The sequence below is a fragment of the Cyprinus carpio genome, chromosome A2, assembly GCF_018340385.1.
Source record: "Cyprinus carpio isolate SPL01 chromosome A2, ASM1834038v1, whole genome shotgun sequence".
Classification (NCBI taxonomy): domain Eukaryota; kingdom Metazoa; phylum Chordata; class Actinopteri; order Cypriniformes; family Cyprinidae; genus Cyprinus; species Cyprinus carpio.
Window position 1 is genome coordinate 9267108 of NC_056573.1, and position 72089 is coordinate 9339196.

General features: G+C 37.4%; 1 protein-coding gene across 2 annotated transcripts; it reads left to right on the forward strand.

Annotated features, from left to right (window-relative positions):
* Positions 1-420: 420 nt before the first annotated feature.
* LOC109080107 (guanine nucleotide exchange factor VAV3-like) lies at positions 421-60028 on the forward strand. Of its 2 annotated transcripts, XM_042771725.1 has the most exons (28): positions 421-1002; positions 2278-2394; positions 17443-17501; positions 17583-17648; positions 18048-18150; positions 18411-18503; positions 18648-18716; positions 18822-18925; positions 19554-19653; positions 19820-19915; positions 23111-23179; positions 25007-25093; positions 25191-25276; positions 25360-25492; positions 31217-31326; positions 32359-32460; positions 33696-33787; positions 34171-34193; positions 34561-34594; positions 42772-42902; positions 45558-45623; positions 46760-46794; positions 46929-47045; positions 47761-47848; positions 49373-49481; positions 56901-56981; positions 57274-57422; positions 59178-60028. In XM_042771725.1, the coding sequence occupies exons 1-28, from the start codon at positions 799-801 to the stop codon at positions 59217-59219; spliced, it is 2565 nt and encodes an 854-aa protein (XP_042627659.1). In that variant the 5' UTR covers positions 421-798; the 3' UTR covers positions 59220-60028. The 2 variants fall into 2 exon arrangements, with proteins under 2 accessions (XP_042627659.1, XP_042627666.1); XM_042771732.1 differs by lacking the exon at positions 56901-56981 and having other exon boundaries at positions 424-1002.
* The last annotated feature ends 12061 nt before the right edge of the window (positions 60029-72089 follow it).

Here is a 72089-nt window from a genome sequence, read left to right on the forward strand (position 1 = left end):
TATCATGAAACATTGTGTCAGTGTTTTATTAAGAATATGGTATAATCTGTTACCTAAACAACAAAAATCTTTATTTACATTTAACATTATAGGAACATTATTTGAAATGAAAACAAACAAATAAACAAACAAACAAAAAACATCATTAAAACATTCTTTGAACATTAAATGTTTTATTTAAAACATAAATCAAACATGTACAGAATGTTAGCTGAAGTTCTGGGAACGTTCCCTGCTAGCTGAAAGGATGATATCTAGAAGAGGAAGGAGAGCGATATAAGGAGAGATATAAGACCTATTATAGTATGCGACAAGATCAAAACTAACGGAAAAGGAAGAACATTTGATAGGCTAAGGGGGGCGAAATTACTCTACTATGGTGAAGAATTGTTCCTTAATATTCATGAGATGAACCGAGGACACTGGATCAACAACGTAACGTCAACTATTAATGAATATTCATAAGCTAAGACTTCGCCATTGGAAGAATACATGGCAACGCCTCCGCACTCCTCAATTATTACAAAACCTTTGCCGTACTAGAATTCGTAACTCTGCTGGTGGGGATTTATAGTTCTGGTAGACCACGGATAAACCCAAATTAGTACGCGCAAGTCTCAGTTTTGGTAACTTACAGCACACGCTCAAAAAGAAGAAGAAGGAAAAAATAGGAAATAAAAAAACACGGATGCCAAATATAACGCAAGGTGTACGCTCTGCTTCGGCTGTTTCTGCATCTTAGCTTCATTCAGCTGTGTAAGACTTATTTCATAGTTGTTTTAATTTTATACGCGGATTATGGAGTATTGGAGGCAGTGCAGCTTGTGGCTGATTGATTGTAAAGTTTTGCCCCGGAATCATCGGGTCACAGCGGATTCAGCGCAGGTTTTTGATTTGGCCCAAACACTTCGGGATGGTGTGCTTCTGTGCCAGCTGCTGAACAATCTCAGACCCGACACCATTAACCTGAAAGAGATCAATATCAGACCACAGATGTCACAGGTGAGCACAAACAACACACAGTCTGTCATTTTATTATGAATTACTGTAAAAACTTTGTATTTTTATAGTGTAACGTTACTGCAGTTGCAGAAACACTAACCTACTGACATAGCCTAAAGTAACCTTAGTCTTTATGGCATATATGAGCAGTGTATGGATATCTATTTAAAAACATTTATTTTACCTACATATTATATACAGCATATTTTGACATTTTTTGTAAGTCATTTAAGGTTTTATAGTACAAGCCAGTGCCATAGTAGCTACTACAAGTGGCCCCAGTGCCAGTGGCAGAATACACTTCTCTTCACAAAGGGCTCACTGGTAGACATACACAGCTCTCTTTGTATATGGCATCATTCAGTCAGTCTGCAAAACTCTCAACAAACTGAGTAAACACTGAGCTAATGAAACATCAATTTTTAAATGTACATCGTGTTTTGGTAGGGACCCAAAATTTGTCCTGATGAATGATCTGTCTGATTTGCTGCTGTGTGTAAGTAAGTGTTTAGGGCTGAGAAGTCTCAGGCAGTTTGCCCAGGCCCATACAACTCTTCCCAGATGCCCCAGTTTCACTCCAGTGACCTGATAAAATCCAACTTTGATCTGACTGATTTTTTTAAACTCACAAATCCACCCTTCTGAATCGACGAGACACAGTCAGTCTCCATCAGACAACGGAAAAGAGCGATTTTCAGCAACGTCCCTTGTTGCGTCAGTTGGCATTCCTGTTTTGATAAGTGTGGTTTTTGTGCTTTGGAATTGGTGCATGTTCATTTAAATACACAGCTGTGAAATAATAATTAATTATAAATTATATAATTATTTAAATTCAATTCAGTTATGACAATAGACTTCTTGTAGAGGGAAGTTAAAAGCAACCTTATGTCATTTTCTTTTCAAAGTTGATCTGTTGTGCTCTTTGAATGGTAAGGAAAAAGCAGAATCAGAAATATCGTTAATAGCACCTATTAGGCAATAGAGTCTGTTTGTGATTAGTTGGAAATCTCATTTCCTCATCTACTAAAGGGAAAAGCCTTAATGATTCCACTAATTTGTTTCTCTCAAGGCCACGTTTCCACATAAGATTCTCATGATATCTTCAAAATGCTTTGTCCACCAGGATACACATTTGCATTTTACATTTTGTTTTGTAATCTTTTACATTGTGTTTGCCCCAAAAATTAATATGTACAAGTGGTGTGCAAAAACAAAACCTTTAAAAAGATTAACAGAATCTTTTTTTTTTTTTTTTTTTTTTTTTTGCTTTATTAGTTCCTCTGCTTGAAGAATATTCGTACATTCTTGTCTGCATGCTGCGAAGCTTTTGGGATGAAGAAGAGTGAGTTGTTTGAAGCCTTCGATCTCTTTGATGTCCGTGATTTTGGAAAGGTAATGAAAAAGAAAATCAAGAATCTTTTATTGGTAGTTTCAGAAGGAGATAAGTAACTAATAGCAAATTATTTTTAAAATGTGTTAATATTTCTTATAATTTTTTACACAATAAAAGTAATGTGCACCATGGGCTATAATCATAATTAATTTATAAATGTATAAATAAATAAACATTAATGATTAATATATTTTATTTGTTAATATATTATTAAGTTATGATTTTATTTTGAAATTGATTTTGAAATTTGAAATTGATCGTACTATACAAATTACTTGTGAATTAAAAAAAAACATTGTTTGCTGAATATGAATATGGGTCAGACAGTATTGATGGGGGGGGGGGGGGGGGGGGTTGTAGACAGTATTGATGGGGATACCACAGACCAGAGAAACTGAGAATCTAACCTACAGTTCTTTAGGCTTAATTCTGTAAAATTAAGATCTGTATTATTATATTTAACCACGGCCAAAGAATAATAGGTTCACCTTCAATATAAAATAATAAATAATTTTCTGAATATCATTCCTTATCCTTACGCAAACATTTCCTTATTCACTTTCACATTTCCCATGCAATGAGTATAATCTGTTTAATTTCCCTCAGAAAATGTAGCTGTCTCTTCTTGTGCTTGCAGACACTTGTAAATGCCTGGCTGATGTGGTTGTGGTCTGGCCTCTGAAGGTCACCTGTAATCAATAGCTCATTTATTTCCCCAACCTCTTCATGTACAACCTTGTGCTGAATGTTTGGACTGTCTTTGTCTGGCAATGTAATATAATAATTCCCTGAGCCACAGGAGTAACCTACTCCAGTAGCTTCCTCCTGGCATCTCTCTTCTAGCAAGCTCAGTGGCTGAATGTCTGGCCTCATGTGGGGTTAAACATAAAGTGAAGCGTCTTTTGTGCTGTGAGGCACTGCACTGTTTTCACAGAGGGGTTCAGCCATTGTTTTTCTGTACTCATAGGACACATCTGCAGCCATGCAGAATCATTAGTACAGCCCTGTAGGGCTGAACTACACTCCTGAAAGAACTGAAGAGCTGTTCAAACACTCCCACTGCACAGTTTTTGAAGGCTTATCTTTGAGGGCATGTGCGCATGTTGTTAATGGTTCTGAGGAGTGTCATTTGGTCAGTATATATACTCCTCTGGAGTATATATGTTTTATGCAGTGTTTTATGCAGTCATGTGTAAAATAAAGTAAAAAGCAGATTTAGTAGTTAATGTTGAAGTTGATCAAAATGATCTATACTAAAAGTACAAAGTTAACTAAAAGTACAAAGTTAGCAACTCTACTAATTTAACAACATTTTTCAGTAGCATGACATTTTGAATAATGTTGAGGGCATTTTATAGAGGACCTTATAGAAGATCCCAGCAGTCCTACATCACAGATACCAGGGCAGGTTTTTTTTTTTACTTTTATTTATTTCTATGTATTGACACTACTTTGCAAAAGTTTTGGGTCAGTATGACAAAAAAAAAAAAAAAAAAAGTTAATACTTTTATTCAGCAAGGATGCTTTAAATTGATCATATTAAAATATACAGTAGTTGTTGTTAATAATAATAATAATAATAATAATAATAATAGTAATAGGAATAACAAGAACAAAAAAAAAGTTGCACCTCAAAGTACTTAAAAAAAGTTAAAATACATTGAAAAAAATGCATCAAAAGAAGAAGAATTCATGAAGAATGTAAATGAAAATAAAAAAACTGTTACAAAGTAATCATATTAAAGCTACTCTGGAAACATGAGTTTAAGGAGAAGATTTAAAAACACTAAAAGATTCAGCATGTCTTATATCAGTAATATCATTACTATAATAATATATAATGTATTATATAGAATATTAAAATATAGTTATTAATAATAAGGTTATGATAAGATATTAAGATTAAGCACCAAAACAACATATTAAAATGATTTCTAAAAAATCACCTGACACTGAAGACTGGATTAATGGCTGCTGAAAATCCAGCTTTTCCATCACTGCAATAAACATCATTTTAAAATATTTTCAAATAGAAAACAGTTATTTGAAATGGTAATAATATTTCACAGTATTAATGGTTTACTGTGTTTTTTGCTCAACACATGCAGCCTTGGTGGACATAAAAGATTTTTAAAAACATTTAAAAATCTTTTAAGTTATTTTTATGTAAGTTTTAGATACTGCCAACTAACTATGCACCCAACACTGACCAAAACTGTGAAGCAGTTACACATTTGCAAGAAGTGTTAACATTACTTCACAAAACAGTTTCAGTCTGAAGTTGTTTTTTTGCCCCATTTAGAGGTCCCTCTGTGTTCTCAAGGTTTAAGTTAATCCTTCTCAATAATCTTTGCCCAGCAGCAATCTACTAACATGAGTTTGTCTTGTAAGTATGCATGTTACATTCACATCCATTAAATCTGCTTTAAATGAAATTATGAAGTAATGATATGAAATACAGCTCAGATTTGGAGTAATGTGTTCATTTTACAATTAAGTAAAAGAATCTTTATGAAACTGACACTTCAGGCTCCGATTGGATGATTTGCATTTGCATTGATTCAAAGCATTTGTAAAATGCTTGAAAAAGCATGCCAAGTTGCATACTTTGCCCAGCAACCATACATAGCTTAATATTAGTATAATGAAGTACATTATAGTACCAAATTAAATAAAATACAACTGTTTATTACAATAGTTAGTTATAATAAATGTAGTGAAAATTGTATTGAACGCTAGAGTTTTTTTTTTTCATTATATTGATGTTGTTGTTGTTGTTTAATAAAAGCAATAACCTGCAAGAGTCTCTGCGCTGCAGTGATTTTACCATTTGTAAGAATGTTGTAGGTACTCCACTTTACATGGTGCCTTAAATTACTATATATGTGGCCTCTCATTGCTTATTTTTTTTCTTAAAGTAGTTTCTCATGGAGTCACGCAGGTGTTAATGCATCTGAACTCATGCTCATGGTTGTTTGTGCTCTCATAAAGACCGCACATTCATTTGGAGTTTGTATCTTAAACTTTTCTCACCTTTCATCTTCCTGTGCTGTTTCCTTGCGGTCTTATGCATGTGTAGTTGTTTCAGTCACCTCATTTGACAATTGAGATATGGATTTTCTACATACCTTCCAGGCATTCTATTTTTATTAGGTTACTGGGGTAGTATACTGACAACCATATCAGATCAATAGGTGGTGGGAGTTTTGTCTTCACCATCCTAAAGCAATAGTGATTTACTGACTGGATTTATCATGAACTGCTTTATTTCCATCACAAATGATTTGAATAAATAAATTTAGAATGAAAAACTATCACTGAGTACAGATATTTTTGATTGTTTGTTGTGTTTTTGTTTGTCTAATCAATATGCACGTAGTGCATTGAATGGACTGTTTTTGTACTTTTTTGACTGTATTATTTAGCTGACATTTATAATCATAGTCCTGTCCCTTCAAATTTCCCAAATCCCTGCCAGGCTAAGAGTCAAGACCTCACTCAGATTAAACAGTGCTGTGTTTTCAGCCTGCCTCTCATGAACACGTTAAACCAAAGAAACACAGGAAACCTTTAAAAAAATTGTAAGGTGACAAGATAGGAGGGATGATAAATGATGGTTGCATGTCCGGAACACTTGCAGTTCTTTATGACTAAAATGTTAAATTAAAATAACTCTTGGCGTGGTGCATCACGGGATGCTTTGTAACATTATTAAAGGGATACTCCACCTCAAAATGTAAATTTTGTCATTAATCACTTACCCCCATGTCGTTCCAAACCTGTAAATGCTTTGTTCGTCTTCGGAACACAATTTAAGATATCTGTATCATCCGTGCCACAAGGATGCGCTGTTTTCTTTCAAATCAAAGCTAAATACACGTAGAAACAGCGCATCCTTGTGGTGCGGCTGATACAGAAGAGCATATGCAGCATACGGTGATATGGAGAGACACAGAGGAGACTGTTGACAAAGGAATTGTTTGTTCGCTTACAAAAAGTGTTTTCCTCACTTCATATAACCCTATTGCTCGTCTTGGCAGATGCACCTGACACTTTTATTTACTGTTATCTTGGCAGTCTATGGGACAGTCACAGGCCTCCCATTTTTCATCCAAAATATCTTAAATTGTGTTCTGAAGATGAATGAAGCTTTTACGGGTTTGGAACGACATGGGGGTAAGTGATTAATGACAAAATTTTCATTTTGGGGTGGAGTATCTCTTTAAAGCAGTTTGCATATCTGCTGTTTTTCGTTCACTATCTAGTCTAACATGTCCAATACAAATCATTAAAATGTTAGTTTTGTAAAGAACCTGTAGCTTGAACAATAGACAATAGCAATACCAAGGTCAAGAGTTTGATTCCCAGGGATCCATGGGCTGATAAAATATAAAACTTGAATGCAATGAAAGTCTCTTTGGATAAAAGTGTCTTTCAAATGTATGAATGTAATGTAAAGGAAAATAAATTCATTTGTATGCACAATTTTTGATTGTTTCAAAGCCAATTTTAGGCATTTAAAGATGAATTCCATCAAGCTGTGACTGGATGTTTATGTTTAAAAACGAAACTAAAGAAAGTCTTACCTTCTACACATTCATATCATTTCGTAATTGAAATGTATGAATGGACAGTCAATTGAGATTCAGAATAAAAATGCAGGTTATATTACTGAAAAGGAAACCTATCCGATTTTATTCCTTCTTATACTTTGTGGAACAGATACTAGGGAAATGTATTTAGCTAAATTTGTTATTCAGGGATTGCTGCTGTTCCCATCTCCACAGAATGCTGCCTGTGAAAGAGTTAAAATGCTTAACATTTATGCAGTTTAGGATGCATAAAGTGAGAATGAAATTAGATGACAACACCTCTTACCAGTGGCATGAACAAAAATAACTTTCCAAAGGAAGCAGGGTTGGTTTTCAACAGGTTTTCTGAAGCACAATTCACAGAACCAGATGGCATGCTATCATCCAGATCTGTCTGTTGTAAGTGTATTTGTGTTGCATGCATTTGTGTTACCATATGTCAATCTGTACACGCCTGTGTGTGTGTGCATGAGTGTAAATGTGAGAAAGCAAGCCCACATTGCACAAGCTTGACATTGCAAGACCACTTCCTCTCCAGAGAATGTGATGCCTCTCTAATAACATCACTTTTCACACGAAGACTATATATAGTATATATATACAAACCCGATTCCAAAAAAGTTGGGACACTGTACAAATTGTGAATAAAAACAGAATGCAATGATGTGGAAGTTTCAAGTTTCAATATTTTATTCAGAATACAACATAGATGACATATCAAATGTTTAAACTGAGTAAATATACCATTTTAAGGGAAAAATAAGTTGTTTGATTTTAAATTTCATGGCATCAACACATCTCAAAAAAGTTGGGACAAGGCCATGTTTATCACTGTGTGGCATCCCCTCTTCTTTTTATAACAGTCTGCAAACGTCTGGGGACTGAGGAGACAAGTTCCTCAAGTTTAGGAATAGGAATGTTGTCCCATTCTTGTCTAATATAGGCTTTCTAGTTGCTCAACTGTCTTAGGTCTTCTTTGTCGCATCTTCCTCTATATGATGTGCCAAATGTTTTCTATGGGTGAAAGATCTGGACTGCAGGCTGGCCATTTCAGTACCCGGATCGTCCTTCTACGCAGCCATGATGTTGTAATTGATGCAGTTTGTGGTCTGGCATTGTCATGTTGGAAAATGGAAGGTCTTCCCTGAAAGAGACGACGTCTGGATGGGAGCATATGTTGTTCTAGAACAGGGCTATTGGATTAGTTTCATTTAAGGGCCAGATTATCGTATTGAAAATTTGATGGGGGCCAATGGGGTTGGGGGCCATCTCAGTCTCTTTATGGGGGGGGGTCTATAAAATGAAAAAATAAAATTAAATGCATATTCAGCAGTAAAACGAATTAATATTACCAACAGCAATATCTATGAAAGGTTAACATTTGAGTTGTCTGTCAATCAAAAAATAAAAAATAAAAAAAATACAATCATTTTCTGTAATTAATTGAAAAAAAAAAAATGCTTATTAATATATTGTCATAATTTCACACTGAACCTTCAAATAAATGTTGAAACAGCATAAAGATGGTATATTTTATATATTGGGGCAGCTGTGGCCTAATGGTTCGAGAGTTGGACTTGTAACAGGAAGGTCGCAGGTTCGAGTCTCGGTGCTGGCAGGAGTTGTAGGTGGGTGGGGAGTGAATAAACAGCGCTCTCTTCCACCCTCAATACCCACATCTGAAGTGCCCTTGAGCAAGGCACTGAACCCCCAGTTGGTTCCCGGGCTCTGGATATTTAGCTGCCCAATGCACTGGGTGTGTGTTCACTTCTCACTGCTGTGTGTGTGCACTTGGATGGGTTAAATGCAGAGCACCAATTTTGAGTATGAGTTAGGGCTGCACGATTAATCGCATGCATTTGTCATGCGTGTCTCTTCAGTAAAGCCGGTTCCGTGATTAGCGGTAAATGTTTGTCACCTGTTTTCAAACGGGAGCGGCAGTTAATACACAGAGCCATAGTTCACTGACAAGCTACGCAATATTCTGTTCATAATTGAGATTAATCGCATTCGATTATGAACACGATATTGCGTAGCTTGTCAGTGAACTATGGCTCTGTGTATTAACTGCCGCTCCCGTTTGAAAACAGGTGACAGACATTTACCGCTAATCATGGAACCGGCTTTACTGATGAGACACGCATGACAAATGCATGCGATTAATCGTGCAGCCCTAGTATGAGTTACCATACTTGGCAAATGTCACGACTTTAATATTGTCATAATTTCACACTGAACCTTCAAATCAATGTTGAAACAGCATAAAGATGGTATATTTTAAATGTTTAAAAACATCTCTTTTCCAAGTCTCTTTATTAATAACACATTTTTTATAATACTGCTGATGGTGTTTCTATTAAATGCAGCTTCCTCTCAATTTTAGCCATTAATTATAGCCATTCAACATTACAATATAATTGGAAAGTGTTATTTTTAACATTTATTGGCTCTGAAAAAATATAACAACTTTTAAGTGAATGTAAAACAATCTTCACATAAACAATAAATTGTATATGCATAAACTATATAGATTAATATTTATTCAAGCTACAAAAGTTAATCAGCGACTAGAACACTCCAGTGTTTCCTCTTTTTCTTTTCCGTGATTTCCATCAATGACAGACTTCAGCACGTTTCACTTTAAAAGCAGCAAATCTGACGTGTTATGCATATCTGACACACATCCGGTTTTCTCCCAACTCTTTACAATTATTTTGGACCTTATAACTAATTTAAGGCTGTATTTTCAAAATCACTCGCCAAAACCGTTCATTTTTACATAATTGTATGTGTTTTTGTCCTTTGAAGTGCTACTGGTGCGCTTGTCTGAAGCAGCTAGCCAGCATACAGTAGGTGGCCATCCAAAACGGTGGTTCTATCGCCGCATGTACCGCGGCGTCTGCAAAGTGCATTTGCAGCTTTTGACCACTGAGTGGCGCTTTAATCACAAGTTATCAAACAAGCGCATCAAAGCACATTTTCGCAAATAGCCGTCAGCTTTGCCTCACCGATGTGTTACATTTGATTGCAGTCGGGGAAAATGAAAGAAAAACACTGTAGGCTAGTTAAAATATTTAATATTGACAGATGAAAGTTTACTCCTTATGAAGATATGTGCGTTTCTTAGAACAAATTCAAGCAGGATAAATGTCAAGCCTGCCTGAGCCTGTGCTTATATTTTCTCTACACCATATTTTAGATTTGACACATTTAATAGGTGTGCAGTATTATTTATATAATATGAATTATGTGTTATATTATTCAAAAGAAAATGTGGTTTACTTTGCATCGGAGCATTACAAGCGGTAGCCTATTGTGAGCTAGGCTTGCGTGTTTTATAAATGATTTTCTTTATTTTAGTAAAACGTGAGGCACTGTATAATTTCGCTCCCATTATTCAGGCCTAATTAAAACAAGAAATGAATAAATTAAACCTGCATGATTTAGCTAAATCACTGAAACTCTAAAGAATGGACTGATTAATAAAACGTCTTCATGTATACACTCAAGTTCTCTCAATATAATCAACAAAATGCACACGATGTAAATAAGAGCTTCATTAATTGACAACTTCAGTAATTTTAAATGGAGTCTTCTTTACTTGCTTTCATATAATTTAGGTAAAGTAAAAATAAATAAATAAATAAATTGCAGCTGCATTTAAATGCAGGTTTGTATAATATTCCGTAAAATATCAGTGCAAGATTTGCTCGGCGCATGATGCTGAGTGAACGTGCAGCATTTATTCTTATTTGTCTACATATTTTATCTTCATTACAAATCTTGTTTGGTTTTAATTTGGATAATTGCATGTAAAAAAAATTATTCAATTTGTAATGCATATGCAAAATGTGAATTATTTTTCATATTCAAGTGTTTGTGCGAAAATTATTAATGCGCATGCATGACAGGGAGGCGCCCTCTCGATCATTTTTTTTTTTCCTGATGATGAAATAACTTAAAATTAGGGTGTCTCACATACATAAGAAATATATCTACAGAAAGCTTGAAATGTCTTTTAAACGAATCAATTCAAAACGAAAGCATTATGTAATCTGTGAAGGTTGTATTTCTCTCTAAAGGCGCGTCCATGTGGAGAGAGTCAGCACTGTGAATTTATTCTTGCAGCCAACAAGAAAACATTTGTTTATTAATAAATAATTAAAATGTCTCCTTTTTCACAATTATTGGGCTACTTCTGCCTGTGCTTTGTGGCAAACTTAATGCATGTGAAAAATCTTATGTGGGAGGCAGACCTATTAAATACCCTCTAGACATCTCTGTTAAAGTTTGTAAAGCATTTTATATCCGTTTGCATAAATTCTTATTTCAGAACGGTCTATAACGGAGAGATGCCTAACACTGATTTTTCCTCTGAAACACAAAAACGAAAATTGAAATAAAATCAATATTTTATGTTTGCACAGCAGAAAGCAGCAATTATACCTTTTAATGCTGACAATGTTATTAGTTTGGCATTTGGTAGGAAAAAAGTTTGCACACTATAGCCTTATCCCCTTTGAAACTCTCCTGTAATTTTATTTATTTATTTATTTTTATAGGCTACGTTATGAAAATAACATTTCAACTTTATCCACGGAGTGAAGGCGGAGCAGTGTTTCTGGTATCAATGAACGTGGAGCGGAGTGATTATTAAATGCTCGGAGCGGAGGGGAAATTGTATGATTGCATGATGGGCTAGTATTAAAAAATAAAAAAATAAAATAAAGGTCTTTCCAGCATAAAGGTAATAACGTTACTGCTTTTTATTAATCATCTTGTCTCAGTTATAAATTTGACTGGTAAATGATAAAGAATTATATTAAAACTTGTTTTGAACAATTTCTTTGTCATTTGAATATTGATTTTAAGTAGGGAGGCAAAAAAAAAAAATTGATTTAAATCGTAAATCGGATTTTTCTGTGAAAAAAATCGGGGATTTTTTTTTAGGCCATAGGCCTATCGCCCAGCCCTAATGCAACAGTTTTTTTTTTTTTTTGGATTAAGGCAACTTCCTCTGAAATTAAGTTATAATAACTAATAAACTTTATTGGCTATACAGTAGTCAACATTTGAAGTGGATCAAACATTTCTTTAAAGTTGTCCTAAAACCTGTTCTGCAAGTTTGAAACCCTCATAAGACACTGTCCATATGAAAGACCAAGAGATTCACACCTTTATCTCGACCCCCACAAGCTATACAGAACTACCCCCCAGTCCCCTCCAGCTGAACTGAACTCGGTCTGTTTTTTGGCTGTGAGGAACTGTGTGTTGTTACTGGGTTGAAACATGCCTGCACTCACAGCAGCCGTTCTCTTTTTATTCATTATTTTCCCGCAGCCCATATTATTATTTTCACTAGACCAAAATAGTAACAAATTATCAATTGATAATTAATCATTATTTTTGCGAAAATCATTGTTATATGTGAACATAGGCGTTTGAGAAAGGCTTTAAGACCAAGCGGAATCTTCCGTCAGCTGCTCCCGCTTAACAGCGCGAGTCTCGCGCTCACTGACCCAGCTTCACCGTCCACGGTTTGATTTCACAAAATCAGTTTGAGCGAATACAACTTACTGATCATGAGCCCAACATTTCCTGCCCAGCAAGGCAGGAAAACATTCAGTTCTCCTGAAGGAAGACATATTTCATTGAGCTAATGCTGTTAAATAGAGAGTAAAAAATAAAAAAAATGAAAAAAAAAAAAAAAAAAAAAATTCTAGTGTAGGCTATTCTTAAACTTGGAGCTCATTATATTGAAGTACAAATCCAAACACCAGAAGCAACCTACACTCTCAGTGTTCTTTCATTGAAAAGTATGCATTTTATTTATTCACAGGCTATATGGTTGAAATAATATTTTAGTTGAAAACTTTAAGTGCCATTGTTAAAAAAACTGCATCATAGAAATGTTTCATAGACCTTTAGTTGTCATGCTTTAAAATCCCATGCCATTTGTAATTTCACAGTATTTTCACCTCCTAAATTACTACCCCAATTCTATAATGGTAAAATTTATTCAGGCCGATAGCATTTTTTATGACATTATTTATTTTTATTTTTAGAATAATTATAGCCTACATAAATGGGTGAATCAAAACAAATATAACTTTTTAACTGCAGGCAGATATAGGCCTATATTATTGTACATTACAAATATTTGGATCCTTTATTTTATTAAAGAATAAATACTTATTTTCTTCAAGAATAAACATTATATAAATAATAAAAGAAAGAACCTCTATTAGCCCTTATTTGTTGGTTGTAGGAGATATGCGAGCGATTAATAGATTTAAAAAATAAAAAAGTGGGTGCTTGGTTTCGGAAAATGAATACAGCTCGTAAAAAAAATGCTATGATGAAAAAGTCATGCTAACTTATTAATTCATAGAAATAATTTTACCAATTAAAACCTTTTTTATACTAAATTCAACTTGAATCTCTATACTATTAAACTGACTTCTCAAGGAGTTTATAAGTTGAAACGGTAAAATGTCACAGTGCATGTTAAATAGCCTAAATTAACTTGTATCTTATATATTATTCGAAGAACTTGATTGCATGTTAGCATAAAACTAACAATATAATTTGATTTTTTTTTTTTAAATGAACAATTCCTGTATAAAATGTGACAGCAACCTTTATATCAAACATTTTGAAATGGTCCACAGCTGAGCATCGCGAGAGGCGGATCTGAAGTTATATTTGTTTTGTTCACAAAGTGAATGTGATGCACAAAGTAATTTTTAGATGCAATGGAAAAATAAAGCTGGATAAAAACATACACGAAAACACGTTAAAAAATAAATTGTTACATTTTATTACACTCAGAAATAATAACGGCAGGCCTAATAATGCTATAGGCTAATGTACCAACAGGATATTTTTAGTTCCCTTCACTTTACAACAAATCCTTTAAATTTAACAAATTTATCAGAACAGAACAAGAATTACAAATATATAATTCTAATGGATAAATATAATTGCAGTATATAATAATATAGACTTATAAAAAACAACAACAACAACAAAATAATAATAATAAAAAATAATTTAAAGCGATACATAAGGTAAGGTTGGGCTTATCTCTCTCATTCGGCACAAATCCAAACATGTTGCCCATTTGAAGCTAAACTCTTATTCATGAGGTAAAATAGGCTTTGGGTTTCACACGTGTTTCAGTATCGACGGAAAAAAAATCATAATGAGCAAAAATATGACAGTGGACCGCTGCTCGCGCCGCATGGCTCGGTGAACGACTGCTGTTTCCACTGAATATGTGCGCTTGAGGCACCAGCGTGATCAAAGTCACAATTCACAATTTTTGGTCACACAGTAAAGGCATAATTCAAAAATGCAAAGTGTTAGCAGTTTGAAAAATCAAGAATAATAACAGAGTTAATAAGAATTATTTGTTAATGCAGACATTTCGCTCTGCAAATGGAACCTGAAGATTATTATTATTTTTTTTAACCAAGAATGAACCGAAATGAAAACTTTTAGCTTTTAATTCGTAAATGTTTATATATATATATATATATATATATATATATATATATATATATACAGATTAAAAGCTAAATGTTTTCATATATATATATAATAAAATATACATATTATGCCTATATATGTAATGCCTGTTTAATAACAATAGCATGTATAAGAGCCTTTGTGTAAAGGTCTTTCTTTAAATTTTTGATGAGTAGACTGTAGCCTAAGACTATCCTATTTTTAATGGCTTTTAAGGATGTTATAATGTATATTATAATGTTATTGTTGTTTTACGTCTTTCATTTTACAATTACATTCATTTCGCAATCCGTCCCTTTGCGCCACCTGGCGGTAGTTTCGCGAATGATTTTAACACGCGACTGACTTGCAGTTAACGCCGTGGCCCTGAGGCGGCGGTATTACCCATTTTGGTTGTCTACCTACTGTACGTTCAGCCAAACGGGCATACTTTCAAACTATACTGCATTTGATAATCACCTTCGTCCAGTCTGCGCCAAACGTTATGACCGATAACACTGTCTTTATACTCGTTTAAACTAGAGTTGTGGATATCTCAAAACTCCCTCACACAAGCGCTTGTCAAGGCTGCTGTCTATTGATGTTGTTCTCCGGTAGATTGTTGTTGTCGCGTCTCTTCCTTTTCTTTTTCCGGCTGGCCCGGGCCAGTGTTGCCACCTTGTGGACAAACTAATTAGTGCAAACACAATACAATGTGCGATCTGCACGTACTCTTCTCGCGGGCCAGATGAAGATGATTGGCGGGCCGCATTCGGCACACGAGCCGCCAATTGAATAGCCCTGTTCTAGAACTTGGATTTACCTTTCAGCATTGATGGTGCCTTTCCAGATGTGTAAGCTGCCCATGCCACACGCACTCATTAAACCCCATACCATCAGAGATGCAGGCTTCTGAACTGAGCGCTGATAACAACTTGGGTTGTCCTTGTCCTCTTTAGTCCGGATGACATGGCGTCCCAGTTTTTCAAAAAAAAAAACTTCAAATTTTGATTCGTCTGACCACAGAACAGTTTTCCACTTTGCCACAGTCCATTTTAAATGAGCCTTGGCCCAGAGAAAACGCCTCAGCTTCTGGATCATGTTTAGATATGGCTTATTTTTTGACCTATAGAATTTTAGCTGGCAACGGCGAATGGCACGGTGGATTGTGTTCACCGACAATGTTTTCTGGAAGTATTCCTGAGCCCATGTTGTGATTTCCATTACAGTAGCATTCCTGTATGTGATGCAGTGCCGTTTAAGGGCCCGAAGATCACGGGCTTCCAGTATGGTTTTCCGGCCTTGACCCTTACGCACAGAGATTGTTCCAGATTCTCTGAATCTTTGGATGATATTATGCACTGTAGATGATGAGAACTTTAAACTCTTTGTAATTTTTCTTTGAGAAACTCCTTTCTGATATTGCTCCACTATTTTTCGCCGCAGCATTGGGGGAATTGGTGATCCTCTGCCCATTTTGACTTCTGAGAGACACTGCCACTCTGAGAGGCTCTTTTTATACCCAATCATGTTGCCAATTGACCTAATAAGTTGCAAATTGGTCCTCCAGCCTTTCCTTATGTACATTTAACTTTTCCGGCCTCTTATTGCTACCTGTCCCAACTTTTTTGGAATGTGTAGCTCTCATGAAATCTAAAATGAGCCAATATTTGGCATGACATTTCAAAATGTCTCACTTTCAACATTTGATATGTTATCTATATTCTGTTGTGAATAAAATATAAGTTTATGAGATTTGTAAATTATTCTATTCCTTTTTTTACTCACAATTTGTACAGTGTCCCAACTTTTTTGGAATCAGGTTTGTATATATATATATATATATATATGTATATATATATTTTTATATATATATATATATATATATATATATATATATATTTATATATGTATATGTATATATATATATTTATATATGTATATATATATATATATATATATATATATATCTGTTTTTGAAAATATATTTTAAATGTATATATAATATATATACATTATAATGTATAATGTGTATATATAGAAAATACACAGATATACATTCTTTTTGTGAATATGTCAGATTGATTTGTTTTGTTTTATAAAAGACGTGTGAACACATCTGAATAAACTTCAGCAAGGAACAATTTAAAATGCTCAAAAAATGCAATATTGCAATATATATAAAAATATAAAAATTAATTCATTATAAGTTTTGATCTCTTGTAGGCCATCCACATTTGTATTTGTATATACATGTAGGTTACTGTAAGACTGTAAGTATTTTCTTGCCACTGAAATACATTTAGAAATATATTCTGGTATATGAAGGTTGAAACTAAATATATTTTCAATTTCAAAATTATATTTCATTAAGCTTCAGTGTGTGCAAAATTTATCATACAGTATATTTCAAATATATTTGCCCACATACTATATATAATGTATATATATATATATATATATATATATATATATATATATAATTATTTTTTTGGAGTATTAAATCAACAGAAATTCCACATTCAATACCAACAACTTGCATCTAATCACTAAACAATTTAAAATGTGACATACACTGTGAAGGTTGCCCTGAAATGATCAATGATATTGATACAAGTAAAAATAAAAATAAAAGATGTGCATACAGTATGTCCAAATTTTGCTATCTGACAAAAGTCAGTTAAAGTTGCAGAACTTCAGGACAAGCTGCTTGTCTGGCAAATTTTTTCAATAATTGGTCTTTTTTTTTTCTTGGAGAGGATGTCCTGAATAGTTAGTTTTCATAAATACATAATACTTATTTGTCTCAAAAGACCAGAGAAACATGCTGAAAAACACAATGACTAACGTTAAGATAAAGGTCTATGCTGTAGGTAGACCAAAAACTGAAACCGGCCGACACACATTTCCAATTTGCAAACAAACAACCTGCTTTTGTCTTTCCAGGTCATTGACACCCTATCAAAACTCTCTCATACATCTTTTGCACAGCAGAAAGCCATCAGGTGAGTTTGCATTTACAATGCAAGAAAAAAAAACAGTTGTACACATTAAAAATCATCTTATTCTCTGTAATGATTTCACAGGTCATTTCCCACCGAGGAAAGCACTGAAAATGAAGACATATATATCCATTTGGCAGATCTTATTGAGTAAGTATGAAGCACTCTTAACCTAATTGGGCAGTTGTTTAATTGGAAGCAATGAGATGTTAGTTTTCAAATGAAACTCATTAACACTTGCGGTTTCAGTCACCCACATGTTCATGTTTTGTTTCGGAAGAACAATTCATATTTTCAGTATTGTATGAGATCCATAACCTGCTTAGGCGTTGTGTGGGAGGAATATGAATGGCTGCTTAATAGTAAGTGTGAAAACAGGAAGTTACACAGGATTTTCTGTAGAAATAGAGCAATGTGTACAGCAGTGCACTGATCTATTGCAATTTTAAAAAGTCTGACCGTTTTGACCAGAACTGTTGTGTAATCATGCTGTGTTCATATTTTTATAGCAGTTATGAAGTCCTAATCTGAATGTGTTTGTGTGAACAGTGAGGAGTTGGAGGAAGATATTTATGACCCGGTGTACGGAGACGTAGAGGGAGGAGAGGTTTATGAGGATCTGATGAGGACAGAGGCTGCTGCGTCTCAAGCGGTACTCAAAATGACTCAATACCACACACACACAAACTCTCCTAATGCATCAGCGTGTTGATTTCCTTTGCAAAACACCTACTCCTACTCCAGAAATATGGTCGCTTTTTCGTAAGTATCTTTATGAGTAAATTCACTGTAATCACGAAAAAGCACCAGAACAAAACAAAACAAAACTTGTGACTTTATTAGGTTGTGTTTTTAAAGGTTTTTTTTTTTGGAAGGCTGGCTGTAAACTGAATAAGTGAGTTGTGTTGACAGAAACAGGCCGAGGTGGACATCAGAAGCTGCTGTCTTTTAGAGATCAAGCAGACAGAAGCCAAATACTCTGAGACCCTGGAGACGATCGAGAAGGTGAGATTCGCATTCTCAGGATGGAGAATTTTATCATACCGTGCTTGACATCTAGTGAAGGACAGCTGCTCCGTTGTTGTCACGCAATGTACGATATAACTTTCCTACATTGAGCTAAAATACATTTTATTTCCACCTTAACAGTACTTTATGATTCCACTGATAAAATTCATCTCGGCAACAGAAATTGACAAGATTTTCATCAATATACCAGTGAGTGACAATGTTTCTAAATAATAATAAAAAAGTCTAACATTTCCACCAAATTAAAAATATTTTATATCATATTAAATATTTATATATATTTGTGCTTCTCAGGACTTGGTTAAAATTCACAGAAGCCTGTTGGCTGAGATTCAAGACTCTGTTCAAAATAGAAATGCAGAAAACCTCCACCAAATCTTCATTATTTACAAAGACAGGTACTGTAGAAAAGCAGCACATCCGGGTACATAACTATCTTCATTTTATTTCCAGTAAAAACATCTAAACATTACATACACACACACATACACACATATATTTTACTTTTACTTACTTATAAATATAACACTACTTATAAATATAACATTATACATTATACTGTTTTATACCATACTATATTAATCACACACACACACACACACACACACACACACACACACACACACACACACACACACACACACACACACACACATAATATGATTGCACACAATTACGTTTATTTTTCTTACCACACTGGCATCATTTTACATATAAACCTCACAAAATTTAGTTTGGACACAATGGTAATCAAATTATCCAAAATGTTATTTAATTTTTTCACTTTATTTTTTACATTTTATGTGAAATTTATGTTTTTTAAAAACAGCAATTATATTGAAGAAAAACAAATTAAGCATGCAAGGGGTGACAGATTTTTGTTTATAATAAAATTTTGCGGAAATCTGCAGAGCTTTCATTGAATTTCTGCAGGCCTAGTTAATATTTAATATTTCTAGAATCATATTACTAAGCACTGCTGATGTGTGTGTTTTTTTTTGCTAACACTTGCCCTGTCTGCTTTAGGCTTCTACTTTATGGAAAATACTGCGGTCATGTAGAATCAGCTATTTCTGTCTTAGACTTCATCTGTAAGGAAAAAGAAGGCGTTCGACTGAAACTAGAGGTTCAAAACACGGTTTCATTTTCTGTCATATTTATATTTCATTTTCATTTCATAATCATAATATTTATAATGTGCTTTTCCCTTACTCAAAGAGCTAAAAGGTAATTTCCTTTTGAGGTTTTGTAGAGCCTTCTGTTTTCCAGATTCAGTTTATTTTGTTTTGCAGGAATGTTCGAAGAGAGCCAACAATGGGAAATTCACTTTGAGAGACTTACTTGTGGTTCCCATGCAGCGAGTGCTGAAATACCCATTGCTGCTTCAGGTACAGTAACATACAGTACACACTATTAACATTGTTCAAAGTGTTAAAAGAGGACAATATACAAAGCATATCACATTTTTAATGAGCTTGAAATGACCCCAGGTTGATTGTCTTACTGATACGTACCACATGGGGGAGCCATCTGGCTAGTTTTCTCTTATTTTCTGACAATGATGGTACATGAACTTAGAGAATTTGTCATCACTGTTGTAGGAAAGTTTAACTCTTCTGTTTTGTTCAGAGAACAAAATTCAGATGAAGTACAGCTTGTTCAAATCAATACAAGAGGTCATTATATTAAAGTCAAAATGAAACCATAGTCACAACCAGCTTATATCCATAATTTGATGCATTTCTGAGCATTACAGGATATCCAAATAAATGTAGGGTGGTACTTGATTTTATCCATTGGGAATTGAGTTTAAGAAATGATCTATATATTACAAATGTAGGAGGAGAGTGAAAGATTATGAAGACAAATTAATTTTGAAGATAAAAACACATCCTTGAATTGTGCACAATGGCTCAGAAAATGTATTAACAGAATAAATAGAATCAGTTTTGATTTCAAATTGACTTTAACTGAAGAACCTTTTTGCAATGTTTTGCAAACTGACATATGATAAGTAACTTACTTTATAAGGTGTAAATATTGTTAAATAGTAAGATGATGAAATTTGGCTGGATAGGGTAGATTCTGAAGCCATTTGGTCAAATTTGAAGTCAGTCTCTCACCCCCCCCCAACCCCAACACAATGGTGTTTAGTCCTAAAATGACCACCAGAGGTGCTATAACCAAACAAATCTACTCAACCTCACTAATGGTTTCAAGAAAGAAGCCGTTTCAAAAAATTGTCATGCAAACAAACTAGACTGATTAACTTAATTGCTAACCATGTAAAAAGATCGCCAATAGTTACAAGCTTACATAGCAAGTGATGATTTTACTGTTAAAGTCACTTTTATTAAGATAACTGTTGGTAGTGTATTTATTATTTATTTATTATTTATTTATTTATTGCATATTTGCAATTATTTATAGCCTAAAACTCCCTACAACACACAAAATCTAATTTTTACGAACCCCGTTTTCATTTTAATTGTAAAGTTTAAGTAAAGTTAAAGTTTAATCAGTCTGTTGTGTTTTTGTCATTATTTATTTATGCCTCTATAGTTTTTATTAATGTTATTTAAGATAGAAGTTTAGGTTATTTTAGTACATCAAGTTAAACTAAATGAAAAATGAGACATTTTGAAATAAAGTAAATTTTTTATTTTAATAAAGTTCATTTCATAATGTTAATTTTATTTCAAGTAACATTTTTTTGTTGTTGTTGTAATTAACTACAATAATCTTGATCTGATTAAAATTGTATTTTTGAAAAAAAGCTTCACTCCGAAGGTGCAGGTCATATTTCATGTAGTTTTACATGATTTATGATGTGATGTAACGTCACACATTGCTCCTCTGTGGCATTTGGTATATTTTGAATGGGAAATGAGCGAACAAGAGAAGACTTTCAGACAATGCATATTCACTATTGTGTAAATGTAGTAAATACAGTCTGACACTTATTTTGTTTATGTTATGTTGTTTTCAGTCCTCTTTTCATGTTGCATTTCTTGCCTTTATGCTGATGCAACTATGGCAACTAGGGTAGATATTAAATACTGTACACCATCTGAACAAATGATTCAGATTTCATAACTTGCAAAATGACAGAGTAGATAAAAAACTAATGGTCTTACAAAGCTCATGGTGTCTGCAGAGTTACAGATCACCACTAGCAGTGAGTTTTGAAACGGAAATAAAGATGAATGCATGAAAAGGGCAGGATTTACTGGTAGGTATACAGGGACGAACACTAAAATCTCATTCATCCGTAAGGTAGGTAATTGGGTCTCCATAAGCTCCTGCTCCATGTTATACCTCTAATAGGTATATACGCACACCAGAGTCTAGGTGCACATCCTCACACACACATTCCCAGGCACACATGCTTGAGTTTCCATCAAAGTCACAGCAGTGGTCTGGGTCAGAATGTAAATCTGAAAAGAGTGCTGAACTTTCTAATCGCCTTGTTTACTCGCTGCGATTGGGCTGTTTGTCTCTCTCCAGCAGCATTCGATTGCACTCTGAAAACAAATGCATGTTTCTGATGAGTTGCACAGATTTCACACTTGGAACAACCCCATTTCTCTTCCAGTGCGTTTGTGTGCTCGCGGGGCTGTTTGTGCACAAATCCAAAGGGCAGATTTGTTTATCAAGTAAATTAGTTATGTTATAGCGTGGCTCTCAAAAGGTTCTGTTGACGTTCTTCTCCTTATGGTGGAATAAATCTGGTTCAAATCAAAATGTCCAGTATTCCCTCAAAACTGCCATGGCATGCTCATTGGAAACTTGGCACCGTGATCACTCTGTTATGTCACTAGGATTTTCAGAACAAATTTTCAGTGAAGCAGTCTAGTCCAGACTCCTCAGAGTTTTGATGATGATGGTGTGACTTCATTTCATGACAGAACAGGGACTGAACATAAGTCTGACTCAGATTCTCAGATTCTCAGATTCTCTGACTCAGATGTGACCAAGATAAAGGAAAGGATGAATCTTTCAAAAAATCTAGTTTAAAACACATCAAATTCTTAGTGCTTTAAATTGTTTTCAAAGATTTGTTATCATTTTCACAAAAATATTTAATTTGTTAAAAGTTTAATCTTTGTAGGCCATACTGCATGATTTGATGGACAAAAAATTCAAATATTAATAGACATTGAAGCACTTCTGTACAGAGCCACACACGTCATGTGGGAACAAGATATTGTGGCCACAATTTAACTAAACTAAAACAAGGGAGCATATTAATACAACATGGCTGTGATTTACTTAAAATGATGAAAGAAATTAATGATTATTTATGTTTTCGATTTTATGTCATGTGTGTTGTTTTTTGGTTTTTTTTTTTGTTATTATTTTTATTTTATGATATTATATTATAAAATACTATGGCAAACTACCATCTTTCTTTTCAAGAATTTCACTGTTTTGATGAGGATTTTTCTCTTCTTCTTTGTGATATCTGGAAAGTATCATCATATCATCACGACTTTATACTCCAAAATTTATTTCAAAAATTAAAAACATGCTCGTCTTACAAGAGGTGTATTCAAGTCATTTTTCTCTCTTTTATTATATAGGAATTGGTGAAATATACTAGTGACAACAAAGAAAATAGCAACCTACGATTGGCCCTTGATGCCATGAGAGTGAGTATACATTTATTATGGAATCTACAGTAAAATCTTTCAGGAAGTATAGATTTAATGATTTTTAGACATTATGAAACAAATAAAATGTCTTTGCAAGTGCAGTTTTATTATCTGTTTGATGTATTTCCTCCTGAACCTGAATGTTGGGCGGAGCTTTTCCCTTTAAAAGTAGTCAAAAAAAAAAGTAGCTTTCATTTTGACGCAATCATGTACCACGAATGGCTACTAGGAAGTACTGTACAGTTTTGGCAATGTAGGGTTGATGCCTCAACCCTAACACACACAGATTAAAAGCTACAAAACTCTCATTTTAAGACGTCATGCTTATTACCAGCCTTGATTTCTCTTTAGCATGTGACATCAGTATAAGATCATCCCTGCGTACACTTGGTAATGTTTTCTTTAATATTGATGAGATAGGGTTCTAGTATGTGAAGTGATGTCAATGGCTCATTTCAGTCCACTGGCAGAGTAGGTGGAAAGCAGATTAATGGCTATGTGAGACGCCGTACTGGAACAGAGGCCTGCGATGATTTAATTTGTTTGAATTATCATCTCAGTGTTGATTGGTTTAGCCGGATGGGAGCTGTGAGAGTTGCTCAGACAGAGACTGAACTCATCTACCTGACTGCCTGTAAAACGGTGTGTTTAATTTAGACTCATAAGTGAGTGTTTGAGCAGAGGCTGCCTTTTAAAATGGAAATCAGCTGAGATCCACGTCATCCCAGTGGGGTCCTTTGAAAGGCCTCTTTCAGTATTTGGAGATGTTTGTACTTGCTGATGAAATGAAATAATTTCCTGTGGAGATATATATTTTTCATTTCAGACATGTTTTTTATTCAATTCTTTTATTACTAATTATACTCTATCATCAATACAATTTGAGAGCAGATTTTCATGAAAAGAACATGATTTATATAATGTCTTTTAGTATTTGAGTTGTTTAGTTTTTGCTTTAATGACAGCAGCCCAGAAAAGTGATGATACAATTTAGCAGACTTTAAGTATAAATATACCAAATATATGTTTATTATACCAAAAGTACAATTGCAGGGTATTTTTATTAAGCACATAAATATGTAAATTTATTTGTAGTATACTTAGCACAAAATAATTGTATTTCAGATACATTTGTGTGTGTGTGTGTGTGTGTGTATATATATATATATGTATGTATGTATATATATATATATATATATATATAGATATAGATAGATAGATATAGATATCTATCTAGATATATATCTATCTATCTATCTAGATATCTATAGATAGATCTATCTATCTATCTATCTATCTATCTATCTATCTATCTATATATCTATCTAGCTCTCTCTCTATCTCTATATCTATATATATATATATATATCACTAGGGTATATATTTTCATTTTTATTTTACCCTTTTTATAAATATATATTTTACTATTGATCAATTTAATGCTTCCAGTAAGGACACATTTAATTGATTAAAAACGACAGTAAAAACATTTATAATTTATAAATTAAGAATCCTGAAAATATATATATCATGGTTTCCACCAAAATATTAAGCAACACGTCTGTTTTCAACATTGGTAATTATAAGAAATGTTTCTTGAGCACCAAATTCACATATTAGAGTGATTTCTGAAGGATCATATGACAATGAAAACTAGAGTAATGGCTGCCGAAAATGTATTTTCCTGTAGATCCCCCCTCCACCCCATAAATTTATATATATATATATATATATATATATATATATATATATATATATATATATATATATATATATATGAGACGTTCATTAATCTAGGTGCATTAATCTTCATTCATTTAACAGGACTTAGCCCAGTATGTAAATGAGGTGAAAAGAGACGTTGAAACTCTGAGGGAGATTGATCAGTATCAGAGATCCATTGAGAATTTGGTAAGCAGTACACAATTAATATGACCTCTGCTTTTAAAAGCACAGTTTACTCATGTCATCATTGTTTTCCTGTCTGTCCATGAATGTCCCTTCACAGAACCAGTGCTTACTTTCTTATGGAAGACCGAAGGGTGATGGTGAAGTCCGATTGGTGTCTAATGTGGACAAGCGCAGGCAGGACAGGTGAGACTTGAAGACCAAAACCTTTACTGCAATCCACTCTTGTTTTTACTTTCATGCCATGTCATGACGTGTCGATGTTGCAGACATATTTTTTTGTTCGATGTTGCTGTAATCGTATGCAAGAGGCGTGGGGACAACTATGAGATGAAGGAAGTAATCAACCTTAACCATTTCAAGATCACAGATAACCCCATTACTGATAAGGACTGCAGAAAGGTCAGTGAGAAACACAGTAACAGAAATGTTTGTAGGCTCAGAAAACTGCACCCAAACATCAAACAGGCATATTTTTCTCATGATCCCAGCATTTTCTATTCATCATATTGTTGCATTCTGACTGGTTTTATAGAGGTCAGACTAGCACAATTCAAGTGTTCTTTAGAATAGAAATAACTCTGGTACTTACCTTCTCCACAGATGGCTCCAGTAACTCTCCTTTAGATCTCCTTTGAACTGTTAGAGTGTCATAGAATAAAGTCTTTGCTGGGGTTTTTTTTCTCTGTAAAAATGTTTATGTCCTCTACAATACTGCAGGATATTCCAGTAATATCCAAACCATTGCAAGGACAGTGTGACTTACCAAAGTGCAATTTTATGCAAATTAGTTGTGCTCTTGTAAGCTTTTTAGAAAGCGCTTAAGCTCTGCAAGAACGTTTTTTACAGATAACAGAGATAAAGAACACTGAAGAATACTGAACTATTTAAAAGAATGTTACTATTCAGTTTATTATTCCAATAAATCTTCTTAATGTTCCTTAATAAAAATATTACTTGAAACTGATATACTGACAGCCGTTTTTAAAATATATTTTAAGTATTTTTAATATTTTTCTCATGCGTATTTGTAATATACTGTATTTAAAATATAATAAATAATAATGTAACACAATAAATAATATGATACTCTCTCTCTCTCTCTCTATATTTAAAATATAATAAATAATAATGTAACACAATAAATAATTATATATATATATATATATATATATATATATATATATATAGCTGGTTAGTAACTGCTTACATGTAATCTGGATTATTAATTACATATTTACATATTATTCACATAATAGCAATACATTATTCATAATTTATTGATTCTCCCTTATTTCTCTTTTTCATCTTTTAAATGTTCCTTTCTAAAATAGCCTACCACTTATCTACATTCAGATAGTCTTCCAGTTTTGTGGACATTCACACATTTGCTACACAGTGTTTGACCACTGGATTTATGAAAATCATTTCATGTTTAAGAAGTGCTTCAACATTGCATCAACTACTGATGAACACATTTGTTTTTATTTGAATTATCACTCATTGGGTTATTTAACCATGTATTACTTTAGCTTTGGAAGGCTTTTGTCTTTCAAACACATTAAAATGCACAAAATGTCGTGTTATTTCTTATTTACTTGTAATGCAAACATTCCCTATCTTTTTGTCATCTGAACCTCTTTCACCTAACATATTTACTGTACTTGAAGTACCCCTGAGATTTTAAAATAAATATTTTAATAATTAAGTATCACATTTGCATGTTCATGGTTCTCTGACATTGGTTAATGGTCACATGGCATGCAGGTAAACATAAAATATTTAGGGCTGTCAAATGATTAATCACGATTAATCACATCCAAAATAAAAGTTTTGTTTACATAATATATGTGTGTATACTGTGTATATTTATTATGTATATATAAATACACACACATGCATGTATATATTTAAGAAGAATATGTTATGTTTATTTATTAAATATATTTATATATAATATAAAATATAAGAATATAAATATATAAATGTATATACATGTAAATATTTTCTAAATATATAATTTATGTGTGTGTATTTATATATAAATAATAAATATACCCTGTACACATACATATATTATGTAAACAAAACTTTTATTTTGGATGTGATTAATCGTGATTAATCATTTGACAGCCCTAAAAATATTGAATCTTTTTTTAGTAAGTGTTTTATTTTGATTGTTATTTTAAAATGATTTATTTCAATTTACAATTTTTATGATTTAATCAGTTGTTAGCAAAACCCCCTGCAGTTCCATGACGAACCTCAGTTTGGAAACCTTGATGTAATATAATGTTTAATGCACTTCATGTTGTTAATTACAATGAATGGAATATATTTTCTTACTCTTTGTATTTTTACATCATTATGGTACAAGATTATCCTATTTAAATCAATGTGATAAACGATTTAGGTCAAAAGTAATCTGAAAGTAATCAAAAAGTAGTCTGATTATGTTACCAAAAATGTGTAATGTAATAGATTACAATTTTTTTTCATGTCATTTGGAGTCAGTAATGGATTACAATTTGTAAGTAATCTACCCAGCTCTGTGTGTGTGCATATATATGTATACATACACACACACACACACACACACACACACACACACACACACACACACACACACACACACACAACACACACACACACACACACACACACACACATGTTGGTATATGTGGTTTATGGGGGACTCTCCATAGGCGTAATGGTTTTTATTCTGTACAAACTGTATTTTCTATTGCCCTACCCCAACCCTACACCTAACCCTACCCCTCACAGGAAACTTTGTGCATTTTTGGATTTTTAAAAAAACTCATTCTGATGATTTATAGCCTTTTGAATTACGGGGACACTGGAAATGTCCTCATAAATCACCTCCTCATTTAATAACCTATGTCATAACCATGTCATTATACAAATTTGTGTCCTCATAAACCACATAAACACGCTCACACACACACACACACACACACACACACACACACAGTATGTATATACTGTATATATATATATAGTACAGTATTTACATACTGTGTGTGTGTGTGTGTATATATATATACAGGTGCTGGTCATATAATTAGAATATCATCAAAAAGTTGATTTAATTAATTCCATTCAAAAAGTCAAACTTGTATATTATATTCAATTATTACACACAGACTGATATATTTCAAATGTTTATTTCTTTTAATTTTGATGATTATTACTGATCACTTTTGAAAATCCCAAATTCAGTATCTCAGAAAATTAGAATATAACTTAAGACCAATACAAAGAAAGGATTTTTAGAAATCTTGGCCAACTAAAAAGTATAAAAATGAAAAGTATGTGCATGTACAGCACTCAATACTTAGTTGGGGCTCCTTATACCTGAATTACTGCAGCAATGCGGCGTGGCATGGAGTCGATCAGTCTGTGGCACTGCTCAGGTGTTATGAGAGCCCAGGTTGCTCTGATATTGGCCTTCAGATCTTCTGCATTGTTGGTTCTGGCATATCACATCTTCCTCTTCCCAATACCCCATAGATTTTCAATGTGGTTAAGGTAAGGCAAGTTTGCTGGCCAATTAAGAACAGGGATACCATGGTCCTTAAACCAGGTACTGGAAGCTTTGGCACTCTGTGCAGGTGCCAAGTCCTGTTGGAAAATGAAATCTGCATCTCCATAAAGTTGGTCAGCAGCAGGAAGCATGAAGTGCTCTAAAACTTCCTGGTATACGGCTGTGTTGACCTTGGACTTCAGAAAACACAGTGGACCAACACCAGCAGATGACATGGCATCGCAAACCATCACTGACTGTGGAAACTTTAAACTGGACCTCAAGAAATGTGGATTTGTGTGCCTCTCCTCTCTTCCTCCAGACTCTGGGACCCTGATATCCAAAGGAAATGCAAATTTTACTTTCATCAGAGCACATAACTTTGGACTACTCAGCAGCAGTCCTGTCCTTTTTGAAGCGAGATGCTTCTGACGCTGTCTGTTGTTCAAGAGTGGCTTGACACAAGGAATGCGACAGCTGAAACCCATGTCTTGCATACGACTTTTTTTAGTGGTTCTTGAAGCACTGACTCCAGCTGCAGTCCACTCTTTGTGAATCTCCCCCACATTTTTGAATGGGTTTTGTTTCACGATCCTCCCCAGGGTGTGGTTATCTCTATTGCTTGGACACTTTTTTTCTGCCACATCTTTTCCGTCCCTTCGCCTCTCTATTAATGTGCTTGGACACAGAGCTCTGTGAACAGCCAGCCTCTTTTGCCACGACCTTTTATGTCTTGCCCTCCTTGTGCAAGGTGTCAATGGTCGTCTTTTGGACAACTGTCAATTCAGCAGTCTTCCCCATGATTGTGTAGCCTACAGAACTAGACTGAGAGACCATTTAAAGGCTTTGCAGGTGTTTTGAGTTAATTAACTGATTAGAGTGTGGCGCCAGGTGTCTTCAATATTGAACCTTTTTAAATTATTAGAGTTTTGTGAGATACTGAATTTGGGATTTTCCTTAGTTGTCAGTTATAAACATCAAAATTAAAAGAAATAAACATTTGAAATATATCAGTCTGTGTGTAATGAATAAATATAATATACAAGTTTGACTTTTTGAATGGAATTAGTGAAATAAATCAACTTTGATGATATTCTAATTATATGACCAGCACCTGTGTGTGTGTGTGTGTGTGTGTATATTTATATATATATATATATATATATATATATATATATGAAAAATATATATGTGTGTGAATCAGCTGTGAGTCAACATAGTAGTCCTTTGTCATTCAGCAACCTGAGATTATTAACAGCCAGGCCTTAAAACAAAAAGTCAGGCTGTCCCTTAGTCTGTAATGGTGAGTGTAACTAAGATCAGGCTGGAGAGCCCGTCGCAGACTGTGGCAGACAGATGTTACTGCTCTTTATGAGGGTTGATGGATGGTGACAGATTGCTGCAGCATGTCAAAGCAAGTCAAATTCTGCATGCTGAACCAGCCGCTGTGAAAAGACTCGATTGCTTTTGACGATAAACAGTCTAAAGTCTATGTTCATTTTGCAGTGTATTCTATGTCATGTGAATCAAAAGTGGCCATAGTAAGCGTACTGTGTAGAGAGGCTGTAGAACTGTTTATTTAATTCAATGTGTTTTTCCGTTTGTAGAGGTGGACCGCTCAACCTCAGGTTACCTTTGGTTTCTGATGATCTTTTTGGGCTTGGCAGTAGTGATACAGATGTAAAAATAATGCGGATATGTCTTTAGACTTTTGATATTTTTTTCTCTTTTATGCCTTTCACCAAAAGGAAGGTTTCGTCTGAACAGATGGTCTGGTGAAATCTGTCTCAAGGAGACCTTGGCCAGGCAAAGCCCCGCTGGCTTTTCTGTTTGAAGTGCCTTTCTGCCCCTCCTCAGGACACATACACACACTTAATACACTGATGGATCTTATTCCTTCACGTCTTTGACAAGACCTGTACACAACTGCAAACTGTCTCCAAAACACATGCATAACAGACTTTGACACTTTAAAAATCTGTAAGAACATAGTGAAACTTCATAACAACCATCATTAAAAACTTTTAGAAACATTATCACATTATACAATGATCAAAAACTATCATTTTAGAGGAAAGAAAAGTTTATAATAGTAATATTGATGACACAATCTGTGGTTTGATTGTTGGTTAGATTGCAGACATAAATACTTATTTTATTTCAATTACGAAAAACAACCCTTAATAGTTTTAGCTTTAGTTAACAGTAACACACTGGACTAGTTAGCGGCTAGGGTGAGATGCTGTTAAATAGCCCTCAGTAGTGTGCATAAATGCAACCCCACACAAACTTACACATGAGCACACATATTTTTTGCATACACACTGAATGGTAATAGTGATGTATGTGTGCACTCCTCCAAGGTTGCCGCTGGCTGTCTGTTGCTGTGTAAAATAAAATGAGCCCCCTTTTCCCTTACCTACCAACCCTCACTGCCATCACCCATCACAGCTTTAAATCAAACACATTTTTTTTTACAAATTTTCTTAACGTATATACATATTTAAAAGTTAGATCTTTACATGTAAGTCTAATTAGTATTTTTAAGCAGTTATTTAACTATTTGTCTTTTCCTCTGGCAGTGGTGCTATGGGTTCTACCTCACTCACCAGCAGGGGCAGAGTGGATTTGAGTTCCTGTTCAAGACAAAAGATCTGAAGAAGAAATGGTTGGACCAGTTTGAGATGGCCATGTGAGTTTGAAACACCAAATCACAATTTTGTCACCACCCTCATGTCGTCCCATATCTAAATGATTTTCTTTGCTCAGTGGAATTCAAAAGGAGAAATTTTGTCTTGCTTTTTTCTGTGCAATTTCAATAAAGAAGAACCAGAGATTTCACATTTTAAAAAAACACATAAGGTTTTGGAAGGCATAAAAGTATGAATTTAATTTAGTAATAATTTTCCCCTCCACTGAGCTTTAAATGTGAAAATTTGAGGTGACCTTTCACACTGCATTTAAAAGCTCTCTGGAACTTTGGTCAATGCAAATTACTGAATAGTGCACATGACAATAGACAATCTTTTTTTTATTTTTATTTTATTTATTTTTTTAAGTTAGAGAGGGGAAATGTTTGCACACATCGTCTTATATTCAATAAGGCATTCAACTTTATATAATGATGCCATTTGATGTCAAGCAGCTTACATCATTTTAGTATGGGGTGACATCCTGTGCCTGGGATGCTGTTGAGATTTGACAGCACAATGTATTTACACTGGAAGAAATTAAAAGAGAGATAGAGAGGAAAACTAACGAGAGTTCTGATTTGGAAATTAAAGAGGATACACTGTTCAGTGTGCTGAGAGTCTGTAATGATGTTTCCTCTCCTGCTTGATTTATATGTCACCCTTTAAATATGTATTTCTGTACACACACATATACAGTACGTGTGGTTGACTGCGTGATGATGTGAAGGGTGCATTCAAACAACAAATTACACCTGCTCTATCTCTCTTTTAAAGAGTGCACACAGCACTCTTGATGCAAGAATCAATCTTAGAGTCGTTTGGGTAAAGAGCTTCCCCACTGCTCTGATTCGTGCCTGGAATTGGAAGGTCTGGTCCTGGCCCCGTGGGCCACAACATTCACCAGTGCTTGGCCCCGTTCACTCTGGCCTCTTAAACTTGCAGTTTAACTCACACAGTTTGTTTTATGCTCATTTTTCTAGTCAGCCAACTTTGCACCATTGTTTTACCATATTTCTGATTTTTCATTGCAGATCTAATATTCGGCCTGAGAATGCCACATTTAACTCTCACCACTTCAGGATGCACACTTTTGAGAGGGCCACCAGCTGCAGCTCCTGTCATATGCTTCTCAGGTGAGCTGCCTTTGCGCTTCTGAGACCTTTTGTGTGCTGGAATAAGTTAGTAAATATTAACTGATATTAACCAGTCAGATCATTAATATGGAGTTTAAAGACCCTATGAAATCAGTTTTCTGTCCTGTTTTTTGTGCCTTTGCAATCTCAGTTCATTGGACAAAAATTTGTTGAAAAATATGCAACATAAAACATTCTGCTCCATTTTTGTCAGTGTGTATAAATGGGTATAAATCATCTAAAATATACTTTTGTCAAACTAAGGTTTAGACTAGTGTGTTGGTAGCCTTAAAGTTTAGAAGAAGTGTCTGTTTTCATGCATGGATGAATTTTTAATAAAAATCCATAATATGCATTTAGAAAACAGAATTTTCATTTCTTGCCAACTTTGAAAGGATAGTTCACACAAAAGACATCATTTATTTACTCTCATGTTGTTCCAAACCCATTTTGTTAATCTTCAAAACACAAATTAAGATATTTTTGAATTAAACCTGTGAGATTTCTGTCCCTTTACTGGCAGTCCAAGTAACCATGAATTGAAGGATTTAATCCAAGTCTTATTTTTAGAAATGATAATTTTGTTTTTTTGTAAAGCAAGTAGGGTTGAGCTTCTGTATTTTAATCCAAGTCTTCTGTTGAGACATGATCACTTTATATGCTTGTAAAGCAAGTAGGGTTGAGCTTCTGTATGTGTACGTGTTCCCTAGGAATCGAACCCACAACCTTTTGAGCTGCTAACGCAGTGCTCTGCCACTGAGCCACAGGAACAATGTTTGTGCATTGATCAGTGTTTTCATGTAAATAAAATCATAAATTTAATCTATTCATCATACAATGTGGTCATGTCTCTTCAGAAGACTTGGATTAAATGTAAGATTCATTACATTGCAGATTACTTTTACAATATTTTTATATATTTTTTTCTTTCTAAATCGTCAAAGTTTTGTTTACGTGAACTTTCAGTAAAGGTGCAGAAATCTCATAGGTGTTATTAAAATCTTCATTTGTGTTTTGAAGTTGAACAATTGTTTAACAAATTTGGAACAACGTGAGGGTGAGTAATCTGCAAAGATGTCAGAATTTTCATTTTTGGGTGAGCTATCCCTTTAAAGCTAAATGGCATAACCTGAAAGCCACAACACTTTCACGAGGTCTGTAATAGCTCTCTATGCATGAATGAATGAATGAAGACAGCATTGACTCCATGACCCCATGATCCTTCTGCTCTTCAGGGGAATTTTTAACCAAGGCTACCTTTGTTCTAAATGTGGAAACGGGGCTCATAAGGGTTGTCTTGGAAAACTAGGAGTCTGTGGAAGGGCAGGTAATGGTCAATAAAGAGCCTCTGCATTAACCAAGTTGGCATTTCATATTTCACTGTTCAAAGAATTATATGTATTCCTGGAATTTACACCCAGATGATTTCAGATTCTTTTTCATGTCAGATTCATGGGTTTTCAGACATACCATAAATATTTCAGTGCAGTTGCATTTTTTCCAAAAATGTGATGCTCAAGTTAAAAGAATGTGTGTATATATATATATATATATATATATATATATATATATATATATATATATATATATATATCGCTGGAGCAGTCTATAATAGTTTTAAGTTTAGACTCTAAATAATGCCTCAGAATTGTGCATGTTCAGCCTTTTTGCTGTCTTTACAAATTTTCTTTTACTCTCTCATGATTTCAGGTGCTGCTGTTCAAAAAGCACAGGTGAAACCACAAACAAGTTAATCTAAATCTAAATAGTTTGTCCATACAGTACACTTCAAACATAATGCATGCTATTTCCAGACTGTAATGTAAAAATTAGCTTTCTTTATCGATAAGTGGAAGAATCCATAGAGTATGATTATTTTATAATGCTGTCTGAAGTGTTTTATTTTAATTACAATTTTTGTTCATTTTACTGACAGAATGCAGTCTATTAAAAAGGAATAACAGAATCGTTGTCAGTGTGTAAATTCATTTTTACAATATTTTTAACAGAGTTGAAAAAAAAAAAAAATAATAATAGCTGATAGTGTTCATATTGCAGAGATTCTGTTAATGATATTCTCTCCCTTCTCTTATTTCACAGAGAAAGACAACACCTAGGAAACAAGAAGACCCAGGTAGGTGTCTTTCTCTTCAGCATGCTTCTGCATATAGACTGTGAAGTTCTCAAGACTGGTGTAAAACTCTTTTATATATTGTATTTTAAACATTTATTGTGTTATACATGGTCTTTTGCTCCCCATCATTAACCTTATTGTTGTTTATATGAGGAGGTTCATTCAAGTGGCAATTGCTGTGAGCTCAGTGAGTAATTCTTTGAATTCTGATCCATCTGGCCGTCCCAGATGATAACAACAAACCGTGTATCATCAGAATAATGATGAGGTTGAGGATTATATCCATTATCATGCAATAATATTTGGGTAGTTGAAATACTTCAGGGAATGTTGTGCAGTGTAACATACTCCATCTAAAACTACTTTAAACAGCAATTATTATGCGCTCACTTTTATGACCTGAAATTAATACAGCATTTGTACTACTTTCAAATTCATTTGTCACACTGCAGGACTATTTAATAGGAACTAACAAAGGCCAAAAATGATGAGAAACTTAAAGAAATACATTTATCTAAATTTTAAACTATAGTGTTTGGAAAAAAGCCCATGCATTATTCGTCAACTACACATTTACTAATTTTCAATTAAATTGCATCGTATAATATTCTGTATATCACCAATCATAATGATTCTCAGAACCATGTCACAAACCATATGATATATGCACATCCAAAAATAAAATGAGCAATCAGCTGAAAACATCAGGTTTCTGGTAAGAAAACAATTAAAGTAGATTAAAAGTAAAGTTAGATGGCAACTGTGTGCCAACTTATGTGTTTTGTCATTCTCATGAAAATAACTTATAAACAGTCAGGAGAGATTCTCATTTTCCTTCAAAAACACTGCCACATCATTTTATTTTAAGAATAGTGAAACTTCATGCTCAGCTTAAACAAGTGCTGATTTTCAAAATTGCTGCTGTTCGGTTTTGCTCTTCTGGGACTGAATAACAATCCTGAAGTGCTGAAGAGACTTTCACATGCTGTCGAGGTTGGATGGGGTGTCTTCATGTTGATGGGAAGAAGTGGTCAAAAACAATATATTATAGAAACAGCTCAAAATTACTTTGCTTATTTTATTGCTGTATGATTTGAACGATAAATTCTTGATTTAACAGAGTATTTTGACCAACGTATTGGTTTTAATAAGCTTAAGTGTGCTGACAGCTGAAGTGATAGAAGCTAACAGTTTTATTATCTTCATTACTTACACAGTTTTTTCTAATGTTTCTAAAAAACAGTTTTGGCACATTTGGCTGTGTTAATTGGAGCATTCGGTTCTACAACGTTGTACTTCTCAGTAACTGCAGCAAATTAAGTGCTTGTATTGAGAAAGTGTGATCTGAACACATTCATAAATGGAATCTTTCTTCAGGATGTCTAATATTCACACCAGTTTCAGCAGGTGGAACATCTCCTTGATTCAGGCAGTTGATAAATGGAAGATAACAAGTCAAGTTATAAGTTATCCAAAAACATACCATGGGATATTCTCTTCTTCTTCTTCGATTTCATTGTCAGTTTCCTCACATGGATAGGTCGTTTACTGCAACACTTCCTTCCACAGATCTGCTTTGAGACTGTACTGTACTTCTATGTTATGATTTAAGAATTTTTTCACACATTTGACACTCCTGGTGAACACCACATAAAACACCTGGGATGTAAAATATGTGTGATCCTTTTAGTTAGCTTCAGGCAAGGACTGCTGAGCACCAGTCAAAGCTGCCAGGGTAAATTCATCGGGCTGTAATGCCAGGAAAAGTCCTCCTCTGTGCTGTCCGACAGTCAGTAGTGGTCACATTACACTGTTATTGCCACTACTGTACCATATTATTGTTCACAATTTAGAACACCTAAGCTTAAACAGAGTATAGTTGTACATTAGGAAATCGATGTGTGTGTGCACCGGTTTAGGTAGTTTATGATGACACAAATTTGTATAATGACATGGCTTATATAAGCAAAGTATATGAGTATAATGAGCAACAGTTGAAAACAATCAGGCATGATGAGTCCGGGCAATGGGTTAGGGGAAATTAAGTCCAAGACTGAGTGACAGAGATATGGGATGGAGTGCCCTCTGGTGGTTATCACTCCAGCTGGTGATCGTGACATAACCCCCCTCCTTAGTAGAAGCTTCCAGATGCTCCTAAACAAGAAAAGACCAGGAAGGGAGGTGGAGCAGAGGTGAAACAGTGGGAGGGATGGAGGGCCAGGCCAATGGACAGGAAGAGGAACTGCAGCTGGTGGAGCAGGAAGCCGGGGTGGAGCCGAAGACCACCAGGGCAGAGCAGGCAGAGGTGAAGACCACCACAGCAGAGCAGACGGGACCGAAGATCCCCACGGTGGAGAAGATGACCTCCACAGCAAAGCAGATGGAGCTGAAAATCCCCACGTTGGAGCAGATAACCACCACAGCAGAGCAGATGGGATCAAAGATCCCCACGGTGGAGAAGATGACCTCCACAGCAGAGAAGATGGAACTGAAGATCCCCACATTGGAGCAGATAACCACCACAGCAGACCAGATGGGATCAAAGATACCCACGTTGGAGCAGATAACCACCACAGCAGAGCAGATGGGACCAAAGATCCCCACAGTGGAGCAGATGACCACCAGGGTGGAGCTGATGGAGCTGAGGGCCACTTCAGCGGAGCTGATGGTGCAGTGGACCACCAAGATGGCTCAGGCAGAACTGGAACCCACCACAGAGGATATGAGGGCCATCAAGGGGGAGCAGATGGAACTACAATAGCGAGCACAGAGAGGTTAGAGAGTTAAGAGATGGCCTCCATGGCCATTACTGGAGAGGCTGAGAGTTCAGAGATGGCCTCCATAGCCAAGACAGGACAGGCAGAGAGTTCAGGGACCACCTCCTTGGCCATGACAGGACAGACAGAGAGTTCAGGGACAGCCTCCCTGGCCATGACAGGACAGGCTGAGAACTGAAAGGTGACCTCTGTTGTTGAGACAGAACAGGCAGGGAATTCACAGGCTAACATCAACACAGGACTGAGCTCTAAGGCTTGAGTGAGCTCTGGAGCTGACTCATGGACTGGAGCGGGCTCTGGAGCGGAATCATGGACTGGAGTGGACTCATGGACTAGAGTGGACGCCACCTCCTCAGAAGTGTGTATAACCCAGACACACAAAATGGCGACCATTATTTACTGGAAGGGCAGCGAAGGGTAGCCGAACCTCTGAGGTTCCTGGGCTTGAGAGTGCTTAGACCACTGGGATGCTTGCTGCCTGACTTCAGCGGTGGGTCTGCCACTCTAGACATCAATCTCGGTCCCTGCTGTTCCTCCCAATTGCCACCAGAGGTCTCCATCACCTTTTCCTTACTGGACTCCATATCCCATTATACTCTCTGCCTAGGAACTGATTATGGACTCACCTCAGTGGGGCTATTTAAGCTGCACTCATTCACACACACACACACACACACACACACACACACACACACACACACACACACACACACACACACACACAGGCTTATGTACTGTTTGCTCTGTTTCATGTTTTTTTTTTGTGATTGTTTGGCCTGTCCTGACCATTGCCTGTTCTTGGATTACTCTTTTGTCTCACCCTGGATATTGTTGTTTGCTGTTGTTTGACTCTGTCCTGACTCTGAGCCTGTTCTGACTACGCTCTATTAAATAAAGCCTGCTATTGGATCCCCAACATTGTTGTAACGCTTGTCCATATCAGAATACTTAGTCATACCCGGGACCAGCGGCTTTCTGAGTGTTTCCACCCGTTGAAAACTATACTCATCCGTGATAGTCCTCAAGGGATGCTCTATGAATTTTTGGATTATGCACTTTTGGCCAACACCGGCAAGCTCCAGCGGCTGTGGAGCTTGGCCCATCTTGGATTCCTAGTCTGGTTATCTCAAGCCCGATACTCTCAGCACTCCCAAGACCAGTGGTCTCAATACCAGAGCCTCTCCACGTAAGCCTCTTCACATCACAGCTGCCATTCCAAAGCCTCTTCACGTCACGGCTGCCACTCTAGTTTCTCGTCACGACATGGCCGCCAGTCCAGAGCCTCCAGCCATCATGGCCACCATAGAAGAGCCTCAAGTTGTCGTGGATGTCATGCCACAGTCTTCAATCATCACGGATGCCACTTCTTTGTTCCCGATCATCGGAAGACACGTGTGGCAGATCCACCGATAGTGCTTCAAAGCCCTGTATTTCCTGAAGTCATTCCTCTGTCTGCCGCACTCCCCATCATGGGGTTTACTATTTGGTGTGTTTGGGCCGCACAGACCACTCCAGCTCCTCCCGAGGTGGCGCCTTCTGCTGCAGAAGCTCATGAGGCGGCGAGGTCCACTTCAGCTCCTCTCAAGGTGGCGGTGTCCACTTCAGAACTTCAGTCTGCCCTGTCACAGCCAAGGAGGCCATCTCTGTCTGCTTTTCCTTGGTGGTTTTCTGATCTGCCGTGGAGGTCTGCAACTCCACCTGCTCTGCCTTGGTCATCCTCAGCTCCACCCTGGCTTTCTGCTCTGCCCTGGCTTCCTGCTTTGCCGGCACTGCCTCAGTCCCCATGTCCTCATCCACTATATGGACCTGGCTCTCCATCCCTCCAACTGATCTGCTTCCCCTTCACCTTCCTTCTGGTCTGTTTAGAAACGTCTGGAATTGCTCCTTCGAAGGGGGGTTTTGTCATGAATTTGGTGCCTGCTGTTCCTCCCAGCCGCCACCAGAGGTCTCCATCAACTTTTCCTTACCATACATTATCTCCCATAATACCCTCTGCCTAGTAGAATCAATAAATTATGATTTATTGCTGTTGTTAATGTATATGTTATAAATAAATATTTATTTAAATTGATCCATGTCTGTACTTAACACTATTTTTTACATGAAGATTACTTTGCCATTATCAAATTCTCACTTAAAGGGGTGGTTGATTGCGATTTCACTTTTTTAACATTAGTTAGTGTGTAATGTTGCTGTTTGAGCATAAACAATATCTGCAAAGTTGCAGCGCTAAAAGTTCAATGCAAACAGAAATATCTTTTAAATATATGTATTTTAAAATTCTGGCAGTTTAATGCCTACAAAAACGGCTGGTAAGGGAAACAACGAGCTTCTTGCCAGGTCCATTACATCTCAAACCCAGAAAAACCCTGCCCCGGGAACACGCAACAAAGGGGGCGAGGCCGTGCTGTGCTGCTTTAGAGAAGAGGAAGAGAAAACTAGGGGTGCATGTAAAAATCTGTTCATATATGAATCGCGATTCTTTCTTCTAACGATTCTAATGGATTCACAAGTTTCAAAATCAATAGGTGCGTGTACATGGACACTTTTTGCTTCCATCGGAATGAATTCATTCTGATTAAAGTGATCCGGTTGATATGCGCGTTTATATGTCACAGGCTTCTGATCGAATTTACTCTTTTGCCATGTGCACACTGAATGAATATGCAGAATTTCCCGCTGCTGTCGCATACTGTTTTAAAAAGCACACATGATATTTATCTACTTCGGGTCCTAATTAGGCGATGACCAGCACATGAACTGTTGTGATGCTTAACGTTACTTAAAAAAAAAAAAAGTAGTAAAAGTGCACCCAAAACTAGTCGTCTGTTGATGAGTCTTAAACAAGGACCAGTGGGACATGGTCCTGTTCCACTTCACATACACTGAGTGAAAGGGGAGTTTTATAATGACAGGACACTTATTTATGACACTTTATTCGCCTGGAAGAACACCTGGTTCCGCACGTCATACGTCATTACCCCATTTCTGCGTCACTGTGCATGCGCAGTATTTTCCAGTTTCAGTTTTCAATCCGATCAAGTGCTTACATGTCCTCTCACTCGGATTACAAAAGGAATAACCACCCCTAACAATCTGATCGAAATTTTAGTTGGATCTGGCCAATTCAATCCGATTGACGTGTTTATGCATGACTTTTTTATTCTGATTGTGCTTCTAGTCCTATTATGATGGGATTAGTAGGGTCCATGTAAACGCAGCTATTGTTCTAAAACAGCGTTTTTAAATCCTGTTCCTCGCCCTGCTGTACATCTCTCTCTCTCTCTCTCTCTTTCTCTCATTCAGATCGTCAGGTCAGCTCCAACAAACTGTTCCATTTATACACTTATTTTCACATAGCAATGAGAAGCATTATACATGGACACGCGTGTGGTTGCTGTGCTGTATTAAAGCTTTCATCAGAATAAAACTGTATATTAAAAGCTAACAGAAGCTGTAGTGTTTACAAACAACAGTGTATCTAAAAGTATGAGCATACCATCAATAGCTGTGATCTTCTGCATGATCCTCTTCATTAATATCCTCTGCGTCTCAATCGGGCTCAAATTGATAAGCAATATAGAGGACGTCATTGTTTACAATACGATACAAAACCGTAGCACATTCTGATCTTGAGGGGTGGGATGTTCAGACATGCTCTAGAGGCGGTTTAGTGAATCACAACACACTGAGCCAGCTAACCATTCTCAGCCCATTGTGTATTTCTGAGGGAGGGGCTTTATAAAAACATGAAATAATCGAGGCGTCTGTCAGAGAGGGGACAGATTGGTGTGGAATAAAGGTAAATTATGTGAAAAATAATGCGTTAAAAAAAATTAAGCATGAACACATGTTAGACTGCACCCCATAAACACAATCAATGTATCATTTAAAATGACTTTTTGGAATTTATATTTAATTAATGAATGAATTATTGAATTTGATTTAGTAATAGTATGAAATTTAAATGACAATGAAACTTTTATTTTATTATAATTTTGGGGATATGTATATAAGAAGAGTCTCTTGAGCACTGAATCATTAGAATTTTTTTTTTTATGACACTGATGATCATTTGACACTGAAGACTGGAGTAATGCCTGCTGAAAATTCAGTTTTGCTATCACAGGAATTGATTAATTGATTATATTTTAAAATATGTTAAAATTGAAAAGAGTTAATTAAATTGTAATAATATTTTACAATATTTCTTTATTTATATATATATATCATAAGAGACTTCAAAATCATTTAAAAAATATTACCCTGTACTTTTAAATGGTAGTGTATACAGTTCATAAACATATGTACATACATACACACATACCACTATACTGTATATCACTACCAGAAACATGCCTTGGCTGTCACAAAATCAGTTCCTGGCTGTAAATGGCCTATCGTTGTAAAAGTCACTATAACTGCCACATTTTAATTAACTATATTAATTATGCCAAAAGGCTTAATAGTCACATAGCTATTATGCAGTATATGAAAGCAAAGGCAAGAAAATAAGTTTAGTAACAGAGGACCATGCAGTTCAGTCTAGAGGCATAGAACCACATAAACTTCTCCAATACATGTAAAACAGATTTTACGGTCTACTTTAAGACCCAGGCACCTGGCAGTATTAAAAACAACAAGTTTATAGACTGGATACTAGATGGAGTTGTTTTATGCTAGAAGTAACCCCCAGCCTCAGTCTAAGGCTTCAGGGGGAGATTATGTTGTTCCCCAGCCTTATTAACCACCGTACACTGAGGTTAGAGTAAGAAACGGCCTCAGATGATCTCCTCCTCTGTCATTGGTTAGTGTCACTGCCTTTGATTTAGTGGATGGGGTTGTGTAAACCAATTGCTGCTGTGTGTCACTTTATTTGTCCTTTGTGAAAGAGAAAAATGGACATTTGCTTTGGGTTGGAAGGGCCACCCACTGAGCTCCAGCACAATGCTGTAGTGGAGCAAAAACACTGGTTGTAATGCTTGATGTGAAATTTTTTTTTTATAAACTTTATAAAAGGCCACTAAGAATAGTTTTTATTAAATACATCGTAAGTATATGAGGTTAATTGCTGGCTTGAGAGGTATTTTTCTGGCTTTTTCTCAGTATTTTTTTTATTTGGGAGAGATATTTTGCCTAATTGCTCTCAATTAGGACTTGATTGTTTCCACTGGGAATTAATTGCAGACTGTAAAAATTGGCTAAGTACCAAAATCGAGCCAAGTGATTCAAAAATAAGAGGGTTGGTGATGTTAGCAAAAATCAAAACTTTTTAGAAGTAAAGTAGGCCAGAAATCTTTTACTTGGAATTATGTATACAAATGCAACATGCAAAATAAGACCAGGAACATGTTTTAGGAATAGTGCCAGTTTTGATTTTGCCACATTTTGTTTTTACAGGTTTGCCAAAAATGCTAGTCATCAGAGACTATTTTGGGGTTCCTAGTCCTCTGGGCGGACCGCCGCTGAATGCTAAGATTGGTGATGTCATAGAGATCATCTGTGCTGATCCTCACAGCTCCTGGTGGCAGGTCAGATGAAGTACAGCACTATTTAAACACCAAATAGCGGAATTGTGTTCTTTGGTGTCATGGGACCCTGAAGTTGATCACAACATCACAACATATACTGTAGCAAAGCAAATAGGGTGCACATAACCTTTCCCACAGATATGTCTTGTGACATTTCAACAAAAAGATAAATGCAATAACCAGTATTTCCATAACCAACGGACTGTCAGGCCAAGTTAATTATAAAATTTGATTTAAAGTAGTTTAATTGAATGTAATATATATATATATATATATATATATATAATATATATATATATATATATATATATATATATATATACCTCAAAATATTAAGGGGTCAGTAAGAATTTTTTTTATATATGTATAGTTGTTATTGTCTATTAGTCTAGTACAGGGGTGTCAGTCTCAGTTCCTGGAGGGCCGCAGCCCTGCACAGTTTAGTTCCAACCCTGCTCCAACACACAAACCATATAGTTTTCAAATAAGCCTGAAGGACCTGATTAGCTGGATCCGGTGTGTTTAATTAGGGTTGAAGCTAAACTCGGCAGGGCTATGTCCCTCTAGAAGCTGAGTTTGACACCCCTGGCCTAGTATAAGAAACAACTGGACAAAATAATCAATTATTAATTGTCAGACTCTGTTCCATGTTTTGTTTGTGTTTTTGCTCCCCGTGTGTTCTGTTACTCGAGTTTTCCCATGTGTTTGATTGTTCATTGTTTCCAGGTGTTTCTGATTAATAGTATTCCCCGCACATGTCTGTCCATCCTTATCCAGCCCTTATAAGCCCCAGTCTGTTCAGTTTGTATTTGTCGGTTCTACTTGTTCATGTCATCAGCTACATGTGTCTTCCTGGTTCCCTTGTGTTGGATTATCTGATTAAACTCTCCTTGTGGATGTACTCCGTGTCTCCTCGTTCCGTGCTCCTCACCACTACAGATTGTGACATTAATTTGTTTAATTATGTAATTAATATTACTCACAACAATATAATGTTTTTAATATTGTAATGCTTGATTATTATTGAGCAGATAATTATGCTACTGTAAATACAAACACACTTGTACTCAACTTACCATACTCCGTACTCAACAATATGTAATTACAACTTTAGTGCAATATACAAAAGTGTAAACTAAATGACTGAAAACTTTATTTTTTCCACATTGCTTTCTAATATGAACTGATACCTAAATGAGCTGTCAGATATAGTGACTACAGAGTACAGTCAGGCATGTTTATTGTTTTATTTTTTTATGTGTTATGTAGGTGAGCTGTGTTGTGTAGTTTTTATATATTGTTTTTGGGGATGTTAAAACCTAATCTTCCTCCTGGTGTTGCCCCAATTTGGGCGACGTGTCTCAAACAGCTCGGCGGGAAATAGACACTTTGTGAGATTTCCCATGCTTTATGTAGGACCATTTCTGCCTGATAGCACACACCAATGTAAAAAAAAAAACCTACAGCTCAAAAATGGATACCAAAAGATTCACTGAGCCAACAGACTGCGATGGGCAGTGGCTAGACGTGCGTGTCAGCTGTGGTTCTCCACGCACTAGGCAGGTCATAGAGGGGAGCGAGAAGCGCTGCTGTTGAATTATAATGCACATCACTGGTTTATTTTATCTTGTGTGAAATGACGCTTAACTCTTAATAAGGCTACTAAATCTTCAGGGTCCCATGACACCAAAGAATGGAATTACAGAGCACTAAGCATCCATCTCCCATGTTACTGGAAGACAATTATCTCTGTCCCGTTGGCAGAACAGTGCAATCGATCACTGTAATTTAATTTGATCCTTTAGGCTGCCAACTGTTTACTCTAATGGGGTAATAAGTTTAATTTTTATCATACGCTTATCTGTGGCTTAACAAATATAAAAGGCTTTCAAAAGCTACAGCTAAACATTATTAAGCCGAATAAATCATGAATACAGTTCCAGTTTAGGGCTCCAATCTAATTTGTGGTAGAGGTGCATTTTTCTGAAATTCATTTCATACTTGTTAAAGATGATCTTAAAGGGAGCCAGGAAAGAAAAATATATATTTTGCAGTATAGTTGTTTGAGAAGAGGCTCATTACAGCCTCAGTCAAACCTTAAGCCAAACTTGCAATCAATCATAGGCTGCTAAATTTTGGCATCTGGTTCCAATGCGTTCACAGTGCATTATAACCTCCCAGCTGTTGTTTCACACGGAGTCGGGGGGAATTGTCGGTTTTTATCCAAAAAATATACAGATCATTGTGGATGAAGCCATGCAAGAAATTAGCCTATTTTAAAACTGGCATCCGGCCTGCGATTGCTCAAAACAATCTATTGGGCAAGGACATAATATAAAACTTGGGTCTAATGTAATTCATAAATCCAAATATGCTCAGAGCAGCAATATCAAACAATGGCTTATTGGCGAGTGTCATGATTCACGAGGTTCTGCCGTGGAAGCTGTATGATTATTCAGCATTAGATGATGCTTTCATTCTGATGCGTAACGGAATTTAACCGTGGGTAGGGGCTGAACAGTAATTAACTGTGGCTCTAAATGAGATTCACTGCTTGTTGTGAGCTAATTGTTTTAGATTTATTAATGCAAAGGGGAGGGGAGAGCATCGCCTCAAGGAAAATTTAATGTAATTAACAACCACACGTCTTGGCAGGGCAAAATCCTGACAACACAAGAGACCGGCTTTTTTCCAAGTGATGCAGTCAAGCCCTGCCCATGTGTAAGTATGTATATTTGTATGACTTGCGTAATCATTTTAATTCTGTTGATTTGTATTTGTGTTTACTATATACAGTACATCGGTGGTCAGAAGTTTTGAATAATTATGATTATTAGATAATTTTGAAAGAAGCTTCTTTTGCTCTCCAAGGCTGCTTTTATTTGATCAAATAGTAAAAATAGTAATATTGTTAAGTATTAGTGCAATTTAAAATAATGGTTTCTGTTTTAATATATTTGAAAATGTAATTTATTCCTGTGATGCAAAGCTGAATTTTCAGTAGCTATTACTCCAGTCTTCAGTGTCACATGATTCTATCAATGTTGAAAACTGCTTAGTATTTTTTGTGCAAGCTGTGATTTTTTTCCCAGGATTATTTCATGAAAAGCAAGTTTATTGAGGAGCATTTTTTTTTTAAATAGAATTGTTTTGTAATATTATAAACGTTTTTAATGTTACAATGTGCTATCAGCATATAAGAACAGTTTCAGAATGATTATGTGAAAATTCAATTTTTTTATATATATATAATATCTGCAAACAAAACAAATGTATTTTCTGCACAGACCTTTATAGCAAAATGTTTATAGATAATGCAAAACATAAATGGATATAAATGGCGAGTTCCGTCATGAAACTCTAGATGGCACAGGCTGATGGGTCCTCATTGCAAACTGATGATATTCACAGCGTTAAACTATTCAGCACAAACTGATTGGTTTATGTTGCATACACAGCCGATGAGCTTGCTGCTTTACATTTAAATGGGTGATTAGCATTCGCTTGAGCATTGCATTGTGCTTTCAGAGATCCTCTGAAACCCTCCACCTCCCCCAGTTCCACCTTTATAGATCTGCTTCGGGTTATTTTATATGCGATTTGTGCAGCAGCAGTATGTCTTAAATACATACAGCACAATATTGCCGTATGTATTGGCAGTAGCAAATTCCTGTACCTGCTTTGCAGCAGCTGCAGCAATAACTAACAGCAGCAGAAATTCAGCAGTGTAGTATATCTATTCTGTCAAGACCAAATACATTAACATTGTTGTATTCATTACCATGTATAAATCTTCTGAGAGTAGAACTTGTAGTGTATATATGTATGACATTGTTTATAATGTTTCTCATCCACAGGTACCAAGGACAGTCGGCTATTCAGCTCAACCCTGGTAAGTCTCAACACTAAATGTTTAGTCACATTTATTCCAGTATCTACATGACACACAAAATAACCTGCATGACTGGATGTGCTGAGTGTTGTTGTTTTGGTTTTAACCACGTGCATGTTGGCTCATGCGAGCAGGTTTGCTGGGCCCATGGAGAGGCACCATGCAGAGTCTGAGCTCATGGAGAGAGACAACAGTACCTACCTGGTGCGATACAGGAGCCGGGAGAGCAAAGAGTACGCTATCAGCATCAAGTACGTCTAGCGATTATCCCACTTCATATATTTGTGCCAGCATGTTTTTATTGCACATAAAACTGGCTTGATGGATGGTGCGTGAGGTCCTTGCGCGAATGTCCTTTTGCATGCAAGGCTTAGATTTCTTCATGCATTTCCCTCTGTGCAACCCAATGCATTATGCATCATGGATTTTACATACAGCTTATTGTGTAGCATGGATGTGGTCTGTGAGTGATCACACTACATACTCACAATGGGCTTTATTTCCTCAGAACATTTAATAGTTGCGTGTCTCATGCTTTAACCAATCACAATGTCTTTGTCAAAATATTTTATCCTCTAAATGTGTTGACTTGGAGTTGGGAACTGACAGCTCTATTCCGCATCCTTATAGTTATAGTTAGCTCTCCATAACAAGCTCATGTCTAATGTTTAAAGGGAATTGGGGATTTTATATTTCTGGTTCAAGGTTGTAGAATAACCCACCACTGAACATTAGATCTCCATCTCATGACATCTTTAGATCCAGTATTTATAGGAATAGTTCACCCAAAAATGGAAAATTCTGTCATCATTCACTCACTTCACTTTTTAAAACTCACGTATTGCTCATCTTAGGCATTAACTTTTGTTTGTCAGCACATTCCCAAGAAAACCTCTTTAAGATGGCTGACATTGTTGAAATATTGACAATCTTGGTATGGTTACAGAAATTCTCTGCCATCTGCAGGTACAACAATGATGTAAAGCACATTAAGATCCTCACCAGGGAGGGCTGTTTCTACATTGCTGAAAGCAGGACGTTCAAGACTGTATTAGTAAGTGGGTTTGAGAGCATTGGTCTTCAACATCATTTGCTTTATTTATCATCACCGTATGAATACATATGTAGGGTGCTATAATTTAGTGTCACTAGCTGTGCTGCAGAGACCTGAGCTTTTTTTTAACGAAAAACTAGAACATGTGCTGATCTGCATATTTCTGTATTTCATTAGCATAATTAATAATGTGAGTCCAGCTATTAATCAGAGTCATCAATATTACTGCAATCTTGTTACATTTTCTTCTAGATGGTTATAAAATGCTAAGGTTCCCTAATAAGATATAGACAACTGTGGTGACAACATGTAATAAGGAAAGCTTTAATGTATAAAATAGTACTGAGTAATTATTAATTCATATATCATGGTACTCCAGTGTCAAAGAATACATGGTATTACCATGGTGCACATCCATAAAACAATGTATGTATGTTTTTGTATGTGTGAGCATCTGTAAGCAATTGTAGTTTTTCACTAAGATAAAGTAAGTCAGGGTTTCCCCACTGCAATTGTTGGAAAGGAAATACTGAATTAAATCAAGCATAGTGTTAGTTCTGGCAGGTCACGTTAGTCAAGCTCGCAAAAGCTGATTCACGTCTACCTATAAGTATAAGTTAGTAGTTGTATTGGGAACATGCTTAAGGCTATCTGGTTTTTGTTGGAAATATGCTTGTCTTAAAGCTGGTGGGTTGTTATTTAGACACATGTTGTTGAGCGTGATAACTCCTGCATACTTGTCTTAAGCTTTTCAGGTATTGGCAACATGCTCATTAGGTTATGCTTAAGTGGGTGTTGGCAACATACTCGTTGGGTTATTGGGTAAGGGCAATGTTCTTATCAATTGTGGTTGCATGGATGCACAGGGAGTTCTTGCCCAGAACAGAACCATATCGCCAATCCAAACTATATATTGTTAATCATCTTTTGCTGATAGTGGTTCTGACAGAACTCATAAAAATGTAAAATTAATTGATCTTTCATCCATGAGTACATTGAGATAATCAACTAATTTAGCACAGGTGGAGCACTTTCAGATAATAAACTTAATTAGCATGATAGTAAATATATATATTTATATATAGCCAACTTACCTCTGTCCCACGACAGTTTTTCTGGCACCCCTCCTCATTCCTAACTATTCTTGTCCCAGCTTGGGGATATGGGGAGTTCTTTGGGTTAGGGCTATATTCCGAGCTCGGAGCCCTCTTCTTGGACAGCACGCCAAAAATGCATACTATTCACTCAATCTGATAATATGCAAACTTGTGAAAATAAATAATCAAAATGAAGCACTTACTAAAAAGATGGTATATTTTGTTTGTTTGCCTGCATTTGATTTAACCATTAAGCAACAAAAATGAAAACTGTGAATATGTGAATGTGTATTTAAATAATTGAAATATTAACTTAAAATTACAGGGGGACTTTAAGTGAATATTTTAGGTCAAAGAAGTTCATCTGGCAAAACATTTTGGGAAACCCTGAAATAAGCTTTTAAACTTGTGATTTTTTTCTGTCCAGGGACTGGTTGAGTATTACAAACAGCACTCTCTGAAAGAGGGTTTCCGTACTCTGGACACCACTCTGCAGGTGCCCTATAAGGAACTTGGTAGTGGATTCAGACCTGCTGGTGAGTATCATACACCTTTTTTAGATTCACTCTTAGGCCTTGTTAAGACTTTTAGCAAAAATCAGATTTTTTTGCACATTTAGATATTATCCAGATGGGTTTTTGAAAACAGCAAACAACACATGAAATCAGATTTTTTTCAAATTTTATTCAAACCACATATGGAGGAGGTTTGAAGTGCAATTCCAATCAGATTTTTACAGAGGCATCTCAGTCTGGATGCTTTGGCTGCTCAAATCAGATTTCAAATGTCTTTTGCATCACTCTTAATGTTACACACAACAATAACATCAAAACCGATGACAGACATGCCAGAAGTATTCATACAGTATTCAAACAATGCCAAAGCTGGCTGTGACTACAGCAAGGAACATAAAAATATATAACAGTATCCTCCATTTCTGAGTTTTTTCTTGTGCGACAGAGGAGTTCTGCACCATGACTCGACTATCTAAAGAAATAAAGAAAAGATGGCGGCGCGTCCACACGCAGCGGCTTCTCTCTGTCCCGACAGAACGGTGTTTTCGTGTTTTTTGTCTTGTGAGTCGCAGTGTTTTTGTACGTCGTCATCGCGTCTATCTGTCTTTAAGCGCGCATACAGTCGTGAGTTTCTGCTGGATGTCGGCAGAGCCGCATTTTTAGAGTTAAACTCCGCGCAACGCAAAACTGCTGCGAGATCTCGAACTGCTCCGGAGGCCTACATCATCACCGACCCCCACTACTGCATCTCGCCCACAGCGGAGGCGCCACAAGCGGCGTGAGAGGAAGCAGAAGAGGGGTAAGCGCGGAGGTATCCGGGCTAGGCTAACGGCTAACCCACACAAGCCATCTATCCCCACCGTCGTACTGGCTAACGTACGCTCTTTGGACAATAAACTGGACTACATCCGATTACTACGTTCAACTCAGAGGACTGTAAGAGACTGTTGTGTGTTTGTATTCACGGAAACATGGCTCAGCGACAGCGTTCCGGACTGCGCCATTCAGCTCGACCAGCTGACGTGCTATCGAGCAGACAGACAGAGCTCGCGTCGCGGGAGGAAAAACCCGCGGCGGCGGGCTTTGTGTTTACATCAATGACGCGTGGTGCCGCGATGCTGTTGTGATCTGCAAACACTGCTCACCCCTGGTGGAGTTTATGATTATTAAGTGCCGGCCGTTCTATCTGCCGAGGGAATATACTGCCATACTGCTCGTTTCGGTTTACATTCCCCCGAACAACAGCAACAGGAACGATGCACTAAATGATCTGTACCAGCACATCAGTGAGCAGCAGACAGACAGCACACCCCGATGCTTTTCTCATCATAGCTGGGGATTTCAACCATGCTGACTTAAAGAGTGTGTTTCCTAAAATACACCAACACATTAACTTTCCAACAAGAGGTAAAAACATTTTAGACTTTGTTTACACCACACAGAGAGGAGCTTACAAAGCCCTCCCCCTCCCCCACCTCGGTGTCTCAGACCACATCACTGTCATGCTAATGCCTGCATACAGACCGCTCGTTAAAGTCGCCAAACCAGTTCAGAAACAGGTTCAAGTGTGGCCAGAAGGATCGTCTGAGGCTCTTCAGGACTGCTTTGATACAACTGACTGGAATATGTTTAAGCAGGCTGCCACTTATAATAACTCCACTGACCTCCAGGAGTACTCGGAGACTGTCACTGCCTACATCACCAAGTGTATTGAGGATGTAACAGTCTCAAAAACCATTACTGTCCGGGCCAACCAGAAGCCATGGATGACAGGGGAAGTCTACAGACTCCTGGAGACGCGGAACGCTGCCTTCAGAGCTGGAGACGAGGGGGGCCTGAGAACAGCCAGGGCCAACCTATCCCGCGGCATCAGAGAGGCTAAGAGACAGTACTCCAGGAGGATAGCCCATCAATTCCGCGACAGCAGAGACACTCGGAGCCTGTGGCAGGGGATACAGACCATTACGGACTACAAGCCCCCACAGCGGACCTGTGACAGCCTCATCTCTCTGCTGAACGAGCTGAACACCTTCTTCGCTCGCTTTGAGGCACAAAACAGCTCCACTGCACAGAAGACTCCAGCTCCTCCCAGTGACCAGGTGATGATGCTGACCCCAGACAGCGTGAGGAGATCCTTCAGCAGGATCAATGCACGCAAAGCTCCGGGTCCTGACAACATTCCTGGGCGTGTACTGAGAGACTGTGCAGCAGAACTCACTGATGTCTTCACAGACATTTTCAACATCTCACTTAGTCAAGCTGTTGTTCCCACATGCTTCAAAGCTACCACCATCATTCCAGTCCCGAAGAAGCCATCTCCATCATGCTTCAATGACTACCGTCCTGTTGCACTTACTCCCATCCTCATGAAGTGCTTCGAACGGCTAGTCATGCACCACATCAAGTCTGGCCTCCCCCCCTCCCTGGACCCATTCCAGTTTGCATATCGGTCCAACGGTCGACCGATGATGCCATCTCAGCTACCCTCCACTCAGCACTCACACATCTAGAGGAAAAAGACTCATACGTCAGATTGCTGTTCATAGACTTCAGTTCAGCATTCAACACAATCATCCCTTAACAGCTCATTCACAAACTGGTCGAGCTGGGGCTCAACACTTCGCTGTGCAACTGGCTGTTGGACTTTCTGACTGGAAGACCTCAGGCAGTACGTGTCAGCAGCAACACATCCAGCACCATCACACTGAACACTGGGGCCCCCAAGGATGTGTGCTGAGCCCCATCCTCTTCACTCTGCTGACCCACGACTGCACACCGTCACACAACTCCAAGCTCTTTATTAAGTTTGCGGATGACACGACTGTGGTGGGTCTCATTAGCAACAGAGATGAGACAAACTACAGGAGCGAGGTGAGCCGCCTGGCCGGGTGGTGCAGTGACAACAATCTCTCTCTGAACGTGGAGAAGACGAAGGAGATTGTTGTGGACTTCAGGAGAGCGCACACTCAGCATGTTCCTCTGACCATCAACGGTGCGACTGTGGAGAGAGTGAGCAGCACCAAGTTCCTGGGTGTGCACATCACAGAGGACCTCTCCTGGACCGACAACACCGCAGCACTGGCAAGAAATCACAGCAGTGTCTCTACTTCCTCCGCAAACTGAGGAGAGCCAGAGCCCCACCCCCCATCATGTACTCCTTCTACAGAGGCACCATCGAGAGCATTCTGACCAGCTGCATCACTGTGTGGTATGGCGCCTGCAACGCGTCCTGCCGGAAGACTCTGCACCGCATAGTGAGAGCAGCTGAGAAGATCATTGGTGTCTCTCTCCCCTCCCTACAGGACATTTTATGGAACCCGTCTCACTCGAAAAGCCCTCTGCATTGCAGGTGATCCCACTCACCCGTCACACAGCTTCTTCAGTCTGCTGCCATCAGGGAGGAGACTGCGGAGTCTCCAGGCCAGGACCAGCAGACTGAAGGACAGCGGCTGTCAGGAAGCTGAACTCGCTCCCGAACTTACCCCCCCGTCCCTCTTCTGCCTCAGGCACCACTGAACTATGAACCCCCCCCCCCAGGTCCCACATCCCCAGGTCCTTCCACCCCCCCTCCCTCTAACATACGAATGTCATGCACCAGTCACTTTGTGCAGCAGTGGTCTGCTCACTACCTCATTCACCATGGATCTGACATCATTCTACCTCCTCATCAGTCAGTTTAATAAAATAACTGCTCTGAGCCCTTTGTCACTTTTAATCAGACTGAATAAGCTATTTTTATGCACTAAAAATCTTTTTATCTGCACTGTTTGTTCACTGGTTTGCACTCTATCTGCCATGTGCCTTGCGCTGCTTTTATTTAACCTTATTTTTATTTTATTTTTTCTATTATGTCTTTTTTTACATTCCCTTATTGTATAGTTTTATCTTATATTTTATATTTGATCTAGATTTTTAGGCTCTACTGTTAGTGTTATCTGTATGCACCGGGGGTCTGAGAGTAACGCAATTTCGATTCTCTGTATGTATGTACTGTAAATGTGGAAGAATTGACAATAAAGCAGACTTGACTTGACTTGACTCGACTACCTGTGTCTTTACCAAAGCAACTCATTCAGAAAAGTTGGTTATGTCTGGACACACAAATTGGATTTGATCTCTTGCAATTAATAGTGTGGACAGTCAGCCTGAAAAGATCTGATTTGAGAAAAAAAATCAGATTTGCCTGCAGTCTTGGGGTACTTGGACTCGGGACTTGGAATTGGAGTTTAGACGAATCTAGCTATCACCAATGGAAATGAAGTTTATTTTGTTTAACACGATTTGTCCAGCACCCCTTTCTGTTAGTAACAGAAATGCAAGCTCTGAGGATCTCCTGGTTCTTGGCTCATTTTGAGTCAGACAGGTAGACTCGCTTTGACCGGATCATTGATTCAGTGAGTTGTTAACTGAAGTAAAATAATAAAATAATAATACATTTTGGATAAAAGCATCTGCTAAATGACTAAATGTAAATGTAAGTAAAGCTGCAATCAGATCATTCCAAATAACAAATGAATCATTTACTGTGGTTTGCAAACTTATCCAACATGTTCAAAGAAAAGAATCACAAAAAGGACATTGCTATCACATAACTGTTTATAAAATGTAGTGAAGTAAAAATTGTGATACCATGCTTTGAAATGTAATGAAATAAAAGTAAGGGTTTGCAAAAATAAAAACATTCAGATAAAGTACAGATGCAAATACAAGTACAAATACTTAACTACTGCCACTGATATGATATGATGAATTACTGTATGCCCTGCTGTAATTTATATCTAAACATAAAAAGAAAAACGTCCCCCCTGCAGAATGTGAGTTTATGGCAAAACTGATTTGTTGCCAAAATAGAAAGACATGTTAATTTGCACTTACAATACGGTTTGAAGAGTTATAGCCAGTTGTGCAGTAACACTAGGACATCCAGCAGCAGGAATGTCTACTAGCTGCCAGCAGTACAATGACCTTGTCGACCTTGAGCGATTAAAATCACCGTCAGTGTGAATGGTTCTTCGGACAGGTCCTCTTTTAATGCCAGGAGGCATATCTTGCTCTCAAGATGTGTTTTAGCTGGTGACTTGCTTATGCTTCCTGACACTTTTGATTAAATATAAAGGGTGGATGAAAAGTAAAGTGTGCCTATGCATGTGTTGCTTTCACAGTGTATAAAGTTTGTGTTTACTTCAGCTCTCATTGCCCAAGATGGCTCCTCAAAGAGACAGACAGATGCTGCAAAGCGGGTTGTACGCACTCGGCACTTACCAGCAGGAAAATGGCTGTTTGTGTCTGGCTCTGCAGCTGCTGCTGCAGGCGACGCGGCGAGAGAGAGGACTCGGTTAACAAGACACTGGCACTGCGCACAAGTTGCACCAGCAATTTCTCTGACATGACATGACAGTTTGCTTTAAGTTACAGGAAAAAGCAATGATGGATGCTAAGCTCCCCCTCACCTGTGTCTTGACTGCTTTTCTCTCGCGCAGCTAAGAGAAAAACAGTCCCTGCACTGAGAAATGAAAGGGCAACTAGTGGAGACACAAAGTCAGCTTTACTGAACAGAGAGAGATGTATCACGTAGAAAAAGGCTTAGCGAATGAGTGCGACTCGGTTGATAGTGGGGATTGCGAATTGGGGATTTTGCTGTTCTCTTTGTCCTTTTTTCTTCAGTATCCTCGACTTGTTAGAGGTTTTCATGTTCGAGTGCCACTCTCAGTGATGCATCCTTTTACAAACCTCAGCAGAAAATCCGGGCCCTCGATGCATGCTGGGACAGTACTCTCGCTGATGTGCCCCAAACCAAAACACACACAAATACGCCGACAGATCATTTGACGTGTGGGCGCTGACACGTCTGCAGGCATCGAGTGTTTGGTAAACATGTTGAACACAAAGGGAGATATCAGGGTTGTGTTTGATAAGCTAATGTGAGGAATGCTATTTACTAGAAAGATATCGCATTGGTTTAAATTCTGACTATACAGTAGATATCGAAAGTGTAATTGGCTGAATGATTTCTGCAGGTGATTTCTGAGTGACAGTGTCACAGGAAAAAGTAGGTGGCTCATTGCCTACTGCTTTGTTATCCCCAAAGGAGATGCAAAGCAGGCAGGCAAACATATTGTGGATTTGACGTTTGCTAGTTTACATGTTAGAAAGTCCTGGATGATCAGATGGGTGTTCAGATGGTAACAGGACTCACGCTCTGTATGAACGCTTTCACAGCTGCGTCAGTGACAGGGCCAGGAGCACACACTCGCGTGTTCTTGCCAAAAGCTATGAGAACACCTAGAGAAAATGGTGAAAAAAACAAACAAATCTCGACACTCATAGGAATGGGATGCCCATGTAATTTCCAACCTGTATGAAGTGTTTTTTTTTTTGTTTTTTTTTAAACTGCATTCTAGCTGTGTCTGCCCAAATAATGTAGTATGTAAGTAGTAAGTAGTCTAAATTTTATTCAGTCTTTTATTCACCTTTATGTCATTCCAAACTTGCATGACTTTCTTCTGTGGAACATGAAAGAAGATATTTTGAGGAATGTGTTTTTGTTCATATAAGTCAATGGCGTCCAAAATACGGCTGTGCAATAAATGGATATCCATATTTATCTGAAAAAATAAATCCATGGTAACGACAATAAACTTTAATCTCACATTGATTATTTATTATTATTAATCTTTTAAGAAATATCATACAACCAATATATTTGTGTGCATATTTTAATTTATTCAGTATACAAGTTGTTTACTGAAAGTTGAGAAAAAGTTGTTTACATTTAAGTTGAGAATTTTTTTTAAATGCTTAAATGTTTTGTTGTTAATTGTTACATTTTGTAAGATGCATTAACTTGATCAAAAATTACAGTAAATGCATTTATAGCAATGCAAAATATTCTTACTTCAAATAAATGCTGTTCTTTTATAAAAAAAAAAGAAAAAATTCATAACATTTACCACAAAAATACTGAGCTGCAAAGCTGTTTTCAACATTGATAAGAAATGTTTCTTGAGCACCAAATTAGCATATTGATTGCATTTTGAAAGATTGATTAAATTGTTAATGTTTTATTAATTCATTTTAGTTTAGTTTACTTGTAGAGTTATGTTTACATTCATTCTTGAGGTCTAAGAAACATGTGGAATGCATTTCCTTCCCCATTAATGGTATGAAATTAATTATTGAATAATATATTTTTGGCAATATTGAGCCCTCGTCGAAAATAATGGACCTTACTGACTTTATTTTATGTTGATTGAGACATTCTCCAATCATCTTCTTGTATGAATCTCAAGATATATTTCAAGGAGAGTGCTGATTCACCCAGGGCTGCGTGGAGTTCTTTACATAAGATTATTTATGTTTGTCTTGTTGAAAATGTCTCTGTTAAGATCTCTGGGTTTTTGTGTTCTTATTTTCTTTGCTCTGCCTCGGCTTGGATCCTAGCTCCAGTGCTGTGTGGGCTTCATGTTTTGAGTCCCACCAGCTACAGTTTTGTTCCTCCCTCTCCCTCACCCTTCTGGTCAGGTACAGCTATCAGCCACCTGTCTCATTCATTTCCCCCTGCAGCCATCTCAGTCTCTCCTCCCTGTGTTTGCTTTAGCTCATTTTGTAGTGTATGTGTGCTTTCTGAGAGCTGTGGAGAGAGTGGATCGACATTTTGTGTGTAAAAATGCCATTTGTGCCATTTTCACACCAAGTCTCCAATCATCTTGTTGCACATTCACATTGTCCTACTTGGCATGTCTTGTGACAACATTGGTGTCTCTCATTCTTGTCTTTTTTTTAACAACTTGTTTTTGTTCCCCTTCTTCCACAGTTTTGACCCCGAGAGTGCTTGGCATTGCACTGGCACGATATGATTTCGGCTCCAGAGATACACGGGAACTCTCTCTGCGGGTGGGCGACCTGGTGAAGATCTATACCAAGAGTACCAATGGATGGTGGAAAGGTGAAGTCAATGGCCGGGTGAGGAAAAACAATTTTCTGCACCTTTATTCGTGTGAAGCTCTCTAGAGCAGGGGTCTTCAAAGTTTTTCAGGGCAAGGACCCCTTAGGCAATAGAGACATGGAGCAGGGACCCTCTGATACAAAATGTGTCAAGCAGAGCTACATATTAAGCATAAAGTCTTCAATATTAATAGAAAATAGCCATATTATGATTAAGAATAAATATGTTACATGTATATTATGTTAGGATAGTAGATCAGAACAATGCACATTATTGTTGTTGCTCATGCCTGTATATGACTATTATATACAATAATAATTTAGTTGTTTGCAGTTGTTGTAAATTATTTTAATGGATTTGCAGAGCATACATTTAAATTTTACTAATTAGATAGACATTTACAGTTACCTGAACTTTAGCTTCAAGTTTACTAAAAATTAGCATTTTAATTTTACTGTGAGATGGACAATTACGAATCAAATCACTGAGTATCTGAAATTAGTGAGGGTTTTCTAATAGAGTGCAGATGTAATGTGTAAGCAAGGGCTCCACCATGACAAAAATATCAATGTACAGTTACACAGTAAGAGTATAATATATGATATATGATATATGATATGAATATTTTTCTAGTAATCTATTAGTCTACATTTACATTGCATATATTTTGACATGCCATATTTTTTTCCCGTGCTAGTATCACAATGTCAATTTTGTAGTGTGTAAAAATTTTTTGTTATTTATTTTTTTTATTATATTTACACTACTATTCAAAAGTCAGTAAGAGTTTTTAGAGGAATTAATACTTTTATTAAGCAAGGATGCATTAAATTGATAACTGTCTTTAAAAATTTATCATGGTTTTCACAAAAATATAAGGCAACACAACTGTTTTCATCATTGATTATAATAAGAAATGTTTCTTAAGCACCAGCTCAGCATTTTATAATGATTTCTGAAAGATCATGTAACACTGAAGACTTGAAAATTCAGCTTTACCATCACAGGAATAAATAAAAATGTTAAATATATTAAAATAGAAAACAGTTATTTACATATTTTGCAATATTACTATTTGACTGTGTTTTTGATCAAATAAATACATCATAGATGAGAAAGACTTCTTTTAAAACGTTCAAAAAATCTTACCAACCCCAACTTTCATGTATATAATGTATAACAGTTACGTACATATTTTTATTTTATAATTATATAATAAAAATAATAGAAATTATATTTTAACTAATTTTAAGATTAATGAATATGATCATGAATCCCCGAAGACAGTGTGTTTTAGGTCCTATTGATTTACACATGCTATATTTTTTTATATTTATTTTTATCAGTGGTACTCATATTCAAAGTAAGAAACTTTTTAAAACATATATTAGTTCCAAAAGCACTTGAAATTTGGTTAGGACACAAGCAAATGACATAGCAATATAGAGGTGTGACACTGTGATTGACATTTGAGATTAGACTTTAACCCCACATTTCTATGCAATATAGCTCATCTCGACTCTCTAAGACACCTGAATCTTTCCTCGAGCCTTATTATATTCACTTTTCTTCATTTCATATACTCAAGTGCATTTAAGAGAGACATGATTAACTGGAGGTGATGACAGAAGATGACAGAATGACTCTTAATTATTCTTCTGCACATGCCATTATCAGATCTGACCCACAAGAGCTCTCAAACTAGACACGGAGATGAAGAGATACGCTCCTTTAGTCTTTAGTAATGTTTACTGATGCTGTTTATATTACAGGTGGGATTGTTCCCTTCAACTTATGTGGAGGAAGAGGAATGACCAGTGCAGGAAGTTATCCTCTCAATGCTGTCACAGTGATAGGCCACTGCCACTTGTTGACGGAACGGTGAACAATGCACCCTTATTTGAGCGAAGCACCACAAACACAGCAATTATCAGCCTTCTCTAATGGGATCCGCTGGGCTGTGATTGAGACCTGCAGCGTGATGCATCTGAGGCCCCGTCGGCTTTGACTGTTTAATTAGTTATGAATGTCCCTCGCTGCTCCACATTCAGTCCAGACATCTCTTTCTCTTACTCTTTTCCTCTCTCTCACCCTGCCACCTCCTGAAATCTTCACACAGGTGCCTGGGGCCCCCCTCTTTCTGCCTGTTTAAAATTTAAACTCCATTTCTGAGCTGTGCCGGACCTCCCATAAACTCAGGAGTAGCACGCAGAGAGAAAAGCCCTGAGCTGGCCATTTTCCCCCTCCACTCGGCAACCTTTACGCGGTGTTTCAGCTCACCTTGTGTTATAATTGATGATTTCATTCACCCGTCTGACTCTGCAAAGCTGGGGCGACACAGAGCAACGTGCTGTCACAAAGCCTTCCTCCCTTCCTCCTCCTCTTCAGCCCTGATAACACTTAGCAGCGCTACGCAGTGACAGGAGGCCTGCCGTTCAGTGCGATATCCATCTTAGCCAGCCTAATGCACTGCCCTGTGATCAGTCATTGCTCTGTCTGTTTCTGAACTTCAAGTGCTCCCAAGCAGAATGTTGGCACTGATTTTGGACTGAAGTCCATTTCTTCTCTTGTCATGCAATGGAACGACTTGTTAATGCTGTGGTGTTTGGTGCTCTAAGGGTCCCTGACACTGCAAAAAATATTCAGCGAGGTTTATGCCTGTTACAAAAAAAAATCTGCCAATGGAAAAAACAAAATACACTACCGTTCAAAAATTTGGGGTCAGAATATTTTCTTTTTTAAAGAAATTAATATTTTTATTCATTGGGGACACATTAATTTGATTGACAGTAAAGACATTTACTATATAATGTTACAAAAGATTTGTTCAAATAAATGCTGTTTTATTTAACTTACTATTCAAGAATCCTGAAAGAAATATTGCAGTTTCCACAAAAATATGAAGCTGTTTTCAATATTGATAATAATAAGAAATGTTTGTTGAGCAGCAAATCAGCATGAAACAATGATTTCCAAAGGATCATGTGACATTAAAGACTGAAGTAAAGACTGAAAATTCAGCTTTGCATCCCAATGGTTGTTTAATTTTAATAATATTGCACAATATTACTGTTTTACTGTTGATTAAACAAATGCAGCATGGTGAGCATAACAGACTTCCAAAACTTTTTAACAATCCTACCGACACCAAACCTTTGAACGGTAGTGTGTTTAAGATATATTGTGTGACATGTTACTTCTCAGGTATGTTTATCTTGTTATAAGGATTTGTAGATGTTTTTAATGAAAAACAAGATTAAAAAGCACTGATATAGAATAGGAATTTTGCACTGTGATGTATATATCAGCTCCCCTTGAATTTGGCAGAGGACAAGATGAACTTGTTTAAAACTTTTTTTGTAACAGTTTTTTGTAAAAGATGCTGCTCTCAAAATGGACACACATTTGTTACAAGCTAGTTTATTTGCTAAAATCTAGGTCATATTGTTTTCTTAGTACAGATATTTACAGAAATTTCACTGTTATACTTGTTAAAGCACCTTCTATGCATTCAGGTTGTCTGGCTTTCTTCAGAATAAGTGTAAATTGTCACTTGTTTCACACTGTTTAGCAAGTGAATTTTGTAAAGCAGTATACAGAGTCCAAATTGAAATTTTGCCATGTTTGACGATGTTATGAGAATTTACTGGATATAAATGCGTATCTTACTTGCCATGAAACTAATTTGTACTACTTTGATTAAATTTCTTTACCAATTACAGTGGCATTATTTAGATGTTTTTTTTTCCTTGAATGTTTGTTTTTTCTTAGTTCTGATATTTTAGTGAGACATATTCAAGCAAATGTAGTTCTCATGGCAACAATAAACTTCTGATGGTAAATGTTTAAACCATGTATTATGTTGCAGTTCCAAATCAAGTTATGGCCAGGTTTACATTACATTTACATGGCCTTGGCTCTATATTGGGTCTACATGGTACTTATTTAAAAAATTATGATTGTTTTCTGTATCCAGTGATGAGATCCTCCAGCTATAATTGTTCTCAAATATCTGGACATTAATACATTAACATAACTGTTATTCAGATTGTTTTCATGTAAGTTTCATGAATGAATGATATAATGAATGAATTAATATATTTTTTTTCTGTATATAATTTCTATCTTTTGAACAATTGTTTTCCCTGGGAATATTGTTATTATTGGTAACCAATAGGTAGGTTTTCCTCCATATCCTTTCCATTCAGTTAGTTGTTTGGTTCCCTTTAATAATCCCTTTAAACCACTTCCTCAGTGACATCATCTACCAGGAAGTGACATTAGTTTGGAGGGAAAACAACATCTTTTAGTAATTGATTTTAGTTTGGAGGGAAAACAACTTATTATATATTTTTTTGATAATATCAACATTTTAAAAAAATCTAATTTACTCATCTTGACATCCTAATGCTAACTCTCAATCCCTTACTGAGCAATGACTAAGCTCTTTATTTCTATCCTGTTAGGAATTACTTTAATCTATTTAACCATTTTTAAATAATCCAGTTATTATTTTTTTAAACTTATTTATTTATTTATTTTTTACTTTTTATAAATCCAGTTATTATAGATAAAAATAAAAGTTCCAGAGCTTGACCAATGTACGTTCCAAACTATATAGGTCTACTTTTTTATTGTAATTAGTTTTATTGTAAACTATTGTTTTTCTAAGGATTATTAGGGCCCGAGCACCAATGGTGGGAGGACCCTCTTGGAATTGCTCTGTTTCTTCTTCTTCTTCTTCTTCTTCTTCTTCTTCTCCAAAGTTAATTGCATTTTCGAGGGCCTAAACATGCTTGAAAACTCAAAATTTTGTATACGTGTTGGAACTAGCAAAAATTCACATCACAGCTTTCTAATTTACTGTCATTAGCTACGACCAACAGGAAGGAATGTGATGAATGTGGATTTTTGCATACTCATTCTAGGAGAATAATCCAATTCACACCAAACTCAACATGATGCCAAAACACTGAGGAACCTAAATCATGTTCATGTTAATTCACAGTGCATTAACTAATGTTCACAGATACAGCTTTCAATTTTAAAAATGCATTAGTAAGGTTTAAACCTAATATTAACTAACATTAATAAATGCTATATAATTAGTGGTGGGCCGTTATCGGCGTTAACGTGCTGCGTTAACGTGAGACTCTTATCGGGCGATAAAAAAAAAAATATCGCCGTTAATCTATTCTCAAAGTTGGGTTGGAAGCTGGGTCTATACTACGCAAGCTATGATGACTTTCACCGTGATAGTTTAGCGCGGATGTATACCTAGACGAATTGCCTCTGTAGGAGGCGAGAACGAGTCTTCGAACCTGTGTGTATGCCTACTGTGAAATTACCAAGCTTCCCAAAAAAACCTCGACAAGACTCACGCCTGTTTCACACATACTCCGTCTGCAGTGTGTATGCAGTCCATGTGCGTTACGTATGTGGTGCAGAAGCAGCATGGACTCAATGTGCTTTCACACAGGACGCGTTTGCAGTCCGCTACTGATCCGCGGCTGTTTAGTCCACAAACACAACATTTGTTCATTATTCTATATTTCAAACCATGTAAATGTTGTGGTCTCTGTTAAGCCTTAACTGGCATTAAGACAAGTACGCAGGAGTTATCACGCTGAGCTTCTTTACTAGCGAGTTCTTTTACACTATTCACATATATACTCTCTGTCCCCCCTTGAAGGCTGGAAGTGGGGCTGCTGTTCTATCGTACCATCTTTTTTGCTGTGATTGAAGATGCTGCAGCGCTTCCTGGATGTGCGTAGGTATAGAAGGTTGCAGAACAGCTTTGCTGGCCGGTAAAGTGGAACGTAAGACTCTGCCCATAAGGATCTGGGCTGGGGAGTATTTGAGACCAGTGACAGGAGTGTTGCGGATAGTCAATAAAGCTAGGTGAGGGTCAGTGCCAGACTGAGAAGCAGTTTTCAGCATCGATTTGACAGTCTTTACGGCTCTCTCGGCCATGCCATTGGACTGAGGGAAGTTTGGGCTGGAGTGTGTGATGTTGAAACCCCAGTCAAGAGCAAATCGAGCCATTTCAGCACTGGCAAAGGGTACATGATCTGCAATCAGGGTCTCAGGCACACCATGCCTTGCAAACACTGTTTTGAAATGTGCTATCAGTGAGGCTGACGTTTTGTCTGACAGCTTTAGGACTTCTGGATATTTAGAGAAATAGTCCAAAATCAGAAGAAATGAACGTCCTTGTAAGTCAAAAATGTCAGCAGCTATTTTCTGCCAGGGTCCCGTTGGAACTGGATGTGAGATAAGTGGCTCCTTTTGATTTTCAGGACGACTCTCTTGACAGAAACTACAGGCTTCCACCATCTGACGTACGGCTTTAGTGAGTCCTGGCCAGTAGAAGCATGACCTGGCGTGTGCTAGAGACCGCTGTATACCCTGATGTGCAGCATGAAGTCGTTTTAGCACTTCTGGTCGCAGTGCACGAGGTACGATGATGCGATCATCTTTCATGAGTAGCTCATCATCTATGCTAATAGTGTGTCTGACTGGCCAGTAAGCTTGAGCAGCCAGTGGGGACATTTTTCTTTCTGTCCGGCCATCCTTGCTCATGTAGCTGCTGTATCAGTTGAAGCTCAGGATCTGACTGTGTGGCTTGTTGAATCATATGCATGATGTTACCACAAGGTGATTCTCCATTCAGTGCATAGACGACTTTCTCTTCACTCAGGTCTAGACTCTCCGTTGCATCAGATTGGATGTATGCTCTGGACAGTGTGTCAGCGATATGCATCTGGTTGCCTGGAGTGTAAACAATGTGGATGTGTCATACCTTTGTAGCTGGAGCAGCATTCTTTGAAGGCGTGCTGGTGCTGCGCCTATGGGTTTGGAGAATATCGCCTCAAGTGGTTTGTGATCTGACTGAACTCTAATGGGTACACCATAAACATGCTGGTGGAACTTTCTCAAAGCGAATACTATGGCCAGTAGCTCTTTTTCTATCTGGGCATAGTTCTTTTCAGCGGCAGATAGTGCTCTCGAAGCATATGCAATTGGTTGCTGTTTCTGCATTAGAGCGGCCCCCAAGCCGTCTTTTGAGGCATCTGCCTGCACTTCTATCGGCTCCTTTGGGTCGAAATGTCCAAGGACAGGTGCAGTTGCTATGGCTGTTCTGAGTTTTTCAAGTGCTAACTGCTGTTCGGGATGCCATTGCCAGTCTATGTCTTTCCTTAGCAACAGTCTGAGTGGTGCAGTGAGGGTGGCTTCATTGGGAATGTATTGCAACAGGTAGCGTGTCATACCTAGGAGACGTTGAAGGGCTTTTCTGTCAGTGGGAGGGGGAAATTGCAATATTGCTGAGACCTTGGACTCATCAGGCTTCACTCCCTCAGTGGTGATTACGTGGCCTAGGTAAGTCACCTCATTGACCATATACTGCAACTTGTCTTTGTTGAATTTCACATTTAAGCTCAATGCTCTGTTCATCACTTTCTCTAGGATGACATCATGCTCCGCTTTGGTGGATGCCGCTATGATCATGTCATCAGCCACCGTGAAAACACCTTCAATGTCCCCAAAGCTTTCTGAGTTCAAGCGCTGAAATACCTCGCTCGCTGACTTTATGCCAAAAAGCATGCCATGAAAACGGTACCTGCCCCACGGCGTGTTGAAAGCACAGAGATCTGCTGACTCCTCATCTAGTTGAATCTGCCAGTAGCCGTCCTTCTCATCCAGGATGGTGAACAACGTTTTACCGGCTAGCTTACTCCGTATGTCCTCCAGAGTGGGAATATTGTAGTGCTGGCGGAGTATGGGTTTAGATTTGCACACTAGTGCGAAGTGGTTCTTTTTGCCACATTTTTTGCATACTTCATTATAGGCAGGGCACTGTCTTGGCATGTGAATGCGTTTAATGCGGGTGCCGCATTTGCCACACTGTGTTTGTTTTAGAATGTGCTCTAGTTGGCGCTGGTCATTTGTTTGTGCACTGCTGGTATAGTTTATTTGATCTCCATTTAGGCTGCTGACCATTTTTTGATGGGGATATGATGACGGTGACGGCATGCACAAATTGTGGTTTTCTGATGATGCTGCCATAGCTGTAACTTGTGCCCTCGTGACTTCTTTAGCTCTGCACATGTCAATGGCTTTTGCAAGGGCCCTCGTTAACTCAGTTATAGACAGCAACCGTTCACGAAGGCCAGAGTCTGTTATGCTGAAAACTATTTTGTCCCGTATCATGAGATCTTCAGTTCCTCCGAATTCGCATGTGCGTGCTTTGTTTCTTAGCTCAGTGAGAAATTTGTCTATGCCTGCTTGCTCAGAGAATGTGTGGGCCCAGAACTGATGTCGTTCAAAGACGGTATTCTTTCGCGGAGCACAGTATTTTCGCAGTGCTGCAAATATGGAGACAGATTAGTCTCAAATATAATTCACGCAAAAAACACGATTCACACATGCGTAGACAATTTCACATGCATGAAACCTAATTCACGTACACACAAAAAAAATTCACGTGCGTGAAAAAAAATATATATTCACAAAAAGCAATTCACATGGCGCAAAATAAAATTATATATTCATAAAATACATTTCACAAATGCAAAACACAATTCGTAGATATACAACTGTGCACAAAAACCTTTGAATGTTTAAAATGTACGAGTGTCTGAATGTACAAATCGTCATTTACTACGAATCCACTCGGATTTGTGTGTGTGTGTTTTTGAGACTTTCCTGGCAGAGCTCTCTTCCCACGTGGGTCTGTCGTACTCTTTAGCCAATCAGATGCGAGCTTAACCATTCAACCAATCATATCATAAGCCACTGAGAGTGCATTCAAGGAGCACGATTCTGCGCACCTTTTGCGCAATATGGATTAATTAGAACGGAAATTTAACGTTTACATCAGTAATACCATAGACAGTAAAAGAAATGGACACAGCGACCCAACTGGAACTCAATTGAGACAAGTGAAGCCCATTTTTAGCGATTTTTAGAACTTCCGTTTCTGACGCGCAGACTCAAACTAAGCTTGATGACGTCAGCAACCTGTCTGACAGATGTAAATCTTCTAGTAGCTGTGCGTGCAAACTGCCATCGTTAATCTTGCAGAGACTGCGAGCTTGAGCGGGGAGTTCTTTGGCGTGAGTGAGCAGGAGTAAGTATTCTGATTAATTATTTTGTATAGTATTTTAAAATGTAACGCCAGGGCTTCTATTGGCTTCTCTCTTGACGTCTCCCCGATTGCCTGCGAGCTTCTGATGCACTCTCAGTGGCTTATGATATGATTGGTTGAATGGTAAGCTCGCATCTGATTGGCTAAAGAGTACGACAGACCCACGTAGGAAGAGAGCTCTGCCAGGAAAGTCTCAAAAACACACACACACAAATCCGAGTGGATTCGTAGTAAATGACGATTTGTACATTCAGACACTCGTACATTTTAAACATTCAAAGGTTTTTGTGCACAGTTGTATATCTACGAATTGTGTTTTGCATTTGTGAAATGTATTTTATGAATATATAATGTTATTTTGCGCATGTGAATTGCTTTTTGTGAATATATATTTTTTTTTCACGCACGTGAATTTTTTTTGTGTGTACGTGGATTAGGTTTCATGCATGTGAAATTGTTTACGCATGTGTGAATCGTGTTTTTTGCGTGAATTATATTTGAGATTAATCTGTCTCCATACTGCAAGGACCTCCGATAATTTTTTATCTCGTGAATCCTCGTATTCAATCTCGAGCGAGTTATAAATGTCTAGCGCCTCTTCTCCTATGCTATGCAGCAGTACAGCAATTTTTCTCGTCTCAGATTCATCCACTAGAGCTGAGGCAGTAAGATACAAATTAAATCTTTGTTCCCACTTACGGCAATTTTCAGCCAAGTTCCCCGTCAGGGACAAAGGTGGCGGCGGACGAAGCATTTCCATTTTGTCCGTCTCGTTAGCTCGTAGGGCTCGCAAGGAAAATCCGGCGGTGCAGCTGTTCGTCACTGTTTTAAGTTACCCGCGCCACGGTGATCTTCAGTCACAACTTGACGTGCGCGGTGTTATTCAGTGGGTACATTGACTTCTGACACCATGTTGTGGTCTCTGTTAAGCCTTAATTGGCATTAAGACAAGTACGCAGGAGTTATCACGCTGAGCTTCTTTACTAGCGAGTTCTTTTACACTATTCACAACGTTGGCTACCAGCCATACAACAGTGGAACATACCAACTACACGAACTGTATAGGGGCGTGCTGGACAGAACCACTCACTGCATATACTACAGTAAAAAAAAAAAAATTAATAAATAAATAATGTGACTCATCACAGAACAGTAACAATCTTTCATAATCATAGACATTAGTTTAAACTTAATAATTATAAACAACATTATTCATGCATTTGACTATCGTGCCATTTACATCTAAATCTTTATTACAAGCAATGGCACGGTTGTTAATGAACTTTGTTTTTCCGCTTCCATAAAAGTGCATAGGCCTATATCATGTTGCCTCGTTTATCTAAAGGTGCTCTTTTTCTTGTTTTAAAACCTAGCCAAAAACCCATGCGTTGCGTGTGAAACACAGTAGGCTTTAATTAGTATACATTTATTGTGAAATTACCGCATTTCCGTGTCAATCCATGTTAATTTTTACCGCGAACAATGCGCTGTCATTTTAATTCAGCGCATGCAGCACAGCAAAAATAGACTCGGTATGTAAACGATTGCTGCACTGCTGCAGACGCACCGCTCCTGGAACGCACTGATGGACCGCAACCGCATGAACACTGGAATCCGTTAACATGGGTGTGTAAAAAAAAAAAAATGCAACGCATACGCACTGCAGACGGAGTATGTGTGAAACAGGCGTAAGGTTGTTTGCAACTTGTGCAATGCGGAATTAGTTTACTGTAGGAGTTCTTTCAGTCTCAAGTACCACCTAAATGCAAAGCATCCCTTAGCTAATGCGGAAAATGCCGGGCCAAGCAATGTAGCGCAGGGGAAGAGTCGTCGTCAAACTACTATGTTTGAGTGCAGCACAGCTCTAATAGTACTAACAAGTACATCTTATTGAACATTATTTGAATGCCTTCGGAAGAATTCAAATGAGCCATTTTAATCTAGATTAATCTAGATTAATTTCAAGATTACAGTGAGATTAATCTAGATTAAAAAAATGTATCTATGCCCACCACTATATATAATTATTGTTTATGTTAACTAATTTTTTTTGGTTTGTATTTTAATAGTTACAAAAGGCAGTACAACATATCCCAGAAAAACTTGTCAGTTGCCCTAAATATCCACAAATGTTGTAACTGAGCTTTTATTTTGATATGTCTCCTATGTTTCATTGTGTTTCCAAACAAACTGGGGAATATTTTTGATTATTCTAAGATTTTTCTTCTTCTTCAGAATTCCAGTGTATTTGTCACAAATTCCCAGTAACGTTCTTGAATCGTCTTAGGACAGTAGGAGCTAAGTAGGAACAGTAGTTGAGATTTACCCTGAGGCATGTTCAGAATGAGCCATGAGGGCCGCGTTGTAGTGCAGCAGTGATTGATGGCCAGCCTTGTTTGCCAGAGGATGGAAGCAGGTCTATCTCTCTCCACTTCAGAAAGGTGTGAACTGACAGCAGGAGACTTCAGAGAAAAAGGAAAAGACAGAGAGAGAGTGAGAGCGAGAGAGAGAGCATCCTTCAGTCCTATGACCTAAAAGTGTCACCTCTTGGTGTTGAAGACGAGACAGGAATGGGTGAAGAGTTATGTGTTATATGGGTGTGACTTGCCTCACCACACTGTCTTTACCAAATCAGCAACTGTAGATGAAAAGAGTGGGAGGGAAACTCAATAAAGCCCTGGACTGTATGTCTGATAGGGCTGAGATTGAGCGCCTCAAGGACTTCATCAGCACAACTGAGTAATTAAACACTTGCAGATCAAAGATGTTGAAGGGAACAAATCCTGATGACCACAATGAATCCTCCCGATCCAACCTTGGAGGGGTGTCCTCATGCATTCATTGCCCCATTGGGCTTTACACTTTGTAATACATCTTCCATTAAGCCCACAAACAGAAGTTGCAATGCTTTGCAAGTGCATAGTGCAGTTGTACATACTCGCGGTAACAAACCTTAGTACTCTAGGAACTTCTGAGTACTACATACCAAATCTTGCCTAAAACACATCAAACAATCACTGCAAATTAATAAAACAACAAATTAAGGCACCTCATATTTAAAGATTTGTAGATTACATTTAATACATTAAAAGTTTGAAGGAAGGAATTGGTTTAATTTAAAGTTTTTGTTTCTGCCATCACTACATTTTTGAACGATTCAGTTGTGAATGATTCAATGACTCACTCACTTATCACCACTTCCTGTACTGGCGTGATGATGTAACCTGCAGAAAGAGTCACTGAAAAATCCCTTCTATTAAAGCACAATGATAGTCTGTCTGGAATGCGCAATAAAACAAGCAGAGGGAAGCATATATAAAAAAAAATGTCCCAGTGGTGTGGACAAAATATCAGCCAATCAAATTTAAAGACAAACTAACTCTAACAGAATGCAACAATTTGAATACAATGGATATTTGTTAGAAGTATTTGCTTTTACATTTGTTGTTGTTTTTCACACAGTAAATATTAATTTGTTTTAATTCATAATTCATTTTTATGAATAATTCATCGTTTTCGTAGACAATGGTAAAACAATAAAAGATCTCATCAGAAAGTGTAAACACAAAACCTTAACCCTTCCCAGGCTCTGAACTAGCATTCTTCTATCTCACACAGGATGTCCCTCCATCAGGAAAGTGTCATTTCACGCCATCTGGTTTTATTGATTCTGACTTCACACTTTCTTTTTTACATCCTGATATTTCCTTCATGCCTCTTCCTCTCGATCTCCAAACATAGCGAGTTAGACACACTTGTGTTTGTTATTTGTATGTTTTTTTTATTATTATGTATGATTCAGCCTTCGTTGCACTTACAGAAACTCTCCCTCTCTCTGTTTTCAAAAGAGGATAAATGTTTTCATTCCAGACACAGGGATCTGGGGCACAATATATTATTTATAGTCTCTGTTGGTGTGATACATAAATAATATGTTCCAGAGGGCTGGTGGGGGTGGGATTGGGGGAGGTGATTTACAGTTTAAGTCCGGCTTTTTATGCTATGGGCTACTATTTAAAATACAAACCAGTGCTATGATATGCCATGCTAACATCAGAGGGTGGTTGCAGTGTACCGTTTAAAAAGATTCAGTGTTGGAGACACTAAAAGATTCAGAATATGCTAAATGGATTTCACAGGAAACCAAGAGATCTTATGATTGGTTAAGCTGTTTGGCAGGCAGTTAATGAGCTTGTAAAGGCATTTTTTTTTTAATACAGCAAGTTTAAACCTGCCACGTGATGTCTCTGAGCCACCACTGAATTCTGTGAAAAGATACAATGGTGCAGTAAATGCAGAAAATATGGAGTAAATATTTCAGAAATATTATTTATATTTAAACATTTTAATAAAATAAATTATATTACCATATATTTCATTTGATTTAGTGCTTTTATTGTTGCATAATTTCACAATATTTTGTTTGTATTAATTTTGTGTTAATGCATTTACTAACATGAACTAACAATTTACAATTGATAGTTGTTCCCTTTCAGTCGGTGAACGACGAATTGGGATCTCGCTTCAAGAGACCAATCTACTTCGAGCGTAAACTAAACAAGCCAATGCACATTGGCATGCGATTATTGAATCCAGCTGCAGCTGATCACAGCATGAGCATAAAAAGGCAGCAGGTGCAACACATACCAGCTTTTTGATTCGGAGCCGAGCGACAACCTCGTTCTGCTCCATCCAAGTCTCTTCAGTGAGCTACGAGTTCAACATGCTCTTGGAAGCCTTTGGTGTTGGCTCCCTCACCACCCTCGACAGCGGTGCAGCTAGGGGGTATAAGGGGGTTGGTTTGCGATGCAGTTGTGTCCTAATAATCCCTCCACCCAGCAGGGTGAACCGTGCCTCCCCACACGGGTCTCTAGGTACTTGACTGGCCTGCTTATATGGCCTGTGGAGAAGCTGCCTCCACCTTACACACTACGGCGTTACTGTTCATCAGGCCAAGGCACTGAAAGACCTGCACGAGGGTGGTCATGATCCGGAAGTTCTGAAAGAGCTCCAAACCGCTACTGACCTTGTGCTCTGAGTGATGAAGGTCACTGCGAGTTCTCTGGGTTGTGCGATGTCCACACTTGTGGTCCAGGAGTCCCATCTCTGGCTGTGTCTGGTCGATATGAGGGACGCCGAAAAAGTTTGGTTACTAAATGCCCCTGTGTTCCAGGCCGGCCTCTTAGGCAACAGGGTTGAGAGCCTGGCCCAGCAGCTCTCAGTTGCACAGAAGCAGACTGAGGCAGTTCGTCACATCCTGCCCCTGCAGGCAGCTGCTGCCTCCAGCCGTCCGCAGCGCCCCAGCCTGCTCGTCACTGAGGGTGGCCCCTGCGTCCACCCCCACTCCCGCGCCGCAGCAGCCTCCACCAAGCGGCGCAGTGGAGCTGGGCATAGGCAGGTCTCCCCACCCGTCCTGGCCCCTGTCAAACTTGACGGTGAGCGAAAGAGCAAGAGGCCCCGGGATGGGCAACTCAGAGAGGGTGGGAGCTGCTCTTTGGGGAATGGTGATGGCACCTCTCCCTCTCCCAGAAGAGGG

What these genes read in the sequence shown, in the direction of transcription:
- LOC109080107 (XM_042771725.1), top strand. Translation starts at nt 799, where the DNA reads ATGGAGTATTGGAGGCAGTGCAGCTTGTGGCTGATTGATTGTAAAGTT. An exon ending in GGACGTTCAAGACTGTATTA is followed by an intron (nt 47,849 to 49,372) that starts GTAAGTGGGTTT and finishes TTTTCTGTCCAG; the next exon opens with GGACTGGTTGAGTATTACAA. An exon ending in TAGTGGATTCAGACCTGCTG is followed by an intron (nt 49,482 to 56,900) that starts GTGAGTATCATA and finishes CTTGGATCCTAG; the next exon opens with CTCCAGTGCTGTGTGGGCTT.